Source organism: Dendrobates tinctorius, unplaced genomic scaffold (genome assembly GCF_039654945.1).
Source record: "Dendrobates tinctorius isolate UK_male_01 unplaced genomic scaffold, ASM3965494v1 ptg000211l, whole genome shotgun sequence".
Lineage (NCBI taxonomy): Eukaryota > Metazoa > Chordata > Amphibia > Anura > Dendrobatidae > Dendrobates > Dendrobates tinctorius.
This window is the reverse complement of record NW_027361878.1, coordinates 4,268,600-4,340,688: the sequence shown is the minus strand read 5'-3', so window position 1 is coordinate 4,340,688 and position 72,089 is coordinate 4,268,600. Positions and strand designations below refer to the sequence as shown.

The following is a 72,089-nucleotide window of genomic DNA, read 5'->3' as shown; positions in this document are numbered from 1 at the left end:
TGACTCAGTTTGTCGCTTCAAGTACTCGGCCAGCACCTCGGCGGTGTGTCTGTCGCCCCAAACACATCATCTTCAACACAGCATGCTGACGCTTTCCACTAGCTGCTCGATAGGGGGACACCTCGTGTGCAACAGTGGCAGCTGCAGATGGAGTGCTCGTATGACTGCGCTCTGTGGACGAGCTTTCGCTTCTGGAGGAGGAGGAGGAGGAGGAGGGTCGAACGCCTACAGCCAACTGTTTCCTATACCTTGGGCTAGGCAGCACTGTCCCACCACCGCTGTCCCCTGTGGACCCTGCATCCACCACATTAACCCAGTGCGCAGTGATGGACACGTAACTGCCCTGGCCATGCCGACTGGACCATGCATCAGTTGTGAGGTGCACCTTTCCGCTCACTGACTGCTTGAGTGCATGGACAATGCAGTCTTTCACATGATGGTGGAGGGCTGGGATGGCTTTGCGAGAGAAGAAGTGGCGACTGGGTAGGTCATAGCGTGGTACTGCATAGGCCATGAGTTCGCGGAAAGCTGTGCTTTCCACCAACCGACAGGGCATCATCTCAAACGAGATTAGTTTGGCAATGTGGGCGTTCAAACCCAGTGTACGCGGATGAGAGACTGAGTACTTTCTTGACCTACTCATAGTGTCTGGGAGGGTGAGCTGGATTTGAGAGCTGCATATGGTGGAAGTAGCGGTGGACAGGGCGGACTGAGAGAGGGTTGATGATGGTGATGGAGTTGGTGTTCTTTCTGATGGCCTAGAATCAGTCTTTCGTTGATATAACAGTGGGATTCCCTGACTGCTGTGGCCTTGCAACGACACCTCAACATTTGCTGCTGTGCTAACCGGTGGGCTTACAGTGGGGGAAACAATGTAGCGTTGCTGACTACCTTCGTTGTGATCAGTTGCACATGTGGCACTTGAGGTTTGGTGTTGTGTCCATGCTTGCAAGTGCATGGTGTTTAAATGTCTAAGCATGCAACTGGTATTCAAATTTTTCAGATTTTTCCCTCGGCTAAAGGTCTTTGCGCACTTCTTACAGATAACCTTGGCCTGATCATGAGGATTTTGTTCAAAAAAGTGCCACACTGCACTCTTCCTACTTTGGCAGACATTTTGCGGCCTAGCACACTGTGATGTTTTGACCCTCTGGACAAGCTGTCCAGCAACTCTTTTGATTTTTGGAACCTGTCTTTGGAGTGCTCCGGGCCTGCCAGATAACAGCTGTTGCGATGTCGATGTCTGCTGTGGATGTTCCTCATCTGAGCTATTGTAAGCAGCACCCTCTTCCCCCAATGGATGCCAATCTGGGTCAACAACTGGGTCATCCATCACCTCCTCTTCAATGTCATGTGCACCTTCCTCTGTGTCACCGTGTATGGTGGTATAGTGTGCGGGAAGGGGCACCTGAGTCTCATCAGGGTCAGAATCTGGCTCTGTACACTGCGAGGACAATGTAGTGCTCTGAGTGAATGTACAGCAGAATCATCCATCAGCGGCTGTGCATCAGTGCACTCCATGTCAGATTCATCTTGGCCTGGGTAATTCACCATTTGAGTTGATAATCCAGGCATGATATGTGAAAACAGCTCCATGGAGTAATCAGTAGTATGGCCTGCGTCATCCTTCAATCTTGGTTGGGGTGAAGGACACAAGGAAAGGTGTGGTTCATGAACATGAGCCTCCAATGACGACTCAGTGCTTTTACTTTTTACAACTGAAGAAGAGGAGGCGATAGAGCTGGAGGCTGAGTCAGCAATGTAAGACAAAACTTTTTCCTGATGCTCTGGTTTTAAAAGCGGTTTGCCAACTCCTAGAAAACTAAGCCTTCGAAGCCTTATGGAGCCAGACGATGACGCAGGCTCAAGACCTCCTGCATTCGGTCCTATTTTGCTCTTGCCACTACCATCAGATCCACCACCAACACCATCATTACCAGCTGCCAACCCCCGCCCAATTCCACGGCCTCTTCCACCAGCCTTCCTCATTTTTGGTAGAAATGTAGACAAAATCCAACAAACTATATAGTAATGTAAAACAAGGTACAAGGTGTCCATAGGACAGGGGAGATTTTGAATTTCTGCTCACACTAGTGGACACTGGACACTTTTGAATTGTGTGAGGCCCACTGAATATCTGAGCGCTATGTCACAGGCTCGATGGCACAGCTGTGACCAAAGTGACTAGAGGATAAGTGAGATTTTGAATTTCTGCCGACACTGGACACTTTTGGATTGTGTGAGGCCCACTGAATATCTGAGCGCTATGTTACAGGCTCGATGGCACAGCTGTGACCAAAGTGACTAGAGGATAAGTGAGATTTTGAATTTCTGCAGACACTGGACACTTTTGGATTGTGTGAGGCCCACTGAATATCTGAGCGCTATGTCACAGGCTCGATGGCACAGCTGTGACCAAAGTGACTAGAGGATAAGTGAGATTTTGAATTTCTGCAGACACTGGACACTTTTGGATTGTGTGAGGCCCACTGAATATATGAGCGCTATGTCACAGGCTCGATGGCACAGCTGTGACCAAGGTGACTAGAGGATAAGGGAGATTTTGAATTTCTGCAGACACTGGACACTTTTGGATTGTGTGAGGCCCACTGAATATCTGAGCGCTATGTCACAGGCTCGATGGCACAGCTGTGACCAAAGTGACTAGAGGATAAGGGAGATTTTGAATTTCTGCAGACACTGGACACTTTTGGATTGTGTGAGGCCCACTGAATATCTGAGCGCTATGTCACAGGCTCGATGGCACAGCTGTGACCAAAGTGACTAGAGGATAAGGGAGATTTTGAATTTCTGCAGACACTGGACACTTTTGGATTGTGTGAGGCCCACTGAATATCTGAGCGCTATGTCACAGGCTCGATGGCACAGCTGTGACCAAAGTGACTAGAGGATAAGGGAGATTTTGAATTTCTGCAGACACTGGACACTTTTGGATTGTGTGAGGCCCGCTGAATATCTGAGCGCTATGTCACAGGCTCGATGGCACAGCTGTGACCAAAGTGACTAGAGGATAAGGGAGATTTTGAATTTCTGCAGACACTGGACACTTTTGGATTGTGTGAGGCCCACTGAATATCTGAGCGCTATGTCACAGGCTTGATGGCACAGCTGTGACCAAAGTGACTAGAGGATAAGGGAGATTTTGAATTTCTGCAGACACTGGACACTTTTGGATTGTGTGAGGCCCACTGAATATCTGAGCGCTATGTCACAGGCTCGATGGCACAGCTGTAACCAAAGTGACTAGAGGATAAGGGAGATTTTGAATTTCTGCAGACACTGGACACTTTTGGATTGTGTGAGGCCCACTGAATATCTGAGCGCTATGTCACAGGCTCGATGGCACAGCTGTGACCAAAGTGACTAGAGGATAAGGGAGATTTTGAATTTCTGCAGACACTGGACACTTTTGGATTGTGTGAGGCCCACTGAATATCTGAGCGCTATGTCACAGGCTCAATGGCACAGCTGTGACCAAAGTGACTAGAGGATAAGGGAGATTTTGAATTTCTGCAGACACTGGACACTTTTGGATTGTGTGAGGCCCACTGAATATCTTAGCGCTATGTGACAGGCTCGATGGCACAGCTGTGACCAAAGTGACTAGAGGATAAGTGAGATTTTGAATTTCTGCAGACACTGGGCACTTTTGGATTGTGTGAGGCCCACTGAGTATCTGAGCGCTATGTCACAGGCTCGATGGCACAGCTGTGACCAAAGTGACTAGAGGATAAGGGAGATTTTGAATTTCTGCAGACTCTTGTGGACACTGGACACTTTTGGATTGTGTGAGGCCCACTGAATATCTGAGCGCTATGTCACAGGCTCGATGGCACAGCTGTGACCAAAGTGACTAGAGGATAAGTGAGATTTTGAATTTCTGCAGACACTGGACCCTTTTGGATTGTTTGAGGCCCACTGAATATCTGAGCGCTATGTCACAGGCTCAATGGCACAGCTGTGACCAAAGTGACTAGAGGATAAGGGAGATTTTGAATTTCTGCAGACACTGGACACTTTTGGATTGTGTGAGGCCCACTGAATATCTGAGCGATATGTCACAGGCTCGATGGCACAGCTGTGACCAAAGTGACTAGAGGATAAGTGAGATTTTGAATTTCTGCAGACACTGGACACTTTTGGATTGTGTGAGGCCCACTGAATATCTGAGCGCTATGTCACAGGCTCGATGGCACAGCTGTGACCAAAGTGACTAGAGGATAAGGGAGATTTTGAATTTCTGCAGACACTTGTGGACACTGGACACTTTTGGATTGTGTGAGGCCCACTGAATATCACAGCGCTATGTCACAGGCAGAAATTGGCTAGTGTATCACAAACTACAAGGTGTATGTAGAATTGGGCAGAGTAGGAATCTCCCTAGAGTGCTGGTCTGTAAGAACGGAACATGTCCTCGACTTATTCTCACAGAGTGACACAGATAGCTTCACTGTGGCTGTGATAACAGCCGTTACACGGTACTGTGTGAGGAGCGTACACCACTGTATGGTGTGAAAAAATGCACGCTCAGTACCTCAGCAGGACAAAAAAAAAAATTGGGATTGCTTCTAAAAAAGCAGATTGCAGCTCAGTACCTCAGCAGGACAAAAAAAAAAATTGGGATTGCTTTTAAAAAAGCAGTTTGCAGAGCAGTGGGTAAACAGCAATGCAGCTGTCAGGAAGCCTTAGAAGGCAGCCCAACAGCCAACACCACTGATACACCACAATATAGCCTCCCCTTGCACTGCACACACAGTGACTGGTGTGTTGTACAGGCACAATCGCTAGCAGCAGAAGCAGTTTTTTTTCTTCTTCCCTGCCTAACGCTCTCCCTACAGAATCAGCAGCAACCTCTCCCTATGCTAAGATCGGCAGAAGTAAGATGGCGGTCGGCGTGCACGCCCTTTTATACCCCCTGTGACGCCCACCAAAGCAAGCCAATCACTTGCATGCCCTTCTGAAAGATGGTGGTGACCCGTGCCTATGTCATCACGTTGCCCACAGTGTCCGTGGATCCTGATTGGCTGAAAAAGAGCGCAAAACAAACTTTTGAAACGCGACTTTGGCGCGTAAGTCGCCGACCTCGTGGCCGACCTCATCCTAGGGTCGGGTTTCGTTTCATGAAACCCGACTTTGCCAAAAGTCGGCGACTTTTGAAATTTTTCGACCCGTTTCGCTCAACTCTAATAGACTGTATTTACAGACTATGTGGAGTAAGTGATGTATGCACGTATGAATGTCTCTGGTGAATGACTCATTAAGAAACCCCTACCTTTTTAAGCATGTGTTGTGCAGCCTAGCCCGCTAGCGCCCAGGCTTAGGCGTAGGTAGGTCTGAGGTTGAGTCAGGCATCTGGTCTCACCAGGGACTCAGCACGCCTCAGTGCACGTGCTCCATAGCCAGCATCTATACCGGCGCTCGTGGCAGCGACGCGGCACGTTCAGTGGGCCTAGAAGGAACCAAACCCCGTGTCCTTGGGGTAGAGTTCTGTGGCCGTACACTGTGCGCTCTTTTGGCCGACCTCTGTGAGTTAACAGGCTCTGGCATCTACTTTCAGCAGTGGTGCGGCTCTGTGCAGTAACAGAGTTCGCCCTGTTCATATTGGGTGACGTAACCCACGTGTGACTGGTTTCACACTGCTTAATTCTTCCGCCATTACTTAGCAGCAGTGTACTATGCACCTACTATTATTTTATAATTTGGTGCGTTCCGCCAGCCCTAACAGAACTGTCCTGGACGAGGTGGAGGAAGAAAAGGATGAGGAGGAGGATGAGGGGGATGATTATTTTGGGGAGGAGGATGCATCTTAGGGGGGCAAGAGAAAATATTGGCTTGCCTATGTCAGGTACAGGGTTTGTGCGTGACTGGAGGGATGTGGATTTCCCCAAAAGTGCTCCTCCACCCACCACTGGCAGTGCATCATTGGCACCTGGAACATTGGCCCACACGTGTGATTATGTCTTGCGGATCCTAAAAAGGGACCCCCGCATTACCCAAATTATGAAGGATGACGACTACTGGTTGGCCAGCATCCTCGATCTACGATATATAGGCAAATTACAGAACATCATGCCACAGGACAACCTAGAGCTAATATTGGCGAACAATCAAGCAACTCTGGTAAGCCGTTTGTTAGAGGCATTCCCAGCACACAGCTGTGGTGCAGGTTCTACCACGAGCCGTACTGGGCAACATGGAAGAGGTGTTCGTGGTGCACACAGCCAAAGTGGCGTTGGAGACAGGGGTTTCATGACCATGTTGTGGACTGATTTCTCGAGGACCGTTCACACGTCTGTTAATACTGAATCGATTGCAACAGACAGGAGACAGCAGTTGTCAACTATGGTTCAAAAAGACCTCTCCTCCCCTATCGATGTTCTCCCTCACAGTTCATTCCCCTTTGACTACTGGGCCTGTAAACTGGACACCTGGCCTGAATTGGCACAATATGCCTTACAGGAGCTCACTTGCCCTGCTGGTAGTGTGCTATCAGAAAGAGTCTTCAGTGCTGCTGGATCAATCCTGACAGAAAGAAGGACCCGGCTGTCGACCCATAATGTTGGTGATCTCACCTTCATTAAAATGAACCATGCCTGGGTTTCAAAGGATTTTGTATCCCCTTCCCCTGATGACACATAGGTTGCCAGCAAAATGGCTCTCTTTGTCCTCCTCTTCCTCCGACTTCTCCAATTCCTCCATTTGCAGCTGCTGAAGATCCAGCCTACACCTCAACATATGCCAGTTTTTCCACCTCCCTAACTGGGCTGTACCCCCCAGGGCCGGCGTCAGCACCTGGCGCACCTGGGCAAGTGCCGGGGTCCTGAGCAGGTGGGGGGCCCACTCGCCGTCAGAGACATTGGCGTACTATGAGGGGCCCTGTGCCAGTGCCGACACCCACGAGTTGGCCCCCCCTGCCCCAGCACTTGCAATACTTATGTGTCCCTGCTCCACCGCTGTGACATCTTCCGCATTTCCTGACAGTGACATTCAGGTCAGAGAGCGTGATGACGTCACGTCTGTGCGCCCTCTGCCTGAACAATCACAGTGAAGAGAGCTGGAAAATGGCGACGCTGAGGAGTCCAGAGTAGAGCAGTGCCCAGCGAAGAGAGGTATTTCATTATTTTTTATGTTTGGAGAATTATATGGGGAGCATTATACACTGGAGAATTATATATGGGGCCCATCATACTCTGGAGCATCATCCATGGGGCCCATCATATACTGTATATGGGGCCCATCATACACTAGAGCATCATATGGGGTTCATTATTTATGGGGCATCACATGGAGCCCATTATATATGGAGCATTACATATGAGGACCAGTATATTTGGAGCACTATATGGGGCTCATCATACACTGGAGCATTATAAATGGGGCCCATTATACACTGCAGCATCATATGGGGCCCATTATATATGGAGCAATATATAGGCCCATCATACACTGGAGCATCATACACTGGAGCATGATAAATGGGACCCATCATACACTGGAGCATTATAAATGGGGCCCATCATACACTGGAACATCATATATGGGGCCCATTATACACTGGAGCATCATATGGGGCCCATTATATATGGAGCATTATATAGGCCCATCATACACTGGAGCATCATCCATGGGGACCATCATATACTGCTTAAGAAACCGCTGAAGTACCAAGTTGAACACATGGGCCAAGCATGGTTCATGTGTGAGCTTGTCAAGCTTCACAGCCACCACCAGGTTACACCCATTATCACACACAACCATGCCTGGTTGTAGGTTCAGCGGCGAAAGCCTCAGATCTGACTAGGTTTTTATTCTTTTCATTAACTCTGCCATGGTGTGCGTTTTGTGTCAGACAAATTAGCTTCCGCAGAGCCTGTTGCTGCTTTGCTGAGGCATTGCTGCAGAGCTTCCACCTTATGGCTGATGTGGCTGGTGTGCTCTGAGATAGCACATCGGAGATGGAGGATGAGGAGGAGCAGGAAGGGGTGCAGAAACTGATGCAGGAGATGGAGGAAACCCTGATGGAAGTAGGGCCAGCAATTCTCGGCGTCGGTAGCACATACGCTGTGCTATGATGGAACTCAGCCCTGGCCTCCACGATGTTCACCCAGTGTGCTGTCAGGGAAATGTAGCATGTATGGCCACTAGTGATTATGCACATTTTGGTCAGATAATTGAGTGATATCTGAGTATCACTGAGCGCGTTTATTCATCCCAAATATCTATCTATTGTGCTATTATCATCCAAATATCTGTTATCTATCAATTTTTCTATTTATCTATCTATTATCTACTTATCTGAGTATCTACAATGGGGGAAATAAGTATTTGACCCCTTGCTGATTTTGTACGTTTGCCCACTGACAAAAATATGAACAGTCTATAATTTTAAAGGGAGGTTAATTTTAACATGGAGAGATAGAATATCAAAAATAAAATTCAGAAAATCACATTATATAAATTATATATATATTTTTTGCATTTTGCAGTGAGAAATAAGTATGTGATCCCCTACCAACCATTAAGAGTTATGGCTCCTACACACCAGTTAGACGCTCCTAATCAAATTGTTACCTGCATTAAAGACACCTGTCTTACATAGTCATCTTTATAAAAGACTTCTGTCCACAGACTCAATTAAACAGTCACACTCTTACCTCTACAATGTGGGCAAGACCAAAGAACTTTATAAGGAAGTCAGGGACAAGATCATGGACCTGCACAAAGCTGGAATGAGCTACAAAACCATAAGTAAGATGCTCGGTGAGGAGACAACTGTTGGTGCAATAGTAAGAAAATGGAAGAAATATAAAATGACTGTCAATCGACATCAATCTGGGGCACCATACAAAATCTCAGCTCCTGGGGTATCCTTGATCATGAGGAAGGTGAGAGATCAGCCTAAAACTACATGGGGGAACTTGTTAATGATCTCATGACAGCTGCAACCACAGTCACCACGAAAACCATTGGTAACACATTAAGCCGTAAAAGTTTAAAATCCTGCAGTGCCAGCAAGGTCCTCCTGCTCAAGTAGGCACATGTACAGGCCCATCTGAAGTTTGCCATTGATCACCTGGATGATTCTGTGAGTGATTGGGAGAAGGTTCTGTGGTCAGATGAGTAAAAAATTGAGCTCTTTGGCATTAACTCAACTCGCCGTGCTTGGAAGAAGAAGAATGGTGCCTATGACCCAAAGAACACCGTCCCCACTGTCAAGCATGGAGGTGGAAGCATTATGTTTTGGGGGTGTTTCTCTGCTAAGGGCACAGGACTACTTCACCTCATCAATGAGAGAATGGAAGGAGGGGAGCCATGTACAATAAAATACTGAGTGACAACCTCCGTCAAGACATTAAAAATAGGCTGTGGCTGGGTCTTTCAACAAGACAATGACCCAAAGCATACAGCCAAGGCAACAAAGGAGTGGCTCAAAGCGAAGCACATTATGTTCATGGAATGGCCTAGCTAGTCTTCAGACCTTAATCCCATAGAAAACTTATGGATGGAGATGAAGCTCCGAGTTGTCAAGTGTCAGCCTCAAAATCTTAATGATTTAGCGATGATCTGCAAAGAGGTGTGGACCAAAATTCCTCCTAACATGTGCGCAGACCTCACCATAAACCACAAAAAATGTCTGACTGCTGTGCTTGCCAACAAGGGTTTTGCCACCAAGTATTAAGTCTTGTTTGCCAGAGGGATCAAATACTTATTTCTCATTGCAAAATGCAAATAAATTTACAGTATATAATTTATGTAATGTGATTTTCTAGATTTTATTTTTTATATTGTCATGGCTCTGCATGTGAATTCCTTTCCCCAACCTGGGCTCTATGGAGTTAACTTTGCTGGACTCCCTTTGGTCTAGTGAGGGCTATATTAACCCGCCCTCCTATTCGGTTTGTGTCATTGATAGCTCTGTCCTCGGCTGAGCAGCTGACCTTGTTACACTTGTGTATACTGTTTGTTCCCGTGTGCTTGTCCTGTGTATGATCTAGCTTGTCCCTCATTTTGTGCCTGCGCTCTGATTCTGTACCTCTGCTACTCTCTTGTTATGATCTCTGGCTTGCCCTCTAACTACACTCCTTGTCTGTGCCCTAGGTTACTGCTCGGTTTCTGACGTCAGCTTGTTTTTGACCATTCTTCAGTCCATGCCTTGGATACTGCATTACCCTCTGACTTTTGAACTCAGCTTGTCTGACCTCTCTCCCTCGGCTCCACTGACTCCCGCTCTCACTCTTTACCTCCCCTTGCAAGGAGGTTAGCTCGTCCTCCACTCCCCCGGTGGTCATATGTCTCAGGTCCTGTTTAGGGCAGCGTGCAGCATGTTCTCTTGTTCTCAGCAACGGCTGCATGCTTCTATTTGTTACTGTCGTCTCCTCACTCACTTCCCTTAGTGTCCATTCCCTGGACACTATCTGTGTACCTGTCACATTATCACTGGCCGTAAAACTTTTTTTTCCTTGTGTGGAAGGTTGGGGTTTTTCTCTTTTTATTATGGATCTTCTGCCTGCTCTCTCTGAGCAGGTCACCAATTTAACCCAAATGAGGCAGAAATTGTCTGTGGAGCAGAGAACTTTGGCTTAGTCTCATCAGCAGGTTCAGAGGGAGGTTGCCGACGCCGTTCGGTCTGCCTCTCTCTCTGGGGCTCAGGGTGGGGGAGCTGCTGATGTTTTGTTATTTTCTCCTGAACCTCCAAACCTCCAGTTAAGTTACCTGATACCTTCTCTGGGGATAAAACATTTCGGGCCTTTAAAGAGGGGTGTAAGCTATTGTTTTCTTTGTGACTCCGTTCTGCAGGGGACGAGGGTCAAAGAGTGGGGGTTGTCATCTTTTTATTAAGGGAAGCTCTGCAGGCTTGGGCTTCTTCTCTTCCCCCCCTGGCTCTGGAAAGAATGTCTGTGGATCGATCCTTTGAGGCCCTTGGCCAAATCTATGATGAGCCTGATCATGTGCAACTGGCTGAGGATATGGTTATGAGTCTGTCCCAGGGGAAGCACTCAGCTGAGTGGTATTGCTCTGAGTTTAGGCAGTGGGCCACAGAGGTGTCTTGGAATGATTTGGTCCTCAGGGGATTGTTCCGTCAAGGTCTGTCTGAACACCTTAAGGAAGCCTTGGCGTTACATTCTCTGCCGGACACGCTCGAGGAAGCCATGACACAGGCCATCCGCATGGACTGCAGACTCTGTGCGAAAGGAGTGATGCAGCAGGGGACCCACCTGTATCCCATCAAGGTTGATTCCTCATCATCTGTGGAACCCATGGTGGTGGGAGCCGTGTCCTTTAAGGAAAAGGAGAGGAAACGCCTCAAGGAAAAAAAAACTTTGCTTCTGTTGTGGGGCTCCGGGACACTGGAGAAAAGACTGCCCCTCTTGCCCTCTGTCCTCCAAGGTGTCTGGGAAAAAGAGGCGAAACTGCACTTGTCCTGATCTGACTTGCAATCAGTAAGCACTATTGCATCGGGTAATGGGGTCCTTTCTTAGGATGCGCACCTGTCTGTGACCCCCTCTTATTATTGAGTCCCTAACATTTGGCCCATCATTATAAAAAGCACTTAGCACTTTATGTATTGTTTTCTCAGCACAATAGCAGCTATAATTACCTGATCCTTCTTATATGTATTTTATATGTATTTGTTATGTCAGTACTATTTTGTACTAATTATGTGGTAAACAAAATTGGACATTTATTTATAGTATTGGACGTGTACTCCCTTTTCTCTGATGTTTAATATGCTATGCAGGAGTGTCCACTCAAAATTCCCTTCAAGTCAGAACTACAAAGTGTATGACTTATTTGAGGTCTATACGTTTTTGTTCTATATATGGTTTTGTTTTATAAGGTGTCGGGAAATGTCTAGGTCTGTGTAATGGTTGAGGAGGTTACCCAGAACCTCAGGTACACTTTTCTTCAATGTCTAAAATTTTGCTCCAAGGGGGAGCTTGAGGTAGATGGTGATTTATTCCCTACTACAGCTTTTGAGGACTGTGGTTCAACCATTAATTTGATTGACTCTAACTTGGTGGCACTTTGTAAGATAGGGACAGTTAGGCTCCACTCCCTTCACCAAGTGGGGAATCACCTGTGTCTCGGAAATTCTCTTCCTTAAGGTGGACTCTTCTCAGATGGAACATATTGCTTGCTTTGTTTTGGACAATTTACCTGCGGGGTTGGTTCTGGGTTTTCCCTAGATACAATGCCATAATCCTGTTATGAATTGGGAGACCAGAGAAATTGTCCAATGGGGATCCAATTGTGGTAACCAATGTTGTAATTCTGTGTCTATCTCATCTGTCGGTCTGGAGGGTATTACGGAGTACCTAAAGGATTTTGAAGACATGTTCTCCAAAAGCGAGGCTGAGGTCTTACCACCACATCGACCTTTTGACTGTGCCATTGATTTGATTCCATGTCCTAAATTACCCAAGGCCCGATTGTTTAATCTTTTGGGTCCTGAACAGGTTGCCATGAGGGAGTATATTGCTGAGAGCCTCCATAAAGGGCATATCCGTTCTTCTGTTTCTCCAGTGGCAGCTGGATTTTTCTCTGTTAAAAAGAAAGATGGTGGTTTGCGGCCTTGCCTCAACTTTCGGGAACTCAATAAGATCACAGTGAGAAACACGTACCTGCTCCCTCTTATACCCGATTTGTGTAACCAGTTGTCCGGGGCAAAATGGTTTTCTAAATTAGATTTATGGGGAGCCTATAACCTGATTAGGATAAGAGAGGGGAATGAGTAGAAGACGGCGTTTCTCACCTTCGAGGGTCTTTTTGATAATCTGGTTATGCCCTTTGGGCTGACAAATGCTCCAGCCATCTTTCAAAATATTATAAATTTTATGTTCACTTTGTAGTTATAGACCTAGATGATATCTTGATTTACTCCTCAGACAAACAAGCCCATTTGGGGCATTTATGTACCATTCTCCAGAGACTTAGGGAGAATCAACTTTTTGCTAAGTTGGAAAAATGTTCATTTTTTGTGCATGAATTGTCGTTTTTTGGGTTTATTGTATCTAAGGAGAGTTTTCGCATGGACCCCAAAAAGGTCCAGGTTATCATGGATGGGTTCAGCCCCGAGACTTGAAGGGGTTACAGCATTTTCTGGGGTTTGCAAATTACTACCAGAAATTTATCAAGGGATTTTCACAGGTGGTTAAACCTCTTACTGATCTTACACTTAAGGGTGTGGATGTTAAAAATTGGTCTACGTCTGCTGTGGAATCTTTTTTGACCTTAAAGAAATGATTTATGTCCACCCCGGTGCTAGTGCAACCGGATCCGTCCAGACCTTTTATCATGGGGGTTGACGCTTCTGAAGTGGTAGTGGGTGCAGTTTTGTCACAGGGACCCGCCACTCTCACAAATCTTAAACCATGTGCCTTCTTTTCCAGGAAATTCTCTCCAGCCGAGAGAAATTATGATGGGGCAACAGAGAGCTTCTGGCGGTTAAGTTGGCTTTTGAGTAATGGAGGAATGTTTTGGAGTGCGGCTCATCCCATCACTGTGATTACTGATCATAAAAATTTAAACTACATCGAGTCTGCCAAATGATTGTAAAAGATTTAGTAAAAAGTTTGGTGTTAATTTGTCCTTTTCCTCTGCATATCATTCAGAGTCGAATGGTCAGACCGAACGGACAAATCAGTCTCTAGAACAAATTTTGCGATGTTTAGCCTCCACTCGACAAGAAGATTGGTGCGATGCTTTGCCTTTAGCTGAGTTTGCTTTTAACAATCGTGTAAGCCAGGCCAATAGCATGTTGCCCTTTCTGGCCAATTGTGGATTTAATCCACATTTTGGGGAGTTCTCGCGTTTGAACTCTGGTTGTCCTGGGGCTGAGGGGACTGCGTGGCGTCTAAAGGAGTTGTGGACTGAGGTTCAACAAAACATTACCAAGGCTTTAGAAAAAGTAAAAATTTCTTGCAGATAAGAAGTGAGTGTCTGGTCCTACTTTCCTGGGAGGGTAGAAGGTGTGGTTGTCCACTTGAAAAAATAAATTTAAGGTTCCCTCTGCTAAGTTAGGTGCTAAGTTTATTGGCCCATATGAAATTGTGGAGATAGTTAATCAAGTTACTTTTAGGTTGCATCTCCCAGACTCCTCCCCTTTAAGATTTCCAATGTGTTTCATAAATCTCTTTTGAAGCCTTTGGGAACTGTTGATGAGGCGTCTTTGCCTGCTGCTTCTCTGGTTCTAGCTGATGGCCACATGGAGTAGGAGGTGGGATGCAATGTGGAATCTTGGAGGATACGTGGTACTTTACAGTATCTTGTACACTGGAAGGGATTTGGCTTTGAAGATCGGTCTTCGGTGCTGGCTCGTTCTGTACATGCTGATAGGTTGGTTCGAGCGTTTCATGTCAGACATACTGGGAAGCCTGGGGGTCCGGTATCCCCCCATTGAGAGGGGGGTACTGTCATGACTCTGGATGGGAATTCCTTTCCCCGTCCTGGGCTCTATGGAGTTAACTTTGCTGGCCTCCCTTTGGTCTGGGGAGAGCTATATTAACTCGCCCTTCTATTGGGTTTGGGACAGTGATAGCTCTGTCCTCAGCTAGCAGCTAACCTTGCTACACTTGTGTATACCGTTTGTTCCCGTGTGCTTGTCCTGTGTGTAATCCAGCTTGTCCCTCATTTTGTGCCAGCTCTCTGATTCTGTACCTCTCCTACTCTCTGGTTCTTATCTCTGTCTTGCCCTCTAACTAACTTTCTTGTCTGTGCCCTTGGTTACTGAGTTCCTGCTCGGTTTCTGATGTTGGCTTGTTTTTGACCTTTCTTCAGTCTGTGCCCTTAGATACTGCGTTTCCCTCTGGCTTTTGAACTCGGCTTGTTTGACCTCTCTCCCTCGGCTCCGCCGGCTCCCGCTTTCACTCTCTACCTCCCTTTGCACGGAGGTTAGTTCCTCCTCCAGCCACTCCCCTGGTGGTCATGTGTCTCAGGTCCTGATTAGGGCAGCGTGTTCTCAGGAGCGGCTGCATGCTTCTATATGTTACTACCGTCTCCCCACTCACTTCCCTTAGTGTCCATTCCCTGGACACTATCTGTGTATCTGTCACATACTGTATATTCTATCTCTCAATGTTAAAATTAATCTACCCTTAAAATTATAGACTGTTCATGTCTTTGTCAGTGAGGGATATAATCAGCAAAGGATCAAATACTATTTTCCCCACTGTATATATTCATCTATTTTCTATGTATCTATCAATCATTTTTTCTATCTACCTATCTATCTACCTATCTCATATCTAAAATACTTACACTCACCTTACCACTCACCTCTCATGTCCCCTAAACTTCTCACTGTACCCTGTACAGTCCTTGTTGTATCTTCTTATCACCTCCACCGAGTGCTGAAACCTTGGGCTTCTTCATAGTGGGCCAAAACTTTGGAATCTGATGAGCCTTGGGATATTTCTACACAACTGAGTGTAAGGTCATGATGTCATGACTTCACGACGTGTGCCTTGACATGCACGGAAACATCCTTGAACCTCATCAGTGTCAGAAGTCTTGGCCTAGTGTCAAGAGTCCCATGGTTTTAGTACTCAACAACAGTGATGCAAAGATGCGTCAAGGACCAATCTGAATTTTGGTGAATGTGGATTTTTTAAATATTCTATTCCACTCGAATATATTCACTTATCTCTCATATTTAAGGTTGCTGTCTTTAGGATAATCCCTAGCTGTGTTCCAACAAACCCTAATTAGCTCCATAGAACCCTGTTTGGAAAGAAAATGACCTCTTCGTGGGAAAAATCACCTAATTTTTTTGTTTGCTGTAGGTACCATATTTGATGACATCAACAACTCTGGTTGTGTCTCACTTTAACAATGTGCATGTACATTCTACAGTAACAGCTATGCTGTTGGAACATCGTACAGCACATGCTGCAGCGCTTGGTGAGTATATAATATGGCTTAATAGCAAAAAATAATGCGCACCAGTTCCAACCATCTCAATATGATCATTAGACGCTTGGATTGAAATGATCCATAGAGCCGTAGCATTGTGGTATCCAGTTTCCTGTGCCAAAGAAAATTATGTTCAAATAGTCATTCTATGAGTTGTAACTGCACTGAATATCTACAGACAGTGGTATCAGCGGAGAGCTGCCCTTTTCCCAAATGGATGGTGTGTCATATGAGTTTGTAGCCAATCATAATATTAGCCTGCACTCGGATTAATAACAACACCCTTCAATCAAACATTAGGCGATTAAGTGCAAACTCTTCTCTTTGATTGATAGATAAGTAATATAACAATGGGGACTTGTAAGACATCGTCACCCTATCTATCCATCTATCTATTTATCTATCTATCTATCTTGCTATTATCTATCTATATTATCCATTTGACAGTGGTGCAGTATATTACATACTTTTGTACTACATGCATTTTTAATGTAAAAGTATCACAAATTAGCAAAGAGTTAATGATGATGTATGTATTAGGAGAAATCAATACAGATAAGGGCACAATCTATTTCTACAGACCATGAAATGCATGTGAAAGAGGCATGGCATAGCCAAACACACACATACAGTCCACACCTTATTCCAGCATCCTCCTGTACACCTTTAACTAGAGGAAAAAAATGCAGCTCCACCCTAATTACCTGTGTGGAGCAATCCTGGCACAGAGCCGAGATGCCTTTACAAGTGTATATAAAGATCACCACCAGACTGACCATCCTGCTCCTTGCCTCTCCTCCGCAGTAGTGCCACAGCTACTAAGAAGATGGGAACCTTCCATAGGCTCCCGCTGTGGATCCTACTGGTCATCTTAGGCCCATTGAATGGTAAGTATTTATTCTAGGGAAAAAATAATTATTATTCTTAATAACTGGAGATATTAACACTATATATTACAATTTTCCAATCATTTATTGAAAGTGTTCACATATTCTATTTTAAAGTTTATGGGTCAAAAATCTTACTGTATATGGTAAAAAATCAGAAATTTGAAATCTTTGAAAGAGTAGAGGAACGTATGCGCGTTCCAATGTACCTATATTTAAAACAGTCAGAGCTGTCAAATATTGGGTGATAAGTATTTTATTGCATAAGAAGCATTAACTATAGATTCTGCTATTCTATTATTCTCTTTATTATGTATTATTATTTTGCCTCAATTTGTAACCGTATGTGACACATATAAGTGGTTTGTTCATCTGTTTTCACATTGTGACTATAGCTCCAATGGGATATTTTTAGGTTTTTCCAGTAAATCTGTGTAGAATTATAATAAATTGCATGTTATAAAATGTTAAAATCTTTATTCTTGTGTGTACAGTTCATGGACCGACCCTGTAAGCAAAGCACAGGAGAAATAAACATTATAATATTAATAAAGAATAGATTTAATAAATCAATCCATACTATTGAATAATAAGCCTTTAGTAAAACGGTTTATCTGCATCTTTAAAATAATAACACCAAGTGACTCAGCTGGGCTGAAATCTCAGTGAAAGTGTATCTTATTTCCAAGCAACAGGAGCTCCGAAAGCAGGTGTATGATTACATCCCAGCATATCTAGGCATGGGTGAAAGGAGAACAAGTGTAATATTCAACATCTTTTGCGCAAGAGAAAATGAGAAAATCAGATAACCTAAATGTGTTCATATTTGATCTTCAAACTGTTTAGATAACAATGAGATTGTAAGCAGATTGCAGATTAGTTTTACTTGTGATCCACTCATATTGCTTAAAAATTTTCTCTTGTGACATCTTTATGTGGCAAAACACAATGCTTTGAATGTCTAATATTAATAAGAGCTTCTTGTTCACTCAGGTAAGGTTCACACATACAGTGCGTTCTGTCGAGTACTATGTTAAAGTTTCTGTTGGATTCTCCAAAAAACTTTAACATTGCTCTTGTGGAGCCATTTAATCAAATAAAGCTGACAGAGTCACAATATGGCCTCCATCCTGGCCATATTTGACCTTTTTTTAACTTAAGAAAATGTGATAGGGAAAAGAAGAATACTGTCAGGATAATGGCTTTGTCAGCTTCATCTAAGTGAATGGCCCAGTTGGGGCTATATAGGTGAATGGCACAGTCGAGGCTATGGAGGTGGATGGCACAGTTGTGGCTATGTAGGTGAATGGCACAGTTGAGGCTATGGAGGTGGATGGCACAGTTGGGGCTATGTAAGGTAATGACCCATTCGGAGCTATGTAGGTGAATGGCACAGTTGGGGCTATGTAAGGTAATGACCCATTCGGAGCTATGTAGGTGAATGGCCCAGATGGGACTATGTAAGTTAATGACCCAGTTGGGGCTATGTAGGTGAATGGCCCAGTTGGGGTTATGTAAGTTAATGGCCCAGTTGGGGCTATGTAGGTGAATGGCACAGTTGGGGCTATGTAGGTGAATGGCACAGTTGGGGCTATATAGGTGAATGGCACAGTCGAGGCTATGGAGGTGGATGGCACAGTTGTGGCTATGTAGGTGAATGGCACAGTTGAGGCTATGGAGGTGGATGGCACAGTTGGGGCTATGTAAGGTAATGACCCATTCGGAGCTATGTAGGTGAATGGCACAGTCGGGGCTATGTAGGTGAATGGCCCAGATGGGACTATGTAAGTTAATGACCCAGTTGGGGCTATGTAGGTGAATGGCCCAGTTGGGGTTATGTAAGTTAATGGCCCAGTTGGGGCTATGTAGGTGAATGGCACAGTTGGGGCTATGTAGGTGAATGGCACAGTTGGGGCTATGTAGGTGAATGGCACAGTTGGAGCTATGTAGGTGAATGGCACAGTTGGGGCTATGTAGGTGAATGGCACAGTTGGGGTTCTGAAGGTAAAAAGCACAGTTGGGGTTATGTAGGTAAAAGGCACTGTTGAGTCTTTGCTTGAGTTCCAGTTGAAATCCAATAGTTCAGGGATTCTGACCAACACCTAGACATAGTGCTTGACAAAGAGTTTGTATAAGTGTGAACCTCCCTTATAGTTGCATGGTTATACAGCATCATGTTCACTCTAAAAGACGTTATTTAAGCCTAGCCAAATATTTGTTTGCATATGTTGAAATTTACAGGAATTTATTATAGATCTTTAAAAGTGGGTAATACTAAACTCTACCACTGGAGAGAAATATAGATGCAAGAAGGGAAATAGAAAATCATACTTTTTCCCTTTATTCTCCATATTCTCAAATTTTCTGAATCTAAGATAGGCATGCTTCACAGTAGTACACTAAAATCTCAACTGTTTTTCTTGTTCTTTTAATGTTAGAAATGAAATATACAAGCTATTAATATAACATATTTTGTCTTAATTTTATTAATACATGTAGTTGCAACAAGCTATAAGCCGTAATAAACTTGATATCTGATTTTCACGGTTAACTTTAATCAGTTCTACATAAGAAATCTGCAATATGTCTTCCTTTTTAAAATGCCATTTTGTTAAATATATCTTTATTTTTTCCTAGCTCAAGAATATGGAGACTACAATGCTGATGAGAAAATTGACTACGACTACACCATTGATGAGACAATGCAAGGACAGCAACATCAAGAGCACAAACAACCAAACAGTAAGTGTTAGTTATCAATATCATATACTTCCTAAGTATTTATCAAGCTAATGGTTACAAAATAATATGCTATGCCAACATGTTAGAATAGTTACTAGAAAATATGTGAACCATCAATGACATTGACACCAAACATTATACTTTGCTCTCCTAACATCCTCTCTAATTATTTGTAGTTTTATTAACTGGACCTCAAAGAGTATCAGTGATCCCAGTGGCATCAAAAACTGTAGTGAGAGGTAAGTCAATGAGCTTACATTAATATTCTACAAGTATGCTAGTAATTTGGTAAACTCTCATTATACATTTACTATTCAAAGTCATTTAAATCATAAAGGCGAGTGCTAATGGGACCCTTGGGAGATAGGGCAGAGTCAAGGTAGTCCCCATTTCCTTTTAATGTTGAGTTTTGAGAGCCTGTGAAGGAAATCTATAAAGGACTCTTCCCTACAGACCAAAACAAGGATTATGGAAATGGTTGAGGAGGGCAACTAAGCACCAACTTCTTCCATCTTGGTATGACCAAGATTCATAAGGGGTGCCCAATTTATTCTCTGTTTCCTCTAAATACAGTATATACCTCCTACTGTTATGTAAGTTATCAGTATGTCATTGGTGCTCATGCTGAACTGGTGCATCAATTTTTAAATTTTTGACATTTTTTACTTGCTGGTATAAATATGTTACCTGCAATCATAGTTGCGTTAATCTTTTTACTTGCAGCTATCAACACAGCTCACAATAACAGAGTTTGCAGCACCTGGGGGAACTTCCATTTCAAGAACTTTGATGGAGACATATTCTACTTCCCCGGTACTTGTAACTATGTCTATGCATCTCACTGTCATAGTACATATGAGGACTTCAATATCCAAATCCGTCGTGCCGTTGTGGACCACACTCCAGTGATTGACAAGATCACCATGAAACTTGATGGACTTGCAGTGCAGATCAATCGCAATACTGTCTCAGTAAATGGACAAGAGTGAGTGTCCTTATTTTCTAGTGTGTTAATGAAAAATCCTAAATAATGTGGTGAATGTCATGTTTTGTATTAACTGCTGATCTCATGTTCTTGTACAGAGTCCAGCTGCCTTTCAGTGGTTCTGGCATTCAGATTGAGAAACATGGTGTATATCTCTCAGTGACCTCCAAGCTTGGTCTGGTCTTCATGTGGAACGATGATGATAGTCTACTGGTAAGAGCATCAAATTGACATATTGACATATCTCCACTATTGTAGAAGGTGGACAGACGAAGAACAATTTATCTTGACCTCTAGTAGTTTGTGCTTAACAAGATCTTTTACTTTTACCTTTTTGTGCAGCTGGAACTGGATCAAAAGTACGCCAACCAGACCTGTGGGTTGTGTGGGGATTTCAATGGCATCTCTATCTACAATGAGTTCATTTCCAATGGTTAGATTTTATGTTTTCTATTATAACATACTTGTATTATATATTATTTCACAATATTTTAAAGGGGTTGCCTGGTCTTAAACTCCAAATTTTCAGTCACTTTCTGTCAATGTAGACTTATGAATCATCACATCACGCGCACTGCTCACTGTAAGAGTTTTCTGGTGCTGGCAGTGGTGGTTATGTGACCACAACTATGCGATATGCATACTCCCGGCCATGTTTCTACTAGGTGTGCACATCCTCGTTCAATGCAACTATTCAGGGAAGTTGGAAACAGTCTAGTCAGAATGTGGAGGGAGTATCCATATTGCATACTTGAGGTCACATAACAACTCTTCCCGGCGCCGGCATCGGAGATTCCTCACAGCGCGCAGTGCACGCAATGGGAGGATGAACAAGTCTGAAGACACATAGAATTACTTCAAACTTGTAGTTTAAGACTGAAAAAACCCTTTAATGAATGTATCAATATTAATTTGTGCAACTGATACAGAGTCTACCGTGCATTAAGCAATTCTTATCTTAGACATGGCAAGCTTGGATTCATCTTATAATAAATTATGTCCCTAGGCGTGCAAATCACAGAATCCCAGTTTGGAAATCTCCAGAAGTTGGATGGACCCACAGAACAGTGCCAAGATGTGCTTCCTACACCCAAAAGCAATTGTACTGATTATGTAAGTAGAAGATCAAAGCCATGGCTTTTGTGTTAAAGCAACTCATCCAGTGCTAAAAGTATGAAAGAAAATCTATAGATGCTCTGTCTTTATAAGCATCATAGAGGGATGTTCATTCTTAGGACAATTTGTATTAGCTACAATGAAAGTCTACAGTTTTCTCCTTTCATAGGTGATATCATGGCTTTTCTTACACCCTGAGCAAATAATATGTTAATAATATGTTAAGAGTTAAGACCAGCTTTATATTATATATTTGGAGCTTGTGCAACAACATAAATGTTTTTGTAGACAATTCAGTCACATTGATGTTTTAGAAGTCTTTAAGAGCCTCTTTTTGTGTATGATAGGAGAACATCTGCGAGTCGATTCTTCTGGGTGGAACATTCTCAAAATGTCATTCATTGGTGGCTGTTGATCAATACATTGAAGCTTGCGTGCAAGACCTGTGTCGGTGTGATAGCAATACTGTTGCTCTTTGCTTGTGTGACACTTTTGCTGAGTACTCCAGGCAATGTGCTCATGCTGGAGGTGAACCAGAGAACTGGAGAAATAAAGATCTGTGCCGTAAGTGTCTTCTGCAATTGTGTTTGTACAGATACAAGAATTTTGTACAATGTGTGCAAGAAACAATGGTAATAAAGGTCACAGTTGCGGATGCTCTGACCTTGCTCATTAGGTTGAAGGGACTTTATCAATTGCACGGGCCCTAATATAACAATTTTTTTTTTTCATTTCAGCTAAATCATGTCCGTACAACATGCAGTACCAGGAATGTGGATCTCCATGTGCAGACACTTGCACCAACCCAGAGAGAAGTACTTTATGTGAAAATCACTGCTTAGAAGGCTGCTTCTGCCCCCCAGGTATGTATTTGCTATATTATATAGGACAAGGCATGAACAAAGTAGCTACAATCCTTTTATGGTTTAAGAAGAGGATGCTTTCCTATCAAATCAGTGCAAGTATTTCATGCCTAATCTTAAAGCGACACAGTTAGAACTGAGTGGAACTTGCAAAATTCAAATTTGCCAGATCACAAAAATTCACCAAATCACACAGATTATCCAGGGAAATTTGCAGCAAAGTTATTATCTGATAACTGAATTTCCCTTATGTATAATAACTCTAAGATCTAGAAAATAAGAAAAAATACTTACACTCACTTTACCGCTCACCTCTCCAGTCCCGAAAACTCCTCACGGTACCCTGTATAGTCCTTGGTGTATCTTCTTATCACCTCCGCCATGTACTGAAACCTTGGGCCTCTTCATAATAGGCCGAGACTTCTGAATCTGATGAGCCTTGGGACATTTCTACACAAGTGCGTGTGAGGTCATGATGTCATGACTTCACGATGTGTGCCATGACATACACGGAAACATCCCGAAACCTCATCAAAGTCAGAAGTCTTGGCCTAGTGTCAAGAGGCCCAATGGCTTTAGCACTCAACGAAAGTGATACGAAGATACGTCAAGGACCAAATGCGGAATTGTGAAGATCGGAAAGGCCAGAGAGGCGAGCAATATGATGAGTTTTAAGCAATTTTTTTTAAAAATCTTTCCATTATATGGCCCTTTATGGTGGAAGTAAATTGCAAAAAACAATCTGAAATTTGGTGAATGTGGATTTTTAAAATATTCAATGTCACTCGAATATATTCACTCATCTCTCATATTTAAGGTTGCTGTCTTTTGGAGAATCCCTAACTATGTTTCAAAGAACCCTAATTAGTTCCATAGAACCCTGTTTGGAAAGAAAATACCCTCCTCTTCTGAAAAATCACCTTATTTTTCTGTTTGTTGCAGGTACCATATTTGATGACATCAACAACTCCGGTTGTGTCCCACTTGAACAATGTGCATGTACTTTCAACAGTAACAGCTATGCTGCCGGAACATCATACAGCACAACCTGCAGCACTTGGTGAGTATATAATATGGCTTAATAACAAAAAATATTGTGCACCAGTTCCAGCCATCTGAATATCATCATATACACTTGGATTAAAAAGATCCATAGGACCAAACTATTATGTTAACCAGTTTCCTGTGCCAAAGAAACGGTATCCAAATAGTCACGCTATGAGCTGTAATTGCACTGAATATCTACAGACAGTGGTATCAGCGGAGAGCTGCCTTTTCCCAAAAGGGTGGTGTGTCATATGAATTTGTAGCCAATAATAATATTAGCCTGCACTCGGATTAATAACAACACCCTTCAATCAAACATTAAATGATTAAGTGCAAACTCTTCTCTTTGATTGATAGATAAGTAATATGACATTGAGGGCTTGTAAGACATCGCCACCCTGATATGCATTGTTCACTGCTTGGCTCTAATCTTTTGAGTGTTGATTTTGGCTTAGAGAGATAAGAACTGGTTCTTGGAGATTGTCAACTTTGCGTTAACGCTCTATACATTTTGGAAGAAGGCCACCTAAACCACCAAACGTTATTTAACACAAAATTCTAACTTGCTACTGAAACATGGTAGCATTTCAATTTTTGTTATTTTTTTTTTGCAGCCCCACTAGTTTGAGTCCTCAGGGCAATTATGTATAAAAGTTGTAGCAATTCATAATCACTATGTTAGCAGTTTGTTAACATTGCGTATAATTAGAATTATTCAATCTCTTAAAAAACAAAAATATATTCTATATTTAAAAAAAATAATAAATAATAAATCAGCTCATAGTTTGGATCTAGATGTCAAGCTGTCCCCTGGACAAACGTGTAGGTAGACATTGTGTTTTCTTTACATTCCTTGGTGAAGTGCATAAGTAATACCTTTTATAGAGTGTCAATAACATTGTTTTAGAGCTTGTTCACACTCCTGTGTAGGTTCAAAAATCTGCATTGTTTTGTTCATTTTCAGACCCCCTGATATGTAGTGTGCAACCTGATCCAAGTTTCAGATGTTTATCTTGTGAGAATGTCTCAACCAGTAATATAGGCTGGATGTGATGGATGTTAACTCCAACACTCCATTAATTTCCTCTTCATGTGCTTTCCTACTTTTCTAAAGAATATTTTCTCTGCCCTCACTGAGACTGTACATTCTTTCTTCCCTCTCCACACTGAGGAGATCTGTGTACAGCCTGCTGCTTTGTATAACACTGAGAGTAGGGAAAATATAGAGACCTATCAGAACCAGAGGCTTTGAAAAATTTGTAACATTTTTGTTAAATATTTAGCTACAAAAAGGACTTACAGACTGTTTCAGTAAAAATTTGGAAAGTTGGTTAACTTTGAATTCAGGAAGAAAAAGGAACAAAAAAAAATAGTGGCATGCATAGCCATTAAAGAATACCTTTTGTTCAAAAACCCACCAAGACAGGCCCTTATATTTGTTTTTTAGACGTGTTGTCTATTAATTTGCATCTGTGTGACACTGGGTTTCTTATATTTTGTGCAGTTTGTGCGCAGGAGGAAAGTGGAATTGCAATAATTTGCCTTGCCCTGCAACCTGCTCTATTAATGGAGGATCACATATTACAACTTATGATCAAAGTCATTACAACATACATGGAGACTGTAACTACGTGATGAGTAAGGTGAGGCAAGGCAATCCGCGACTAGTTTGTCTAAGAGCATCACAATTGTGATATTTAAATGACAATATACTGTTAATACATCCGATCTATCTATCTATCTATCTATCTATCTATCTATCTATCTACGGTATCTATCATGAGAGATCTAGTGTATCCTGCAGCACTATAGCATCATTATGTTCTGTAGCATTAAATATCAATTTTCTCCATGCAGGACTGCAATAGAAATTCTTTTACCATACTGACAGAGCTGCGTAAATGCGGTTTGACCGAAAGTGAGACTTGCCTTAAGAGTGCTACTCTTATCATTAATGGAGGAGAAACAGTAAGTAACCATCAAGCTGAGCTTCACAGAATCCAATATAATGCCTATTTCCGGGTTCTTATACGCAATCAAAGTATTGCTTTCACACTCATTTCCACTAGTGTTACATAAATGTCACTGTGTCCGATGTTTATTGATTTTCAGCATTGCTATTATTGCTATGTAGAGCGTATATATATTGCTCATTTGCTATTTTTTTGCTGCTTATCTTAACATGTGTATTATTTTTAAAGCATATATTTCTAGTGAATGGCTTTACTTGATAGTGACCTGACAGTTGTGTCCCCCCAATGATTGCTATGATTAAGAGTATGCAGAACTGACAGTATCTCAGACGCTTATGGTGGCCTACATGTTGTGATAGAACTGCAAAAAAAACCCTTAGTACAGCAAGTAATATGTCTAATTTTCTACTTTGTAGGTTATGAACCTTTAATGGTCACTCAATATTGAGTTTTAGAAGAGTATTGGGAATGTATCTTCTTCTTCACCAATCTCCTATCTTCTTACCCAAACAGATCATTGTAATCAAGCCTTGTGGTAGCGTCTTTATAAACAGCGTCTATACTCAGCTGCCGGTATCTGCAGGTAGGTTATCACATTGAAATTATTTGGTGATTGTCGTGGTCATTTCATCTGCCAAGTTTTTAAAATTGTACCACCTTTTATTTCAGCCAATATAACCATCTTCAGACCTTCATCGTTCTACATTATTGTTGATACAAACCTAGGAGTACAAGTGGTAGCTCAGCTGACTCCTTTTATGCAGGTTTACGTGGCCTTGAACCCATCATACAAGGGTCAGACATGCGGTAGGTTTGACTTTCCTTTAATGATCTTACCTTTGCAATCGCATTTTGGAGGACATTCTTCTTACACATGTTCATCTTCTTAGGTCTCTGTGGAAACTTCAATGACAAGCAGTCAGATGACTTCCAGACCATCAATGGTGTCATTGAAGGCACAGCTGCATCCTTTGCCAACACATGGAAGACCCAAGCAGACTGTGCAAACGTTAAGAACGTCTATGAAGATCCTTGCTCTCTGAGTGTTGAAAATGGTAAGATTGGCATCAATTAAGTTGCCGATGAGGAAACTGTGGTTAGAGTTGAATTTTGAACTGATGAATGTATTGTATTATATTTGCTATTCTCCTATATCACAGAGCAATATGCCCAGCATTGGTGCGGTCTTATATCAGATCCAACTGGTCCATTTGCTGCCTGCCATGCTACTATCAATCCACAGGTTTACCACCAGGTAAGGTTATCCAATTGGAATGTATGACAAATGGAAAAATGTATTCTTGTTCATTAAAGAGGAGGTTGTTAAAAAAAAATATATATATATATATGTATATGTATATATATAATTTACAATCATCGATAACTATGGTTTTGTTTTTCTCAGAATTGTATGTTTGACACCTGCAACTGTGAGAAAAGTGAAGCATGCATGTGTGCATCCCTGTCATCCTACGTCCACGCCTGTGCGATCAAAGGAATCATATTGACCGAATGGAGAAGTGATGTCTGCAGTAAGTCATTGAGAAATAAATATAATGCATATGCTTATAGATCCAAAGAGATTAATGGCTTCATGTACCAATTCTCAAAAGAACCAGACTCCATTCTTTACATAAAAACTGCACTACTTTTTTTCCCATAAGATAGCTAAGTTCCATTAACATATCATATAAGTGTTCATCTAATTTAATGACGAATCAGATAAATGTATATAAACGCAATAAATATTTGATTGAGATGCACAACTACACAGTAAAAATAAAAGATAATAGTAAAAACAAGGAACAATGAAAGCAAGGCGAGGCTGATGAGAGACAAAGAATGATTACAATGCAAAGGGTAACCCCGAGATGACAAAATACTAAGAAGGAGTAATCATAACAGGCATGTATAGGCACTTATATATACAGAAATTAGATTACCATGTAATTCTATGAGTTAGATATATAAAGATTTGGTGCAATGTAATGCACAAAAAAATAAAACCAATAGTGAAAAAATAAGATACAATATAGTCAGACATACCCCGAAAAATAATAATAGAATGTGTCATCACATAGGCCTCTTCCACAGACCCCGACGCGTGTTTCGACCCTATTTCATCTGGGGCTCAAAGCGCTATGTCCCATTAATGTGTTGAGTGTTCAGCTGCAGTACCAAACACAAATTATTGTGGTGCTGTTTTTGGATAAAAAGTAGACTCTTTTCATAAAAATTATCTTACAGAAATGTTTTGAAACTGATTCATTCACAGTAACCTTAACTTCCAGAAATAATATATAGAATTTAATTTTCACATATATTATTCATTTTTAATAACTTTTTTCAATCACAGCTAAATACATGAACAACTGCCCCAAAACATTGAGCTACACCTACTCTACCAGTACTTGCCAGCACACATGCCGATCACTGAGTGAGCCTGATGTCACCTGTAGCATCAAATTTACCCCTGTGGATGGCTGCACTTGCGCTAAAGATTTCTACATGGATGACAGCGGCAAATGTGTTCCTGCCGAAGCTTGCCCATGTTACTTTAAAGGTTCCGCTGTACCTTCAGGAGAAGTTGTTCATGACAATGGGGTCATGTGGTGAGTGTGCATGACCATACAGATGAGCATTTTACATGGATTATAATACAACTACTGCATTTATAAAAATATGATTTTAATATTCTCTCATTTACAGCACTTGCAATCTGGGAAAACTCACCTGTATTGGAACAGTTGAACCAAGTAAGAACATTAGTTTTTCAACCTCCTTATAGTTATAACTATACTATCCAGCACCTGGGACATGGGAAATTTCCCTTATAATGTTAGCTGAATCATGCATTGTGGTTTTTTTAAGAGCTCTGCCGTGCATCATTTTGTGTACGCCTACAGGAGGTGGACACTCAAACGCAGTCAATTAAATCTGGGTATCCGCCTCCTGTAAGCGCACCGTCCCAAAAATGATGCATATCATAGCACACTTCACTCTGTCATCCTTACAGCCAATGGTCCCATTTGTGCATGAGTCCAAACCCTGTTTTGCGGGAGATTTTGGACAAACGTCCCGATGGGGACACACAATGAAATGTGATAGCACCCTTAAAAAAGTGAAATTTTACAATATCAAGAGTTAACAGGAAGTGGTTGGTCTCCACTTTTTCAAAAGGTTTAATAATACTGAAATCAGAAAGTTGTGTAAATTTTTACGCAAATCTACACTTTCAAATAGTCTTCATATAATTCATTGTCAGACATTAGGCAGTCCAAATAAGCCAAATGTATTAAAAGGCATGTGCTAGTTCACTTTAGTGCTTTTTCATACTGGTATATGAAATATTGATTATAATCAATCAATTTGATCAATTTGATAGATTTTCTGCCATAGCCTTGTATATCCATACAATGGCCAAAACATAAATGCTTTCAGGCACCCCAATTTTACCATTACGCTCTACCGCTGTTGGATTATTCTCATGAAGTTCCTTATTTTGCCATAGTATTTCTCATTATCGTTCTGATTTATTTCACATTTTTATCCTATTGGGATACTTATCTTATGTTTCGTACCTTATGTTTTCAGCTTGCACTGCTCCTATGGTTTATTTTGATTGTAAGAATGCTTCAGTGGGGACCAAGGGTGCAGAATGCCAGAAGAGTTGTCAGACCTTGGATATGGCTTGTGTGAGTATTTCTGACAGATGAGATGCAGAGAAAAAATAAATATACAACATGCTGACTCTATAACGTTTCTAATGAGGAAATAATCCACTTTTATTTTAACATAACACATTAATGAGAACGCCAGCTTTCTGATACTGCACCTTAATTGGCCTGTATAGGCAAAAAGCTAATTTATAATGTTCTCTCTGCATGCAGTCACCACTAGAGGGAGCTTTATAGCTAACTGCATACTGGTTTATTATTGAAATCAATGTATGAGTGGTATGATGGAAAGGAGATATCAATGCTATCTAAAGAATAACAAGAATTCTTTTATGTTAGAGGCTAGAGCAGTGAGATTATGATGCTAACTAAGCCAGGATGATGGAGGATTTGTTAAATGCTTGAAAGTCATTTAGGAGCCTTCATGGAAACATATTACAAGTTATGTGTACTAGATTATTGGAGATGGGTGCTTCATCTATATTTGATCTGCTATGTTAATTAAACATGTTTTTTAATTATATTTTACAGTACAGTGCAAAATGTGTATCCGGTTGTGTGTGCCCTGCAGGACTGGTCTCAGATGGCAAAGGCAGGTGCATCAATGAAGAAGAGTGCCCATGTATTCACAATGATGCCACGTATCAACCTGGCGAGAAGATTAAGATGAAATGCAATACTTGGTAAGAGAATTCAATTTTGGTCAAGAATAAACCAGCCTTAATAATCCTTAATACCTAAAAGTCTGTGGAAATTGTCATTGCTAATTTTTCTCTATATGTTGTCAGTACCTGCAAAGACCGTATGTGGGAATGTACCAATGACCCCTGCCTGGGTACCTGTGCTGTGTATGGTGATGGACATTACATTACCTTTGATGGAAAACGCTACAGCTTTAATGGAGACTGTGAATATACACTTGCCCAGGTAAAATACACTATATGACATGAGCCTTTATGTTCGTGCTCATTAATTTGCTTAATATAAATGTATATTCTGGGAATTTTAGGATCACTGTGGCAAAGACGGAAGCAGCAACAGCTTCAGAGTCATCACTGAGAACATCCCATGCGGAAGCACAGGAACCACTTGTTCTAAAAGCATTAAAGTCTTCCTAGGGGTAAGAAATTGTTTAGGCAAAATCTTGAGATATGTTAAGAACTCTTACCGAGACCCAAGGAATTCATAGAGACGATACACGTACGTGGGTTACCTTTCTGTGTAGAATCTCCCACAGCCTGAACGTGGCCCATCAATGAATTTTATGGATGATCATTCTTACAGTACTGTCATCCTGAACTGGCAAAACCAGATGGTCTCTAAGGTTTCCAAGATGTAGATCTGTGTGATCAGTTGATTGCCATCTTAAGCAAAAGGGTTGTTGGGACTGTCATGTGACATCTTCTTTAGTGAAAGGGTTTGTCATGAACTAGAAATTAATTTTCCATTTGCAGACCTTTGAGTTAATTCTTACTGAGGCGCACATTGAAGTGGTAGAACGAGGAATCGGAAAAGTCGCTCCATACAAAGTCAGGAATATGGGTATTTACTTGGTCATTGAAGCTGATAATGGTCTCATACTCATGTGGGACAGAAGGACCAGCATTTTCATCAAACTCAGTAAAGACTTTGAGGTAAAACTTTTCTGTGCATCATTGTGCTTCAATTGTTTCTTTTTTTCATATGAAGTACAATATAGTTCGAGCTTTAGAATGTCAACGTCAATGGTTTAACCCTTACTAATTTGTATACATCAATATTACAGGGTAAAGTTTGTGGTCTGTGTGGAAACTACGATGGAGATGGAAACAATGACTTCACCACAAGAAGTCTGTCTGTGGTTGGAGATGTTACAGAGTTTGGAAATAGCTGGAAGATGTCACAAACATGCCCTGATGCCATTGTACCCAAAGATGCCTGCAGTGCCAACCCCTACAGGAAATCCTGGTCACAGAAACAATGTAGTATCATCAACAGTAAAGCCTTTTCTGCCTGCCATGCTCAGGTAGGAGCTCTATAGTATTTCAATTACTTTTTTCTTTCTTAATTTACTTCTGTATGGAGATATTTTCCATTCCTATTCCATATCGTGATTTACTTTGTATAATGTTCGTAAACTCTTCTCCTATAGATGTCCTAGCTTAAGATGAATGTTCTTATTTATCATTAACTCAAAGTTGAACTTCGAAAATTCTTGAGAAGAGAATACAGTGATACATGACTTGCTGTTAGAATGAGCTCATTATAATACACTAACGCTTTAGAGACTAAAAATTGCCAGATTTTTACTAAAACCCTAGTGCAAAAATGCCTTTTAGCCAAACATAAATGCATTTAAGTAAGAGACGATCTCAACATCAAGAATAACTCCATGGATATCCATATCATTTAGGCTGGTTCTAGATACCAGCAAAAAATATATCATAAGAACTTGTAGATTTTTTGCAGCATCAGCTCAAATGGGTTTCAGGACTCTCTAGATCTCCCTAATTCCACATGCCCTTTCCCTTGGCAGAGAAGCTGCATTAAGAGGGCTCTGGCAGAGGTTTGTTTTCAATCTTAAATGTAACCAGCATGCACAGAATTGGGGTGACATTTATCTCTTGTGTATGACTTCTTCAAATCAATAGAAGCTTAAAAAAGTCACAATGAGGGTTTAGAAAAAAACATGAAACACTCATGAGCTAATTATAAATTAGAGAATAATAGAATTTATGTCAATGTTTCACTGTCCTGATCAAGTAAAAAAATATACATGTAATTTATTATTTTTTCAGATTGACCCCTCTAAGTACTATGACGCCTGTGTCACAGATTCTTGCGCTTGTGATTCTGGTGGAGACTGTGAGTGTTTCTGTACAGCGGTGGCAGCTTACGCCCAGGCATGTGGAGAATTTGGAATCTGTGTTAGCTGGAGATCCCCAAACATCTGTCGTGAGTAGTATAATTATACACAATGTCATGTTCTAATTAGTCACTGTCAGGGTCGTAAGTTTCCATAGAACTTATTATCATTTATATATAAATATTTGTTTAGTTATGTGCTTATCTATATGTAAACCAAGATTTTTGCTTTGTTCTTTAGCTCTTTTCTGCGATTATTACAACCCTGAAGGAGAGTGTGAGTGGCACTACAAACCTTGTGGAGCTCCATGCATGAAGACCTGTAGGAACCCAAGTGGAAAATGTGTGCATGATCTATCTGGTTTAGAAGGTAAGAGAACATTTCATATTTCAACTATAATATACTATCAACTATAATCTTATAATATGATAATGTCCAGCATTATCACATGATGAAGATGGTGTCTACCTGATCTCCATTTTTGGTAAGCTAACACCACTTTTACTTTCTCGTAACTGATTAGGATGTTACCCAAGTTGTCCAGCAGAGAAACCATTCTTCGACGAGGAAGACATGGAGTGTGTGGCTCAGTGTGGCTGCTATGATAATGAAGAAAATCACTACAAAGTTGGACAAGATGTACCTACCACTGAGAACTGTAAGACCTGGTAAGTGATCCGGCTGACAGTTCATAAAAAAACGACTATATTACTGTGGAAATATAATATATAGGAACTTATATGTACTGTATACCTTACATCTTCTAAAGTATCTCTACCTACTCACATACTTACAAAATCCTGAACTTTTCTATCTACAGCAAATGCAGTATGTCAGGACTCGTAGAATGCAAGTATCAGAAAGAAGGTAAATGTTCATTTCTATATAAGAATATACAAATAACTTTGAAAATTTAGGTCAGCCATAGAATATTTAAAATTATATATATATATATATATATATATATATACTCTCCCTCTCTCTATATATGTATATATATATATATTATCTGGTTTGCTGGGTAAACACTGTTGTTCTTATATCTGACTTACTCCCAAAAAGTGATATAAACAGTATTTATATAATTTCACATTTACATTTTTTCACATAAAGCACATTTTTTTTTTTATCTGAAAAGGTCCACATTATTAATTCTGTAATTTTCTTAATATATCCTTATAGTGAATAGAGCTGATTTTCTGGTACATAGTTCCCAATCCTATCGTAATGTTCTGCCTGCAGCCATCACTTAACCCAATAACGAGACAGTATTCAGTAAGCTCAGTTTCTCCCCCTAGTGGTGACTTCAGGCAGAGAGAATCTTGTGAATGAACTCTCAGTATTTGGAGCTCTGTATCAGGAAAACACCTATATTCTATAGACAGAATCATAGGTAATCTTAGCTTACTTGATATAAAGATACATTTAGATATACTTTCCGAATCACATCCTGTATATTTCATTATTTTTTGTGTTTAGTCATTTCCTGGAGTTTATATGGTGCTGCAAATTTTGCTGTTTTTACACATTCTTTTTATTCATATCAAAGCTAAAAATCCTATTTCTTTATCGCCTTATTGGGGGACACAGATTACCATGGGTGTATGCTGCTGCTGCTAGGAGGTTGACACTATGCAAAAACAAGAAAATTGGCTCCTCCCCGGCAGTATACACCCACCGACAGATACCAAGTACCTCAGTTTGTGCTTAGTGTCTGTAGGAGGTGGACCGGGATCTTCTCAGATCCGCAGTTAATAATCCTTTTATTTCCTTTCTCACTTTTGCGAGGTTCTACAGGGTTCATACCCAGGCCTCGTCTGATGCAGTTGTTGGTAGGAAGGTTCTGCAGGCGGTGGTGGCTCACCGGCCGACCTAAGCCTTTCCGGTTCTTTCGTTCCTTTTTTGCTGTTCCCGCCCTTGGGACTGCTTTGGAACGTCCCATGGTAATCTGTGTCCCCCAATAAGGCGATAAAGAAAGATGGATTTTTGGTTCTTACCGTAAAATCTCTTTCTTGGAGCCTTCATTGGGGGACACAGCACCCTCCCTGTTTCAGTTGTACCGTGTTGGGCTTTGAGCTCCTTGTTGGGTTGGTACATATATTTCAAGTTCCGTTGCTTCTCCTACTGCTTTCTCACCAACTGAGGTACTTGGTATCTGTCGGTGGGTGTATACTGCCGGGGAGGAGCCAATTTTCTTGTTTTTGCATAGTGTCAACCTCCTAGTAGCAGCAGCATACACCCATGGTAATCTGTGTCCCCCAATGAAGGCTCCAAGAAAGAGATTTTACGGTAAGAACCAAAAATCCATCTTTCTCTAACTCACAAATACTTAAAGGGGTTGCCCAGACTGGTATACAGAGACAAAAAAATATATCAATAATTGCCTCCTAGACTTGTGCTGCTCTTCTGTTCTCAGCACTGTGTTCTCCACTGGTCTCCTAAATTCTGCTTTTGGAGGAGCACAGTGCGTTTGAGGCTTGGATGGAATGTGAAGGCTGCAGCCAATCTGTAGCTGCTTATTGGTTGCACCAGTCTTTTGACATCCCCATCTGGAAGAGGAGGCCAGGATATCTGGTTGGCTGATTTAAAAAGACCACTAAATGACCTCCAATTGGTTTGCACGTAGCTGATCATCGGTCAGTTAACGGCCATGGTTGGCCCATCTTTAAAGGCTCTTTGTCTTAAAATTCTGTTTATGAGTTATTCATAAATATTCTTGATATATTACCAATTCTATTCACATTCTGTTTTTACAGCATGCCATTGTGAATACCATGGTAAAATGTATAAATACAATGATGTTATTTACAACACCACTGATGGCCTTGGAGGCTGTATGAGCGCGATCTGCAGGGAAAATGGCACCATATACAGGGATATTCATGATAACTGCCATGTTACTACAACAACACCCTTTACCTTTTCGTCAACGCACTCCTCTACCCCTACTACAGGTACAGTTCTAGATCCCGAAAAAATGTATTCAAATGTATTCCTTTAAATATCCACATTTTTAATGAACACTGATGGTCAATGAAACTGATTAATTATGCCAAATTATATAGGAACATACTAATCTGCATGCATAATAAACTGGTCTCACAAAGTCAGTGGCAGACATAGCAAACAGATTGCAGGTTTGTTTGTATTTTTATGGGACAGAGTTGAAAGTAATAGAAGTGAAATAATTTTTACTCAAGTTTTCTTGGAAATAATATATTTGTATTACAATAGTTTAGATCTATCTCCTATCAATATCCTACACATTTTCAAGTTTAATTTATACATTTATGTCTACAGGGACAACAGCTGTGAGCACAATATGTGTTAAAGAGGTCTGCAAATGGTCAGAGTGGATTGATGCCAGTTACCCTAAAGACGGAAAACAAAATGGAGATTTTGACACCTATGATAATATAAAAAAGAAGGGAATTTCTATATGTAGTCATCCACAAGACATTCAGTGCAGAGCTGAGAGGTTCCCTGACACACCATTAGCAGAACTTGAACAAGTTGTTCAGTGCAATGTGTCATTTGGACTAATTTGTCGAAATGATCAACAGCTACCTCCTATCTGCTATAATTATGAAATCAGAGTTATGTGTTGTAGTTTTGAAAAGTGTAATACAACACATCCTACAACTCCCACAACAATTGCAACTACCACGGAAACACCTTCAACCACACAGCCAACTACCACAAAAGTGATAACACTTCCTACAACATCATCTACAACCATAGTGGCAACTTCCTCTCCAACAACCCCTGAAAAAACCAAAACGCCAGAAACTATAACACCAAAAATTACAACACCACAACCAACTTCTTCTAATGTAGTGTTTTGTCAACCAAAATGCAGATGGACAAGCTGGATTGATGTTAATATTCCTACATCTGGCATTGATGGAGGAGAAAAAGAAACCTTGGAAGACATAATAGCTAAAGATAAAAATATATGTAGAAATCCAAAATATATTGAATGCAGAGCTGAAGATTACCCTGGCATTAGTATTGGCAATATTGGGCAGAAGGTTCAATGTGACATCACTGTAGGGTTAGTGTGCAACAACAAAGATCAAATTGGAGAAGATAAACAATGTTATAATTACCAGATAAAGGTCTTTTGCTGCGATGACTACAGTCATTGTAGCACAACAATTCCACAAACAACTACTACTACAACACCACCTACTACCACTACTTCTACTACAACTACTCCAGTGCCACTAACTACAACAGAAACCACAACTACAACCACCACCACCACCACACATACTACAACAACACCAACTACTACGACCACTACAACTACTCCAGTGCCAACAACTACAACAGAAACCACAACCACCAGCACACCAACTACTACAACAACCCCAACTACTACAGTGCCAACAACTACAACAGAAACCACAACTACAACCACTACCACACCTACTACTACAACTACTCCAGTGCCAACAACTACACCAGAAACTACAACCACCACCACCACCACACCTACTACCACTACTCCTCCTACAACTTCATCGACAGGTTGTCAAGCACAATGCAAGTGGACAAAGTGGATTGATGTTGGTACTCCTACTTCTGGATTTGATGGAGGGGATAAAGAAATTTTTGAGAACATAATGGCTAGAGGAGAACAATTCTGTAAACATCCAAAAAATATTGAATGCAGAGCTGAAGATTTCTCAGAAATCAGTATTGGTAATGTTGGACAGATAGTTCATTGTGATGCCAATGTTGGTTTGGTGTGCAACAATAGAGACCAAACTGGAAAAGTTAAGCAATGCTATAATTACCAGATAAAGGTCTTATGTTGTGATGACTATAGTCATTGCAGCACAACTCCTCCTCTAACAACAACACCTACAACCACTTCAACAACCACCACCACTACACCTACAACAACTCCAACTACTACCACTACTACAACTACTCCAGTGCCAACAACTACAACAGAAACTACAACCACCAGCACACCAACTACTACAACAACCCCAACTACTACAGTGCCAACAACTACAACAGAAACCACAACTACAACCACTACCACACCTACTACTACAACTACTCCAGTGCCAACAACTACACCAGAAACTACAACCACCACCACCACCACACCTACTACCACTACTCCTCCTACAACTTCATCGACAGGTTGTCAAGCACAATGCAAGTGGACAAAGTGGATTGATGTTGGTACTCCTACTTCTGGATTTGATGGAGGGGATAAAGAAATTTTTGAGAACATAATGGCTAGAGGAGAACAATTCTGTAAACATCCAAAAAATATTGAATGCAGAGCTGAAGATTTCTCAGAAATCAGTATTGACAATGTTGGACAGATAGTTCATTGTGATGCCAATGTTGGTTTGGTGTGCAACAATAGAGACCAAACTGGAAAAGTTAAGCAATGCTATAATTACCAGATAAAGGTCTTATGTTGTGATGACTATAGTCATTGCAGCACAACTCCTCCTCTAACAACAACACCTACAACCACTTCAACAACAACCACCACCACTACACCTACAACAACTCCAACTACTACCACTACTACAACTACTCCAGTGCCAACAACTACAACAGAAACTACAACCACCAGCACACCAACTACTACAACAACCCCAACTACTACAGTGCCAACAACTACAACTACAACCACTACCACACCTACAACTACAACTACTCCAGTGCCAACAACTACACCAGAAACTACAACCACCACCACCACCACACCTACTACCACTACTCCTCCTACAACTTCATCAACAGGTTGTCAAGCACAATGCAAGTGGACAAAGTGGATTGATGTTGGTACTCCTACTTCTGGATTTGATGGAGGGGATAAAGAAATTTTTGAGAACATAATGGCTAGAGGAGAACAATTCTGTAAACATCCAAAAAATATTGAATGCAGAGCTGAAGATTTCTCAGAAATCAGTATTGATAATGTTGGACAGATAGTTCATTGTGATGCCAATGTTGGTTTGGTGTGCAACAATAGAGACCAAACTGGAAAAGTTAAGCAATGCTATAATTACCAGATAAAGGTCTTATGTTGTGATGACTATAGTCATTGCAGCACAACTCCTCCTCTAACAACAACACCTACAACCACTTCAACAACCACCACCACTACACCTACAACAACTCCAACTACTACCACTACTACAACTACTCCAGTGCCAACAACTACAACAGAAACTACAACCACCAGCACACCAACTACTACAACAACCCCAACTACTACAGTGCCAACAACTACAACAGAAACCACAACTACAACCACTACCACACCTACTACTACAACTACTCCAGTGCCAACAACTACACCAGAAACTACAACCACCACCACCACCACACCTACTACCACTACTCCTCCTACAACTTCATCGACAGGTTGTCAAGCACAATGCAAGTGGACAAAGTGGATTGATGTTGGTACTCCTACTTCTGGATTTGATGGAGGGGATAAAGAAATTTTTGAGAACATAATGGCTAGAGGAGAACAATTCTGTAAACATCCAAAAAATATTGAATGCAGAGCTGAAGATTTCTCAGAAATCAGTATTGATAATGTTGGACAGATAGTTCATTGTGATGCCAATGTTGGTTTGGTGTGCAACAATAGAGACCAAACTGGAAAAGTTAAGCAATGCTATAATTACCAGATAAAGGTCTTATGTTGTGATGACTATAGTCATTGCAGCACAACTCCTCCTCTAACAACAACACCTACAACCACTTCAACAACAACCACCACCACTACACCTACAACAACTCCAACTACTACCACTACTACAACTACTCCAGTGCCAACAACTACAACAGAAACTACAACCACCAGCACACCAACTACTACAACAACTCCAACTACTACAGTGCCAACAACTACAACAGAAACCACAACTACAACCACTACCACACCTACTACTACAACTACTCCAGTGCCAACAACTACACCAGAAACTACAACCACCACCACCACCACACCTACTACCACTACTCCTCCTACAACTTCATCGACAGGTTGTCAAGCACAATGCAAGTGGACAAAGTGGATTGATGTTGGTACTCCTACTTCTGGATTTGATGGAGGGGATAAAGAAATTTTTGAGAACATAATGGCTAGAGGAGAACAATTCTGTAAACATCCAAAAAATATTGAATGCAGAGCTGAAGATTTCTCAGAAATCAGTATTGGTAATGTTGGACAGATAGTTCATTGTGATGCCAATGTTGGTTTGGTGTGCAACAATAGAGACCAAACTGGAAAAGTTAAGCAATGCTATAATTACCAGATAAAGGTCTTATGTTGTGATGACTATAGTCATTGCAGCACAACTCCTCCTCTAACAACAACACCTACAACCACTTCAACAACCACCACCACTACACCTACAACAACTCCAACTACTACCACTACTACAACTACTCCAGTGCCAACAACTACAACAGAAACTACAACCACCAGCACACCAACTACTACAACAACCCCAACTACTACAGTGCCAACAACTACAACAGAAACCACAACTACAACCACTACCACACCTACTACTACAACTACTCCAGTGCCAACAACTACACCAGAAACTACAACCACCACCACCACCACACCTACTACCACTACTCCTCCTACAACTTCATCGACAGGTTGTCAAGCACAATGCAAGTGGACAAAGTGGATTGATGTTGGTACTCCTACTTCTGGATTTGATGGAGGGGATAAAGAAATTTTTGAGAACATAATGGCTAGAGGAGAACAATTCTGTAAACATCCAAAAAATATTGAATGCAGAGCTGAAGATTTCTCAGAAATCAGTATTGATAATGTTGGACAGATAGTTCATTGTGATGCCAATGTTGGTTTGGTGTGCAACAATAGAGACCAAACTGGAAAAGTTAAGCAATGCTATAATTACCAGATAAAGGTCTTATGTTGTGATGACTATAGTCATTGCAGCACAACTCCTCCTCTAACAACAACACCTACAACCACTTCAACAACCACCACCACTACACCTACAACAACTCCAACTACTACCACTACTACAACTACTCCAGTGCCAACAACTACAACAGAAACTACAACCACCAGCACACCAACTACTACAACAACCCCAACTACTACAGTGCCAACAACTACAACAGAAACCACAACTACAACCACTACCACACCTACTACTACAACTACTCCAGTGCCAACAACTACACCAGAAACTACAACCACCACCACCACCACACCTACTACCACTACTCCTCCTACAACTTCATCGACAGGTTGTCAAGCACAATGCAAGTGGACAAAGTGGATTGATGTTGGTACTCCTACTTCTGGATTTGATGGAGGGGATAAAGAAATTTTTGAGAACATAATGGCTAGAGGAGAACGATTCTGTAAACATCCAAAAAATATTGAATGCAGAGCTGAAGATTTCTCAGAAATCAGTATTGATAATGTTGGACAGATAGTTCATTGTGATGCCAATGTTGGTTTGGTGTGCAACAATAGAGACCAAACTGGAAAAGTTAAGCAATGCTATAATTACCAGATAAAGGTCTTATGTTGTGATGACTATAGTCATTGCAGCACAACTCCTCCTCTAACAACAACACCTATAACCACTTCAACAACAACCACCACCACCACATCTACAACAACTCCGACTACTACCACTACTACAACTACTCCAGTGCCAACAACTACAACAGAAACTACAACCACCAGCACACCAACTACTACAACGACCCCAACTACTACAGTGCCAACAACTACTACAGAAACCACAACTACCACCACACCTACTACCACTACTCCTCCAACAACTTCATCAACAGGTTGTCAAGCACAATGCAAGTGGACAAAGTGGATTGATGTTGGTACTCCTACTTCTGGATTTGATGGAGGGGATAAAGAAATTTTTGAGAACATAATGGCTAGAGGAGAGCAATTCTGTAAACATCCAAAAAATATTGAATGCAGAGCTGAAGATTTCTCAGAAATCAGTATTGATAATGTTGGACAGATAGTTCATTGTGATGCCAATGTTGGTTTGGTGTGCAACAATAAAGACCAAACTGGAAAAGTTAAGCAATGCTATAATTACCAGATAAAGGTCTTATGTTGTGATGACTACAGTCATTGCAGCACAACTCCTCCTCTAACAACAACACCTACAACCACTTCAACAACAACCACCACCACACCTACAACAACTCCAACTACTACCACTACTACAACTACTCCAGTCCCAACAACTACAACAGAAACCACAACTATAACCACGACAAAGGAACCAACTACAACAAAACCTCCAACAACAACTGAGTCTACACCGACACAGACTACAAAATGCTTCTGCCTTGTTGAAAGCAAACACTTTTTACCAGGTAAGTGTAATGTTTTTTTTTATTTGATTGGTTCAGCATATTGATAATTATGTTCTTAACACTTAGTTCCATCTCTTATTAATTATTTTTAGGTGAAATCATCTATAACAAGACTGACGCAGAAGGGTGCTACTTCTATGCAAAGTGTAATAACGAGTGTGAAGCAGAAAGACACAAAGGACCTTGTATAGCTACAACCACTGTTAAATCCACCACAACCACTGTACCTACAACAACATCCTCAAGTACTTCAACAACTACACCTGAAAAACCAACTACAACAACAACAATTGTTACAACACAGGAAGAAGGTTGCCCACCTAAGAAGGTAACAATGTTAACATAACAAATATCAGCTGTTTTATATGGACTTGCCTAATTGCAGACAACAACTTCAAGAGTCCTTTACATTTTGGGAGTAAAATTATTGACATAATTTTGTATTAATTTGACCTAATTGGATGCAACATAATTATTCTAATATTTCTGTTTCATTGTATTTTACATTATCTAGACTAAAGAAACATGGATGATTAATAACTGTACAAAGGCCACATGCCATGGAAATAATGTTGTTACCCTACAGCCAGTGACTTGTCCGGAAGAAAAGCCACTGTCCTGTGCTAATGGATTCCCCCCTGTGAAAAAGATGAGTGCAGATGGATGTTGTTCACATTATGAATGCGAATGTGAGTTTTACAAAACACTCATTTTCCATGCAAGTAATAATAATGATAAGAAAAATTCATAAGACGCTGTTTACACTAGAAATCTAGGCTCTTTGAAGGGAACCATAATTGCAATGTTAGAACTTCTTTCAAATCAATTTTCTTAATAACCTAACATCAAAATAACTAAAGAGTCAATGAAAGCCCCAAAAGACTTCATTACTCCTTGGTGAGAGGAGTTTAAGGTAAATTAGTATTAATGAGGTTAAGCATCCAAAGCCAATTAGAGATTACATTATGTTTTTCTTGAAATAAAGATCTGAGATTTTTTATTAGACATAAATGTTCAATGATCTAAATCTGATTTAACTCTTTTTGACTTCCATTAGGTGTGTGCAGCGGATGGGGTGACCCTCATTATATCACTTTTGATGGCACCTATTACACTTTCCTGGACAATTGTACATATGTTCTTGTGCAGCAGATTACTCCCAAATATGACAACTTCCGGGTCCTTGTTGACAACTACTTCTGTGATGCTGAAGATGGTTTATCCTGTCCACAATCTATCTTGATTTACTACAAATCTGTTGAAATTGTTTTGACACGTATGATGTACGAAGGAAGAATGAGAAACAGGGTAAGAAAACAAGTCACAAGTCATGATTCATACTTTTCTACATCACCAATTAACAACGACAACTTTCAAAATCTCCATATCCATATGGCCTTTGAATTATTATATGTACTATAAGCTATATTGGTTTCTTGTTGCCTGATGATGACCATTTTGTCTATTTTATTTCATTGTGACTACATTGACTGTTATCTATTTGCCACTTAACAATTTTCATTCATTGTCTACAGATTAGATGGAATAATGACTGGGTAACTCCAGGGTTCACTAAGGATGGCATTACTATATCTAGCACTGGCATTAACATGAATGTGGAGATCCCAGAAATTGATGCATTCATCTCATTCAGTGGAATGATCTTTGTTATCAAACTGCCATTCAGCAAATTTGGTTACAACACTGAAGGACAGTGTGGTACGTGATATTTGAGATAATTTTAAGATTTTTTTCAGCTTTAGATATATATCTCCAAAAAACCAGCAGGCATGAACATTAACATATATTTCACTTTGTGTTCCAACTTAGGTACTTGCTCGAACAACAGCACCGAAGACTGCAGATTGCCAGATGGTAAGATAGTGAAAGATTGCTCCAAGATGGCTAACCACTGGAAGGTCAATGTAACAGGCCAGCCATACTGTCATTCACCTCCACCAACTTCACCACCGCTTCACCCTACTCCAGCTCCAACATGCCCACCATCAGAAGTTTGTGATATCATCTTAAGCGAGTAAGTTGGAATGTTATTGTTCAATACATTTCATATCATACTATATATATATATAATAAAAATAATGCTGTTTTTGTGTTTCTTCAAACTTCTCCGGTAGGTACAGTATGAAAAAATCCAATTTTTTTTTCATAAACATCAATACTCTTGTCCACAGGTTGAGCCTGGTATTGCAACTCAAAGAATAAACATATAAACATAATTTTAATTTTTATTTAATAAATCAAGAGTATCCATAAATCTAATCATTCTTGTCATATGAAAAATTTGCTTCTTTCACCTCATGGGATTGATCTTTCATTTTTAGTTCTTAGGTAATTTCTGTATTCAATAAAGACAAATTTGCAAATTATTGAGATAGGAAATGACAGTTGCTGCCCATAAAAGTCTATGGAGAGGGTGAGGGAGGAGCTAAAGGCAGAAATAGAAATTCTGCTGCAAGTTCTCTTGACAGTTGCACTTTAAGCAAAATGGCTAAGCTGCAATGATAGTGCACATAATGACTTATACAGGGGGGAAATAAGTATTTGATCCGTTGCTGATTTTGTAAGTTTGTCCACTGACAAAGACACGAACAGTCTATAATTTTAAGCGTAGGTTAATTTTAACATTGAGAGATAGAATATCAAAAATAAAATCCAGAAAATTACATTATAAAAATTATATAAATCTATTTGCATTTTGCAGTGAGAAATAAGTATTTGATCCCTCTGGCAAAAAAGACTTAATACTTAGTGGCAAAACCCTTGTTGGCAAGCACAGCAGTCAGATTTTTTTTGCAGCTGATGATGAGGTTTGCGCACATGTTAGGAGGAATTTTGGTCAACTCCTCTTTGGAGATCATCTCTAAATCATTAAGATATTGAGGTTGTTGCTTAGCAACTCAGAGCTTCAACTCCCTCCATAAGTTTTCTATTGGATTAAGGTCTGGAGACTGGCTAGGACACTCCATGACCTTAATGTGCTTCTTTTTGAGCAACTCCTTTGTTGCCTTGACTGTATGTTTTTGGTCATTGTCTTGCTTGAAGACTCATCCACGACCCATTTTTAATGTCCTGGCGGAGAGAAGGAGGTTGTCACTCAGGATATTACAGTACATGGCTCCATCCATTCTCCCATTGATGTGGTGAAGAAGTCCTGTGCCCTTAGCAGAGAAACACCCTCAAAACAGAAAGTTTCCACCTCCATGCTTGACAGTGGGGATGGTGTTCTTTGGGTCATAGGCATTTCTCTTCCTCCAAACACAGTGAGTTGAGTTAATGCCAGAGAGCTCAATTTTTGTCTCATCTGACCACAGCACCATCTCCCAATCACTCAAAGAATTATCCTTTTGTTCATTTGCAAAATTCAGAAGGGCCTGCACATGTGCCTTCTTGAGCAGGGGGACATTGTGGGCACTTCAGGATTTTAAACCTTTACGGCATAATGTGTTACCAATGGTTTTCTTGGTGACTGTGGTTGCAGCAGCCTTGAGATCATTAACAAGTTCCCCCATGTAGTTTTAGGCTGATCTCAAAGCTTCCTTTTGATCAAGGATACCCCACTAGGTGAAATTTTGCATGGTGCCCCGGATTGATGTCGACTGACAGTCATCTTGTATTTCTTCCATTTTTTTACTATTGCACCAACAGTTGTCATTGGGCAAACTTACAAAATCATTAAGGGATCAAATAATTATTTTCCCCACTGTATACTATAATACATTTGGTTAAAGGGAAGGTGGGGCGAGTTGATAGCAGATTGGCTGCTGTGCTGTCTTGGACAGATGATGGCGGAGCGCAGGTTGGAGCAGATTCCAGTGGTAGATATAGACATGGATGGGGTGTTCAAATACGTACTGATCCCGGTCAACGTGATGGAAGGGTTGGACTTATACAAGGACATTATGGCTGGGCGGATCATGCTATTATCTATAAAATGACAGCTTCAGAGATAGAGAAAGATTTGGTCTATGACAACAGGAAAATCCACATTTATGGTTACTCATTGGGTTTTGTCTGAGCCAAACATGCATCAACTGTGGAATTAATAAAATTGAAATATCCAGACTATGAGGTGACCTGGTCAAATGAAGGACACTAAATCCAGGAGCACACAGCAGCAAGTCACTGATCACACATGTACTGAGGATCTGTTTCTACACCCCTTGCTCACAAGGGGGCAACATTGTATTAAATAACCAGCCAGAAGGATTAATTAATTGTCCTCAGGGGACTGTGACCAGGTCTGGTGTGAGGATCACATATGCCAGTGTGCTGGGTGGTGGTGTCATTTATCAGAAAATAAGTCACACCAAGCTTGTACTTTTCTTTTATTACTTCATTGCCTGCAGCCGACACAGGGTTGTAACCACCCCTCATACCAGTAATGAATGCCTTGTTTTTATTGCATAGAGTCCCTTGTTCCTGGTACCTCCATGTCTGATTTTTCCCATCTCTGAATAATATTTAAATAATTACTATAATACTGGCATCTAGTAATATACATATAATATATGTATTTTCTTCTAACTTTAAAGGGTCTTTGCTGATTGTCACAAAATTATTAATCCAAAACACTTCCATGAAGCATGTGCCTTTGATGCCTGTCATATGCGCCACAACTCTGAGCCAACAGCATGTTCCAGTTTGGAGGTTTATGCCTCTTTGTGCATTGCCAATGGAATTTGTGTGGACTGGAGAAACAAGACTAAAGGACATTGTCGTAAGTGTTTTTAAATTTTTTAAAAATTGTATATGATTTGCAACCACAGGGAAGATCTATAAGAATTAGTTTAACGGAAAACATTTTTAGTCATTGTCCTACCAATGAGATTGTACTTTTATTTGTTTTTCCTTATTATAATGTCTGATCAACTGAATTTTGTTTCGAGCACCAATTTCAGGAGTCTTTCTTTGCATTGGTATATACTGTATCTCCTTTATTGTGTCTTTGATTACTTATAATAATTTTAGCATTTCTTATAATTGACAATGTCAGTTGTTGTACGTTTTAAAGATTATAATCTTATTTGCTCTTTTTTCTGAAATGTAGCATACAATTGCCCTGCTGGAAAGGTGTATAATGCTTGTGGACCAATGCATGTCCAGACCTGCGAAAACAAGTAAGAACTCTTTAAAAAAAATCTCCATATATTATTTCTGCAAATATGAAATGAAAACTGATTCATTTGATCTGTAAATGAGTTAAGATTTTAGGGACTGACCCATCACTTACATCTTCTGAGTACTTATGTGAATCATTGAGGGCAATCCCCTGATTGAAAACTTCCCTCTATTAAAGAGATGGTCCGGGCCTTTAAAATTGATGGCCTATTATTTAGATATGTCATCAATGTCTGAACAGTGGAGGTACGACACCCAGTACCCACACAAACTGGTTGTTTCCGGTGTCGGCGGCAGCCACATCAACTGTATAATAGCTGTGGATGGGTACTGCACATCCGCTTCTTACTTATTTAAACAGGGGACAGATGTGCATTATCCTTTGGAGGCCATTATTCTGTTAATGGAGCTATGCTAAGCAATTCTGGCTGCCACTGACAATGGGAACAGCTGATTGGTTGAGGTGTCATACCCCCACCAATCAGAAATTAATGACCTATCCTAAGGACAGGCCATTAATGCTCAAGTCCCTTTAACTAAATTTAGCTTCCCCTTGCTATACAATGTATGACTGGACACAACTTCCCTTAGCAATAACTGTAGTAACAGCAATGAATAGATCTCCATGTTTGATTCAATGTGTAAATTATATTATCTTCATGGGACATCCCCTTTAAGACTGAGAGGACTGATTAACATTTAGTAATATATGACACATAAGTGAATTTATATTTTTACTGTCATTGCAGAGAAGTTCAGAACTCTAAGTACGACCAAACTGAAGGCTGTTTCTGTCCTAAAGGAACCATACGGTTCAACTCTGTCACCGATGTCTGCGTTGAGCACTGCAGTATGTATCTACATATACAATCACTGAAAGGTTTATTAAAAATTATTGGGAAGAAACAATTTTTAAAAAATCCAGAACTGTTCATTAACACATATTCGGCTGATGGTATAGGTTATGAGTGAATTAAACTAAAACTACAAATGTACTTTTGTAGCTCATATTGTGCATATAGTTAGTCATAGAGAACAAAGACTTGGCGAGGAGAGTAAAATATTGAAAAGTACAGTATATCTCAAATCGGAAAAAGTGTAGAGCACTAATTATATTTTTCCAAAATATATATTTATATACTTGACTGCAGAGGTATCAGGCGGCCAAACATAATTATTCATAGACTTAAAAATGCCTGGTTATAGCTGTAATTTTGTGTTCTTAATGTTATTATATGGAGTCCACCTAAAGCCCAAACTGCACAAACTATTAAAGTATATGCTCATTATAAAAACTGAATGTATTTCTAGCATATCGTAATAAAATATTTTGGATGACAACAAATGAATGTGATTTTTTGTTTTTTCTTCCAGCTTGCGCTGGCCCTGAAGGAATGCCCGTAAAAGTAAGTAATATATTACATTATATTACATTATATATCGTCACTTTATAAACTTAAATGACAAAAAATTTGTTATAACAAAGAAAGCCTAGAAAAAAGAGGGGCTAAAGCAGAAAGCAACCTCAGATGACCTGCTCAGATGGTACCCAGAATAGTCAAAAAGGAGTTGAAATTAAAGGCGAGAGGGAGTCTCATCTTCTTAAATAGGTAAAATTGCAGAGTGCTTGTAAAAACAACTTTGCAATTTACCATTCATAAATTTTCTCCATTCGCAAGAACGGAAGGTTATTAAATGTCATTGTTTGCCTTTTGTTGGGTAGGATACTGGCCACTGCTGCTATCTCTCAGTGGTGGCCAGACTTCTAGGCAAGGAGTGCAGTGCTATAGAATTTGCAAGCACTGCTCTGCTCTGAAGCTAGCTGTGTTTCCACAGCTTCAGCGACCCTCTGAAACTCTAATGTTGTAGAAGAAAAGCCGCCTCTGCTTGCAGTTTGGACCAGCAGTGCAACCATGCCACTGATCCAAACTTTTAGTCATCATGAGCAAACTGCCTGCTAAGAAACAGGAAGCTTGGGAAGCTGGAAAGCTTTGTACTCCTGACGAACGATAATGGAAAACCTCTTTTAAGCTATAAAGTTTTATATAACATAAAAACAATTCCTGTACTTTCATGTTCACAGCCTGGAGAGACCTGGACAAGCCAATGCAAGGAATGTACATGTGAAATGAACTCTCGCACTGTCCAGTGTCATAACATGACATGTCCTCCATTAGTTGAGTTATCTTGTGCGAGAGATGGATTTATCATCAAAGAGCGACCCAATCCCAAGCAGCCATGTTGCATGATTAATGAATGCAGTAAGTAAAATACTCTTAACATTTCTTGACAGTTGAATAATTTCTTGATATGAAGTCGGACTCAACCATCTCTCTGTTTGTAGTATGTAACGTCAGCTACTGCTTGGAGAAGGAGAAGAAGTGTCCTCTCGGATTTGAGATTGCCATGGAGATGTTAGAAGATGATTGCTGCCCAACATATAGCTGCAGTAAGTGTCATAGATCACTACATGTTTTTGCCAGTTTTCTATATCTCATACTATTTTATTGGTGAAGAAGCTCCTTTCTTTATATATTAAAATAAAAGTATTGCATTTATTATTCCAATAAATGTTTCGATCTTCTAAAACAGATGCAACGGAGGTCTGTGTGTACGATGACAACACGTACAAAGTAAGTGCAAAAATCAAAACTTTTAACATCTGAAATTAAAGAAAAAAGTCATAGTTTGACAAAAAAATGATTGTTTTTTCTTTCTTTTTATAGCCTGGAACTAAAATCCCACAAACCAAAAATGTATGCAGGGACTGTTCTTGTACCAATGAGACAGATCCAGAGACATTACTATACAAAGTCTCATGTCAACCTATAAAATGCAAAACGGAGTGCGAACCGGTCAGTACCAAGAATACAAATGTCCTTATCTATTCACAACTTATTTTACATGGCAATCATATTTAAATGTATTTTATATTTACCAATTATTTTGCATCTTTTAGGGAACAGAACTCGTACATTCTGAAGATGATTGCTGTGGCAAATGTGTACCTTATGCTTGTGTAATGAAAGGCAAAGACAACTCCATAATCATTCTGAAGGTATTCTAATGCCATTACTAGAAGCAATTCACTGCATTAAGATTTATTTTTGAATTGAAAGAAAACTGTATAGATCCCTAAGTATAGAGCTTCCCTCGTAGTAAATAGCATATCTGTACTTTGACAGCAGAGGGTCACTCACATTAAACCCATTGTTGTCCAAACCAACCAGGATTCCTTGGTATTAACCCTTAAAACCTTCAGTATTAGGCTAGGTGCAGACAACTGTATTTTCTCTCATCCAATAAAATCAGGTAGATTATGCAAACCACATTCAGATCAAACTTGAATCAGAGTTTGATCTGTGTCAACATAGTGGGATCCAATTCTCTTGGATGAGGAGAAGATGGAGAAAAAAAATCAGCATTTCTCCATTCTGTCACTCTGTGGAAATCGGACTGCACTTATTTGTCATACAAGTGAAGTCTAATGCTTTCAATGGCTTGTATGGCCGAGTATGATCCAATATCGGATAAAACTCAGTCATGCAGCTATTTTTTTCCATGGGTAGGCTTGGTTGGAGGAAGAGTTATTGCTTGTATATGGCCCCATGTCGAGTGCGATCTGATGTTTTGTCAGATCACACTTGGAGAAAAAAATACGTTCTTTGGCACGAGCCCTTATAATTTAGTAACTCATAATCAAACCAGTTTATTCTGGATAATGTTTAGAATGCATTTCTATAATGCATGATGAATATTATTATCATATATGCATAATGCATACATGATAGAGAAAGAGATACAGAAATTCTATACAATTGATATAGAAGGTTGGCCTTATAATATGTCATCAATGTCTGATCTGGGCAGGTGCAGCTCTCTGCACCCCCACAGATCATTGGCTCTCAATGACGGTGGCAAACGCAACTACCCAGATAAGAGATGAACAACTCTATTGAAGGTATAATGGCCGTGTTCGCGTACTGCACATCCACACCCAATAGATTTGAATAGTGGGCGGATGTGCAGTACATACAGTAGAGAGAACTGTGCAGATCCATAAATGAGCAGTTTCGGTCACTGCTGGAACAGCAAATCAGCAGGGGCGCTGGGTGACACATCTCCATTGATCAAACATTGATGACCTATCCTAAGGATAGGCAATAAATGATAAAGTCCTGAGCAACCTCTTTAAATGTATAATTGGTATAAAAGCCTTTTAACTTATACTTTGCAATTCTGCAATACATCTTTAAATCTATTGACTGCAGATGGCCACCAGAGCACAAAAACAATTATCTTGAAGGATTTGATCAAGTTAAGATATAAATGACTTATCTATGGTATGAGATTAGTGGAGCTCCTGTACCCCCACAATCAATTACATGGGAAATATACTGCAGTACTTGGTCTACAGATCGTTTATCCATCAATTCCCAATGTGTCGGGATTGAGCCGAAGGCCAATAATAAAAAAACAAAACTCGGTATTAGACACTAAATTATGCATCAAGCAGTGGTTTTCCACTCTGTACACTACCACTATCTGGCTGCTGCTTGAACAGCTAGAATTTGAATGCTGGGGAAGTCAACTACTCAGTCCTCCACCGATTTCTTATTGATGACAGATTCCAGAGGAAAAATATAAAAACATTAGTCCTAGGTAACCCTTTCAATTTTGAATTCTCCATTTGGTGCACACATTTAGAATTGTAAATTCTTAAATCTGTATAATATCTCATTTTATTGTGTATTTACAGCCTGGTGAGACATGGAGCTCCCCTGATATGCCTTGTGAACAGATTGAGTGCCAGCACATTGAAGATCAGTATGTGCCTGTTGAAGTCAGAACAGTTTGTGCCAGCGAACCTTGTGAACAGGTACGATCAGTTTAGTATTAGAACCTCTCTAAATCACAATGCCCATGTGCAAACAAGAGAGGAAAGTAGCACACCTTTTTTTAAAAAAAAGGTTGCGATTTAATCACCAAAGCTTAAGAGACTTGCTGAAGTTTTGGGAATAAATCACAACCCAACCTTGAATTTCAGCGGGCTGTTCTTCTTTCCCTTACATGAATTATTTGTGAGTCTGAGTCAACCCTTGTAAGTTGTGCACCAACTAGGAAGAACAAGCTTGTAGTACTAGTCCCAATTTGCTTTCTTTGCAGGAACCCTGACCTATAGACTTTAGAAACTAAGCAAATATCTTGTTCCCCAGGGCTACAAATACCAGACAGTTCCAGGCGAATGTTGTGGACAATGTGTAAAGGACGCCTGTGTGATCCATCTGAGTGACAACACAACCAGAGTTATGAAGGTATGGTCAAAAAACAATAACAATGCATTATTTGTTTTGCTCAAATCATGTTTTAATTGTATGATAAGATTAAAATGAAACTTAAAAATTCTATTCTGCTCCTGAAACCTTAATTTTGATTTCTCCTGTACTCATTATCTATTATGAAAAATACATTTTGTGTGACCTTCCAAAAAAAAGTCATAAGATCCTTTTCAGCTACTGTATTCAACTTAAATACACTAGACATATTGACATTAGTCATCATTTTCTATAATTTTGTGCACAATTCTAAGGATGTTCTAAATTAATCATTATATTATTTAACTAATTTTCAGCCTGAAGAAAAGTATGTTCCACCAGAAGATAAGTGCTCCATCTACACCTGTTCCAGCACCTACAACGTTGAGAAGAAAATCATTTCATGCACACCTCTCGATCAATCCAAGTGCAGCGAGGTTTGTTCACCTACATAGTCATATTTTATTATGTAATTGAAATAAAATATTTATTCCCTTATTCATGATCTGCAAGGGTTTTTTAGTCACTTCTCTTTTTTGTCTTATTATTTTGCATCTTTTAGGGAACAGAACTCGTACATTCTGAAGATGAGTGCTGTGACAAATGTGTACCTTATGCTTGTGTAATGAAAGGCAAAGACAACTCCACAATCATTCTGAAGGTATTCTAATGCCATTACTAGGAGCAATTCACTGCATTAAGATTTATTTTTGAATATAAAGAAAACTGTATAGATCCCTAAGTATTGAGCTTCCCTGGTAGTAAATAGCATAACTGTACTTTGACAGCACAGGGTCACTCACATTAAACCCATTGCTGTCCAAGCCAACCAGGATTCCTTGGTGTTAACCCTTAAAACCTTCAGTATTAGGCTGGGTGCAGACGACTGTATTTTCTCTCATCCAATAAAATTGGGTAGATTATGCAAATCACACTATAATCAAAGTAGAGTTTGTTCAGAGTGTCAGCATAGTGGGATCCAATCCTCTTGGATGAGGAGAAGATGGAGAAAAAAATCAGGATTTTCTCCCTTCTGTCACTCTGTGGAAATCAGACTGCACTCATTTGTCATGCGAATGAAGTCCGATGTTTTCAGTGGACTCAATGGCTTGTATGGCCTATTGTGATCCAATATTGGATGGAACTCAGGCATACAGCGATTTTTTTCCTTGAGTAGGCTTGGTTGGAGGAAAAGTTTTTGCTTGTGTATGGCCCCAGAGACTAACACTGAGCCGAGTGCGATTTGATGTTTTGCCGGATCACACTCGAATCAAAAATGTTTGCTGGCACAAGCCCTTATAATTTATTAACTCATAGTCAAACTAGTTTAATCTGGATAATGTTTATCATGCATTTATATAATGCATACTGAATATTATTATCAAATATGTATAATGCATGTATGATATTGAAAGACATGCAGAAATTCCACACAATTCATATAGAAGGTTGGCATCAGGGGTTGTCATACTGTCTACACTTCATACAGCAAGACACTTGTAAAACTCTCTTTAAATATCTTACATTTGCCCCTGGCTTGGTTTCCATGTCTTATACTGAAGAGACCTGAAAAACCTATAGTTAATAGAGTTGCCTTGGACATTAACATCAATTAACTATCCAAATAATAGATCATCAATGTCTGATCTGTGGGGGTGCAGTTCTGCACCCCCGCCGGTCATCGGCTCTCATTCAGGGCGGCAGCTGGAACTGCCCAAATACGAGATAAACTACTCTATTGAAGGTATAGTGGCCGTGTTCGCGTACTGCACATCCACACACAATAGATTTGAAAAGGGGGCGGATGTGCAGTACATACAGTAGACAGAGCTTTGCAGATCCATAACTGAGCAGTTTCGGTCACCACTGGAACAGCTGATCGGCAGGGGCGCTGGGTGACACACCTCTGTTGATCATACATTGATGACCTATCCTAAACATAGGCCATCACTGTTAAAGTTCTGAGCAACCTCTTTAAGTCTATAATTGGTATAAATGCATTTTAACTTATAGGTTGCAATTCTGCTATACTTCTTTAAATCTAGCGACTACAGATGGCCACCAGAGAAAAAAGAACAATGATCTTGAAGGGTTTGATCAAGTTAACATATTAATGATTTATCAATGGTAGTAGTTTAGTTTGGCTCCAGTACCCCCACAATTACTTAAATGGGAAATATACTGCAGTACTTGGCCTACAGATCGTTTATCCATCAAGTCTCAATGTCTCAGGATCAAGCCAAAGGCCAATAAAGAAAACAGAAACTCGGTATTAGATGCTAAACAATGCATCAAGCTGTGGTTTTCCATGCTGTACCCTGCTACTATCTGGCTGCTGCTTGAGCAGCTAGAATTTGAGTGTTGGGGGAGTCAGCTGCTTAGTCCTCCACCGACTTCATATTGATGACATTTTTCAGAAGAAAAATATAAAGACTGTATATTAGTCGTAGACAACCCTTTCAATTTTGAATTCTCCATTTTGTGCACACATTTGGATTTGTAAATTCTTATATCTGTATAATATCTCATTTTATTGTGTACTTACAGCCTGGTGAGACATGGAGCTCCCCTGATAAGCCATGTGAACAGAATGAGTGCCACCACATTGAAGATCAGTATGTGCCTGTTGCAGTCAGAACAGTTTGTGCCATCGAACATTGTGAACAGGTACGATCAATTTAGTATTAGAACCTCTCTAAATCAAAATGCCCATGTTTAAGCAAAAGAGGAAAATAGCACGCTAATTTTTTTTTTAAAAAAGGTTGCGATTTAATCACCAAAGTTTCAGAGACTTGCTAAAGTTGGGGGAGTAAATCACCACCCAACCTTGATTTTTAGTGAGCTGCTCTTCTTTCCCTTACATGAATTATTTGGGATTCTGAGTCAACTCTTGGAAGTTCTTCACCTACCTAGGCAGAACAAGCTTGTAGTACTAGTCTCTCCTCGCTTTCTTTGCAGGAACCCTGACCTATAGACTTTAGACACTAAGCAAATATCTTGTTCCCCAGGGCTATGCATACAAGACAGTTCCAGGCGAATGTTGTGGAAAATGTGTAAAGGACGCCTGTGTGATCCATCTGAGTGACAACACAACCAGAATTATGAAGGTAAGGTCAAAAAATAATAACAATATATGATTTGTTTTGCTCACAGCATGTTTTATTTTTGTGTAAAAATGAAACTTAAAAATATTATTCTGCTCCTGAAACCTTAATTTTGATTTCTCCTGTGCTCATTATCTATTATGAAAAATGCATTTTGTGTGACCTCCCAAAAAAAGTCATAAGCTCCTTTTCAGCTATGTATTCTACTTAAATACACTAGACATATTGACATTAGTCGCTGTTTTCTATAAATGTGTGCACAATTATAAGGATGTTCTAAATTAATCATTATATTATTTAACTAATTTTCAGCCTGAAGAAAAGTATGTTCCACCAGAAGATAAGTGCTCCACCTACACCTGTTCCAGCACCTACGATGTTGAGAAGAAAACCATGTCATGCACATCTCTCGCTCAATCCAAGTGTAGCGAGGTTTGTTCACCTACATAGTCATATTTTATTGTGTAATTGAAATTAATTTTGATTAAAAAAGACGTATGGAGTATGCACTAGAAAAAAAACATTTATTCCCTTATTCAAGATCTGCGAGGGTTTTTTAGTCACTTCTCTTTTTTGTCTTATCATTTTCCATCTTTTAGGGAACAGAACTCGTACATTCTGAAGATGATTGCTGTGCCAAATGTGTACCTTATGCTTGTGTAATGAAAGGCAAAGACAACTCCACAATCATTCTGAAGGTATTCTAATGCCATTACTAGAAGAAATTCACTGCATTAAGATTTATTTTTGAATATAAAGAAAACTGTATAGATGTTAAAGTCCCGAGCAACCTCTTGAAGTCTATAATTGATATAAAAGCCTTTCAACTTATACGTTGCAATTCTGTTATACATCTTTAAATCTATTGACTGCAATGGCCACCAGAGCACAAAAAACAATTATATTAAAGGATTTGTTCAAGTTAACATATTAATGGCTTATCTATGGTATGACATTATTGGGGCTGCAGTACCCCCACAATCACTTAAATGGGAAATAAACTGAAGTACTTGGTCTACATATCATTTATCCATCAAGTCTCAATGTCTCGGGATCCAGCCGAAGGCCAATTTCAATTTAAACCAAAAACTCGATATTAGACGCTAAACAATGCATCATGCTGTGGTTTTCTATGCTATACACTGCTAATATCTGGCTGTTGCTTGTGCTGCTAGAATTTGAGTGTTGGGTGAGTCAGCTGCTTAGTCCTCCTCCGATTTCACATTGAGGACATCTTCCAGAGGATAAATTTAACTATATTAGTCCTAGACAGCACTTTTAATTTTGAATTCTCCATTTTGTGCACACATTTGGATTTATAAATTCTCAAATCTGTACAGTATCTCATTTTACTTTGTATTTACAGCCTGGTGAGACATGGAGCTCCCCTGATAAGCCATGTGAACAGAATGAGTGCCACCACATTGAAGATCAGTATGTGCCTGTTGCAGTCAAAACAGTTTGCGCCATCGAACATTGTGAACAGGTACGATCCATTTAGTATTAGAAACTTTCTAAATCACAATGCCCATGTGCAAATAAAGAGAGGAAAGTACGCCAAATTCTTTTTTTTTTTTTTTTTTTAAAAAGGTTGGGAATTAATCATCAAAGCTTCAGAGATTTGCTAAAGTTTGGGTAATAAAAAAAAACCCAACCTTGAATTTCAGTGGGCTGCTCTTCTTTCCCTTACATGAATTATTTGTGAGTCTGAGTCATCCCTTGGAAGTTCTGCACCCACCTATTTAGGACAAATTTGTAGTACTAGTCCCAATTTGCTTTCTTTGCAGCAGGAACCCTGACCTATAGACTTTAGAAACTAAGGTAAAATTTTGTTCCCCAGGGCTACGCATACAAGACGGTTCCAGGTGAATGTTGTGGAAAATGTGTAAAGGACGCCTGTGTGATCCATCTGAGTGACAACACAACCAGAGTTATGAAGGTATAGTCAAAAAACAATAACAATGTATGATTTGTTTTGCTCAAATCATATTTTAATTGTTTGATAAGATTAAAAAGAATCTTCAAAATTCTATTCTGCTCCTGAAACCTTAATTTTGATTTCTCCTGTGCTCATTATCTATTATGAAAAATACATTTGTTGTGACCTTCAAAAAAAGTCATAAGCTCCTTTTCAGCTATTGTATTCTACTTAAATACACTAGACATATTAACATTAGTCGACGTTTTCTATAAATTTGTGCACAATTCTAAGGATGTTCTAAATTAATCATTATATTATTTAACTAATTTTCAGCCTGAAGAAAAGTATGTTCCACCAGAAGATAAGTGCTCCACCTACACCTGTTCCAGCACCTACGATGTTGAAAAGAAAACCATGTCATGCACACCTCTCGATCAATCCAAGTGTAGCGAGGTTTGTTCGCCTACATAGTCATTTTTCATTATGTAATTGAAATTAATTTTGATTAAAAAGAAAGTATGCACTAGAAAAAAATCATTTATTCCCTTATTCATGATCTGCAAGGGTTTTTTAGTCACTTCTCTTTTTTGTCTTATTATTTTGCATCTTTTAGGGAACAGAACTCGTACATTCTGAAGATGAGTGCTGTGACAAATGTGTACCTTATGCTTGTGTAATGAAAGGCAAAGACAACTCCATAATCATTCTGAAGGTATTCTAATGCCATTACTAGAAGAAATTCACTGCATTAAGATTTATTTTTGCATATAAAGAAAACTGTATAGATCCCTATGTATTGAGCTTCCCTCGTAGTAAATAGCATAACTGTACTTTGACAGCACAGGGTCACTCACATTAAACTCACTGTTGTCCAAACCAACCAGGATTCCTTGGTGTTAACCCTTAAAACCAACAGTATTAGGCTGGGTGCAGAGTTACTGTATTTTCTCTCATCCAATAAAATCAGGTAGATTATGCAAATCAAACTATGATCAAACTTGAATCAAGGTTTGATCAGAGTGTCAGCATAGTGGGATCCAGTTCTCTTGGATAAGGAGAAGATGAAGAAGAAAAAAATCAGCATTTTATCCATTCTGTCACTCTGTGGAAATCGGACTGCACTCACAATATTGGATCAAACTCAGGCATGCAGCGATTTTTTTCCTTGGGTATGCTTGGTTGGAGGAAAAGTTTTTACTTGTGCATGGTCCCATAGACTAACACTGAGCCGCGTGCAATCTGATGTTTTGTCGGATCACACTCGGATCAGAAATCAGTTTGATGGCACGAGCCCTTATAATTTACTAACTCAAAGTCAAACTAGTTTATTCTAGATAATGTTTCTCATGCATTTATATAAAGTATGATAAACATTATTATGATATATGAATAATGCATAAATAATATAGAAAGACAAACAGAAATTCAATTCCATACAATTTATATTGAAGGTTGGCATCAGGGGTTGTCATACTGTCTACACTTTGCACAGCAAGACACTTGTAAAACTCTCTTAAAACATCCTACAATTACCACTAGCATGGTGTCCATATCTTACACTCATGAGAGCTGAAAAGTCTATAGCTAAAGGATTTGTCTTGGACTTTAACATTGATTAACAATCGAAATAATAGATCATCAATGTCTAATCTGTGGGAGTTGAACTCTCTGCACCCCCGCCGATCAGTGGCTATTAGTGACGACGGCAGCTGGAACTGCCCAAATACGAAATGAACAACTCTATCAAAGGTATAGTGGCCATGGTCGTATGCTACACATCCACACCCAATAAATTTGAATAGGGGGCGGATGTGCAGTACATACAGTAGACAGAGCTGTGCAGATCCATAACTGAGCAGTTCCAGTCACCACTGGAACATCTCATTGACAGGAGCGCTGGGCGACACACCTCCATTGATCATACATTGATGATGACCTATGCTAAATATAGGCCTTCAATGTTAATGTCCGGAGCATCCTCTTTACGTCTATAATTGGTATAAATGCCATTTAACTTATACATTGCAATTCTGCGATACATATTTAAATCTGTCGACTGCACATGGCAACCAGAGCACAAAAATACATTTATCTTGAAGGATTTGATCAAGTTATCATATTAATGATTTATCAATGATAGTTTAGTTTGGCTTCAGTGACCCCCAGTCACTTAAATGGGAAATAAACTGCAGTACTTGGCCTACAGATAGTCATCCATCAAGTCTCAATGTCTCGGGATCAAGCCAAAGGCCAATGAAAATTAAAATCGGTATTAGACGCTAAACAATGCATCAAGCTGTGGTTTTCCATGCTGTACACTTCTAATATCTGGCTGGTGCTTGAGCAGCTAGAATTTGAGTGCTGGGGGAGTCAGCTGCTCTGTCCTCCACCGATTTCATATTGATGACATATTCCAGATGAAAAATATAAATGTATTAGTCCTAGACAGCCTTTTCAATTTTGAATTCTCCATTTTGTGCACACATTTGGATTTGTAAATTCTTATATCTGTATAATATCTCATTTTATTGTGTATTTACAGCCTGGTGAGACATGGAGCTCCCCTGATAAGCCATGTGAACAGAATGAGTGCCACCACATTGAAGATCAGTATGTGCCTGTTGCAGTCAGAACAGTTTGTGCCATCGAACATTGTGAACAGGTACGATCAATTTAGTATTAGAACCTCTCTAAATCAAAATGCCCATGTTTAAACAAAAGAGGAAAATAGCACGCTAATTTTTTTTAAAAAAGGTTGCGATTTAATCACCAAAGCTTCAGAGACTGCTAAAGTTTGGGGAATAAATCACAACCCAACCTTGATTTTTAGTGAGCTGCTCTTCTTTCCCTTACATGAATTATTTAGGAATCTGAGTCAACTCTTGGAAGTTCTTCACCCACCTAGGCAGAGCAAGCTTGTAGTACTAGTCCCAATTTGCTTTCTTTGCAGGAACCCTGACCTATAGACTTTAGACACTAAGCAAATATCTTGTTCCCCAGGGCTATGCATACAAGACAGTTCCAGGCGAATGTTGTGGAAAATGTGTAAAGGACGCCTGTGTGATCCATCTGAGTGACAACACAACCAGAATTATGAAGGTAAGGTCAAAAAATAATAACAATATATGATTTGTTTTGCTCACAGCATGTTTTATTTGTATGTAAAAATGAAACTTAAAAATTTTATTCTGCTCCTAAAACCTTAATTTTGATTTCTCCTGTGCTCATTATCTATTGTGAAAAATGCATTTTGTGTGACCTTCCAAAAAAAGTCATAAGCTCCTTTTCAGCTACTCTATTCTACTTAAATACACTAGACATATTGACATTAGTCGCCATTTTCTATAAATGTGGGCACAATTCTAAGGATGTTCTAAATTAATCATGATATTATTTAACCAATTTTCAGCCTGAAGAAAAGTATGTTCCTCCAGAAGACAAGTGCTCCACCTACACCTGTTCCAGCACCTACGATGTTGAGAAGAAAAGCATTTCGTGCCCTATTCTCGATCAATCCCAGTGTAGCGAGGTTTGTTCACCTGCATAGTCATATTTTATTATGTAATTGAAATTAATTTTGATTAAAAAGGAAGTATGGAGTATGCACTGGAAAAAAATTTTTTTTCCCTAATTCATCATCTGCGAGGTTTTTTTAGTCACTTCTCTTTTTTGTCCTATTATTTTCCATCTTTTAGGGAACTGAACTTTTACATTCTGAAGATGATTGCTGTGCCAAATGTGTACCTTATGCTTGTGTAATGAAAGGCAAAGACAACTCCACAATCATTCTGAAGGTATTCTAATGCCATTACCAGAAGCAATTCACTGCATTAAGATTTATTTTTGCATATAAAGAAAACTGTATAGATCATAAGTATTGAGCTTCCCTCTTAGTAAATAGCATATCTGTACTTTGACGGCACAGGGTCACCCACATTAAACCCATTGCTGTCCAATCAACCAGGATTCCTTGGTGTTAACCCTTACAATCTTCATTATTAGGCTGGGTTCAGATAACTGTATTTTCTCTCATCCTATAAAATCGTGTCAATTATGCAAATCACAATCACTCGAATCAGAGGTTGATCAGAGTGTCAGCATAGTGGGATCCAATTATCTTGGATGAGGAGAAGATGGAGAAAAAAATCAGCCTTTTCTCTATTCTCTCACTCTCTGGAAATCGGACTGCACTCATTTGTCATGTAAGTGAAGTCCAATGTTTTCAGCGGACTCAGTGGCTTGTATGACCTATTGTGATCCAATATTCGATCAAACTCAGGCATGCAGCAATTTTTTTCTTGGGTAGGCTTGGTTGGAGGAAGAGTTTTTGCTTGTGTGCGGCCCCATAGACCAACACTGACTCGAGTGTGATCTGATGTTTTGTCGGATCACACTTGGATCAAAAATATGTTCATTGGCACGAGCCCTTATAATTTATTAGCTCATAGTCAAACTAGTTTATTCTGAATAATGTTTATCATGCATTTATGTAATGCACTATGAACATTATTATCATATATGCATAATGCATATATGATATAGAAAGACATACAGAAAACAATTCATATAGCAGGTTGGCATCAGGGGTTGTCATAAAGTCCACACTTCAGAGAGCAAGACACTTGTAAAACTTTCTTTAAACATCCTGCATTTGCCCCTGGCATGGTTTCCATGTCTTATACTGATGAGAGCTGAAAAGTCTATAGTTAAAGGACTTGTCTTGGACTTTAACATTGATTTATTTTCCTTATAATATGTCATCAATGTCTGATCTGTGGAGGTGCAGCTCTCTGCAGCCCCCGCTGATCAACGGCTCTCTGTGATGGCGGCAGCCAGATTTGCACAGATGCGAGATGAACATCTCTATCAAAGGTATAGTGGCCATGGTCGTGTACTAAACATCCACACCCAATAGATTTGAATAGGGGGCTAATGTGCAGTACATACAGTAGACAGAGCTGTGCAGATCCATAACTGAGCAGTTCCGGTCACCGCTGGAACAGCTAATTGGCAGGGGCGCTGGGTGACACACCTCCATTGATCATACATTGATGAGCTATCCTAAGGATAGGCCATCAATGTTAAAGTCCGGAGCAACCTCTTTAAGTCTATAATTGGTATAAAAGCCTTTCAACTTATATGTTGCAATTCTGCTATACATCTTTAAATCTATTGACTGCAATTGTCCACCAGAGCACAGAAAACAATTATATTGAAGGATTTGCGCAAGTTAACATATTAATGACTTATCTAGGGTGTGACATTATTGGGGCTCCAGTACACCTACAATCACTTACATGGGAAATAAACTACTTGATCTACAGATCGTTTATCCATCAAGTCTCAATGTCTCGGGATCCAGCCGAGGGCAAATAAAACACCCAAAACTCGATATTAGACGCTAAAAAATGCATCATAATGTGGTTTTCCATGCTGTACACTGCTAATATCTGGCTGCTGCTTGAGCAGCTAGAATTTGAGTGCTGGAGAAGTCAGATGCTCTGTCCTCCACTGATATCACATTGAGGACATATTCCAGAGGGAAAATATAACTATATTAGTCCTAGACAACCCTTTCAATTTTGAATTCTTCATTTTGTGCACACATTTGGATTTGTATATTCTCATATCTGTATAATATCTCATTTTACTGTGTATTTACAGCCTGGTGAGACATGGAGCTCCCCTGATAAGCCATGTGAACAGAATGAGTGCCACCACATTGAAGATCAGTATGTGCCTGTTGCAGTCAGAACAGTTTGTGCCATCGAACATTGTGAACAGGTATGATCAATTTAGTATAAAGCCCCATCACACACAGCGAGATCACTAGCGAGATCGCTGCGGAGTCGCAAGTTTTGTGATGCAACAGCAATCTCACCAGCGATATCGCTGTGTGTGACAGATATCAGCGACCGGCCCCCCTGCCGGGTATCGCTGATAGTGCTCAAAAACCCTGGACTTTTTTTTGATCGTTGGTCTTCCGCTGGCCAGCATGCATTGCTGTGTGTGGCAGGTGGGAGACCAGCGATCAGCGGGCTCCCAGCTTGTATCCAAGGTAAACAGCGGTTTCTAGGGTTTCTAAGTGCCGTGCGGCGCTTAGAAACCTGCAGTGTACCTTAGATACCAGCGTGCTGATGCAGGGAGCTGGTAACCAAGGTAAACAGTGGGTTTCTAAGTGCCGCGCGACGCTTACAAACCCTCTGTTTACCTTGGATACGAGCTCCCTGCACCAGCACGCTGGTATCTAAGGTACACAGTGACGCGCCGGCTCGTTGTTGCTGGTGCTGATCGCTGGTGAAGCTGCCTGTTCGGCAGCTCACCAGCGATCATGTAGCGACACACCAGCAATGCTGACAAGTTCATATCGTTACAAAACCTACAAAAGACAAAATGAAAAAATCCTGCTGTAATTAAATAAGTAAAAAGCAAAAGTGCATTTAAATCATACAGAGTTCTTAGTAATACTGTATTTGATCAAACATAGCATAAAAGCCGTCCCACCATTGACAAGGTGACTCTGTGGTCGGGGCGGTCCTACACTGTCTAAGTTCATATCATTGTCGGGATCGCTGGTGAGTCGTTATGTGTGATGGGGCCCTTAGAACCTCTCTAAATCACAATGCCCAAGTGCAAACAAGAGAGGAAAGTAGCACGCCAAATTTTAAAAAAAAAGGTTGGGATTTAATCACCGAAGCTTCAGAGACTAGCTAAAGTTTGGGGTATAAATCACAGCCCAACCTTGAATTTCAGTGGGCTGCTCTTACACATGAATTACATGAATTATTTGGGAATCTAAGTCAACCCTTGGAAGTTCTGCACCCACCTAGGTAGAACAAGCTTGTTATACTAGTCTCTCCTCGCTTTCTTTGCAGGAACCCTGACCTATAGACTTTAGAAACTAAGCAAATATCTTTTTCCCCAGGGCTACGCATACAAGACAGTTCCAGGTGAATGTTGTGGAAAATGTGTAAAGGACGCCTGTGTGATTCATCTGAGTGACAACACAACCAGAATTATGAAGGTATAGTAAAAAAAATAATAACAATATATGATTTGTTTTGCTCAAAGCATGTTTAAATTGTTTGTAAAGATACAAATGAAACTTAAAAATTCTATTCTGTTCCTGAAACTTTAATTTTGATTTTTCCTGTGTTCATCATCTATTATGAAAAATGCATTTTGTGTGACCTTCCAAAAAAGTCATAAGCTCCTTTTCAGCTACTATATTCTATATAAATACACTAGACTTATTGACATTAGTCGCCATTTTGTATCATTTTGTGCACAATTCTAACGATGTTCTAAATTAATCATGATATTATTTAACTAATTTTTAGCCTGAAGAAAAGTATGTTCCACCAGAAGATAAGTGCTCCACCTACACCTGTTCCAGCACCTACGATGTTGAGAAGAAAAGCATTTCATGCACACCTCTCGATCGTTCCAAGTGTATTGAGGTTTGTTCACCTACGTAATCATATTTTATTATGTAACTGAAATTAGACTTATACTATATAAACTAGACTTAAAACAGACAAATAGAATAATGAATTGGGTGCAAACAAAAACAAGGCACAAAACACACAAATCGGACCATCAAAGAGGCATAAAAGCAATGATGAATTGTGACCTTAATGTTCTTGTCGTTTCAGGTGACTACTCACTATAACATGATGTGTATGTTCATGTATGACATCTGTTCTGCATTTTCCAGTAGTTTTTTTTTCCCAGGGCAAGCTCTATCTCTAATTTACTAGTGGGTAGAGACTAGTTAGTAATAAATCTTCTATAAATAATTCCCAGACATTCTTGCAGAAGCAGCTGCAAAATGAAGGAAATTAAACAGCAGTGTAATTATGAATCTAGAAAACTACTAGAAAACAGCAGCATGACCTGTCTGTGTCTCTGCCTCTCTCAGTCTGCTACTCCTTCACCCTCCTTACTCCATTGCCTTCAATAGACAGCTGTAATCAGATCCTTCAGTGAGTGACAAGTAGCAATTTGGAGCAGGACATATTTTAGCAGTTTTTCAGAATAAGTAGTCAATCAAGCAACTAGAAGGCAAAAATAAGCCGCTCATAAAGCAGATTTCTCTGACAACATACATTACAAAGTTTCCTCTATTTGCTTGTACTATTGATATATGCCAAGTGTGTTGAAATAATAGTGCCCATTTAAGTGAAAGAATTTCTTTTAATATCATATTTTATTGCTTCTTAGGGTTCAATAAAAATAAGTCACTATTCATCTTCCAGCCTCATTGTTTTAAAAATCTAAAAACAGTTTTATGATTAAATTCTCAATTTATCTTTATAGTCGTTAATGCCCTTTTTTCCAATACAGAGCACAGAAAACCCATAGATAGACATAGAAGTATATGAGAAAATTTTATTCTTTATCCCAAAAAAATCACCTGCTCCCTTTATTAACAATATAGGGATCCAGATAATTAGCATTTATCTTGGTGTCTGTAAAATTCTGTATTGAAAATCAGAGCTTCAACAGAAAAGGAAATGTAATAAGTTATTAAACAACAAATAATGTTGGTCCGAGATGTTAAAAGGTGCATGTTCGTTTAGTTTTTTTCTCCTTTTTTTAATGAAAAATAAATAACTGCATATTCATTTTGATCTATGTGTTTGTTGTGCAGGGTACTATCAAATCTGATGGCTGTTGTGAGTTTTGCAAACGTAAGTAATTTATTATCAGTCCTAAAAGTCTTTAATTATCAGTTATGTTCCACTGGGGTATTTGTGCTAAATAAGCATTATACAGTTTAAAGCTCTATAGTCAAGAGCATAAGGGTAACAAAAATTAAATGCAAAAAGAGAATAAGCCCTCCCCCGAGGTACTTCACAGCTTTATTTGTATGGTTAGAATTTTGCTTAAATCAGGCACAAACTCCCAAATAAATTACCGCAACATTATTTATAACACTATGTTATAAAATAATAATCACTCCAAAAGCATAAAAATAGGAACCACTGACACTTGATGATTTATAAACTAGTTATACCAATTCTTTCAAAGGTGAATACTCCTGTAATACTTACATGTTAGTAATTGTATTCACATTCCTATTAAAGCTGTCCTGTCTGGATGTGGGGTTCATAAAAAATCCGAGCGTATCAAGACCAGCTTTTGCGAAACAGACCAGGTTGTGGAGCTGTCCTCCTGTGGTGGAGCCTGCATGACATCTTCTATGTAAGTTGAAAGTGTTATTAATCCTTCACATTTATAACTTTGTAAGCCACTAGGGTGACAAGGAGACATACAGTATCTGTGTGCAAGGAGTCATATATATGTGCAAGGAGAGAAACATTATTTACCTGCAAGGAGAGTTACAGTATTTATGTGCAATGAGACATATCTACTGTATATATAAGGAAACATGTCAATGTGCAAGGAGACATATGTATGTGCATGTATAGATACCGTATTTATCTGCAAGGAGAGTTACAGTATTTATGTACAAGGAGACATGTCTACTGTATGTGTAAAGAGATATATCTGCGTGCAAGGAGACACACAGTATCTATGTGCAAGGAGACATATCTATATGCAAGAAGACATATCTATGTGCAAGGAGAGATACAGAATCTATGTAAAAGGAGACATTTATGTGCAAGGAAACATTCTGTATAGTATCTATATGCAATGAGACGTACAGTATCTATGTACAAGGAAAAATATCCATGATTATCCTTAGGTTTACTCTACAAAGTTGTCTACAAGTGATGTTTGAAAAAATCTTCAATCTTCTTATACTCAGAACTTCTTGAGTTATCGTAGATCTGATCAGAACGTTTACCTGGACGAACCTGTTACCATTTCTAAAATGTATCCTCTTTGCACAGATACTCTGCTGAGGCAAACCTGATGGAGCACAAGTGCAGCTGTTGTCAGGAAGTGAAGACCAGCAAACGGGAAGTAAACCTGAAATGCCTGGACGGAACCAGCACTGTCTATACCTACATATATGTAGAGGAGTGCGGCTGTACCCACACTGAATGCCAAAGTGATGTCCAGACCTCCAGCACACAGCAACATCAACAGGTCAAGGGTTAAAAGGACCTCCACAAGGACCTCCAAAATCATCAAATACACTAAATGACAGTATCAATCTGGCTAAATGAATTACACTGAATCAGAACTTTAATAAGAACACTGACTGAATATTGTATGTGACATCTGAATACTCTGGAAAACTAAACTCTACCAATGGGCTTCTAAAGACAAGGTTCGCTTTTTGACTGCCAAGATGTCTTCATCGAAGCCTCCAACCTCTACTTACTTATCTCTATGTATGACAGGGCTTTAGTCAAATGAGCTAATTCTTGAGATTAAATAGTTTAAACCTGTAATTTTGCACAATAACATTATGTAAAACCTATTTCACATACAATAGAATTTAACTCAAGTACACAGGTTATCATATTTTAACTCCTTGATAGTCATTGTAATCAACATTAAAGCAGATACTCCCATACTACACACAGATCACATTTAATCTAGAGGACACAATATATATTGTATAGACGTGTCTTTGAAAAAGATACTAACAGAAGGTTCACCATCAGGTCCATATAAGCATTTCATAATATGAAGGCAAATATACTGCTGCTCTATGTCATCCTGTTTACAAAATAGCCAAATTTGTTAAAGTTTGTTAATTTATCTGCAATTAGCTAATAGGAATATAAATAGGACAGCGCTATTGTTTTACTTTTATTGAATGTTTTGATGCATGGATGTCAGATTACTGTTTTTTTTATTTCTTTAGCTAACATCTGTTATCTATTTATTGCATCTGGGTGGAGATTTAACGCATGTATCTGTTTTGCTCTTTTGCCATTGGTATTAGAGAATTGTGAGTTATTGTATTTCCAGAGTATGAAATATGATTTAAATTAAAAATCTTTTAAGCATTTTAGAAAGTTTCTGAGCTTTGTTTTATATTCAGTTCAAATGCAGAAAGTAAAAAAAAGCAAAAAAGGTCTAATGAATATTAGTATTTGAATGTTTATTTCATTTGCACACTGTATGTTATCGAAATACTGCATATGGACCCCTTAGGCTCCATATTACCATCACAAAGGCACCCAATAACTGACTATATGACGCGACACAGCGACAGCATATTATTCACTAAAGGTACTGCCTCCTGGGAAAAATATCTTCATTATATGACTTAAAATATGCCATGATATCAGAGCTATTCAGAGGTAAAATTAAGCCCATAGTTATCTATAATATAGAATATTAACATAGCAATATGGACGAACATAAATAAATTATTCTTGAATGGGTCTAGGTCTCTTGGTCTTTACGTTTGACTTTCTAATGAACTCTTACATATTTAAAAGCACATCCAAATGGATGGGATGCCACATTGAGGAAAATTAGTAATGTATGCAGCCACAAAGGAGGGCAGCATGTAAAAAGGAGAAGTCCCAGAAGATTGGAGAAGGGCAAATGTCCCTATCTTCAAAAAAGGAAAGAAGATGGAGGCGGGAAATTACAGGCCAGTGAGCCTTACTTCTATACCAGGAAAGATATTTGAACAAATTATCAAACATGTATGTAAGTGCTTGGATAAGAATACAGTAATTAACCAGAGCCAGCATTGGCTTGTAGCAAACAAGTCATGCCAGACTAATTTAATTTCCTTCTATTATGGAATCACTGACTTCATGGATTATGGAAATGTGGTAGATATAGTATATCTCTACTTCAGAAAAGCATTTTATAAAGTATCTCATACTATGATTATTGAAAAAATGACCAAGTATTAGATTGACAAGGCTACGGTTAGGTGATTAAGAAGGAAATAGCCGAACAGAAGTAAAAAAAGATAGAAGGAGAAATGATTAGAAGGATAAAAAATAAACTTTATTGAAACAAAATGGTAAAAGGTGGCACTAAAGGCAAGAGAGTGCCTGTTGGGCGTCAGGATCCTCCCACTGCACAGGATAGATCCCAAGCCTTATCTGCCTCTATGGTCCCCCATTCGGGTCCTGCAACTCAGATTGCTGCTCAGCACAGACATCGGTTCCAGCGCCTTGCTCAGACTGGTGCTACATGCTTGGGTGCTGCTGACTCTTCAGATAAGTCTATGGGAGCCAGTGATACACAGGTGCAGTTCTGCTCTCTGAAGTCTAAGTCCAGAGATCACCTCACTGAGCATGTCCTTGATGTGGCATCTTCTCATTTGTGATCGGACATCACCTGCTCAGGTGATGTGGCAGCTCTGGACTGGCATGCGGGCGATATCACGGCTCGCTGAGCGTGAGTGTTTGGGGTGGAGCCTAGTGTATACAAGACTCTCTGAGGTGCACACCGGTGCGCTAGTATCATTTATGTGTCATGCGTGTGAGTGGATACGCTACCACTCTGTTTGCACATGTGTATGGACCGCTTTTATATTGGTGACTGTGTGTGTGTCTAGGCAGGTAGTGTAGGGTGGGAAAACCCCACTTGGCTTAGCATCTGTTCCCACTGTGTGTGTGGTTAGTACAGCTGAGTTGCAGAGCAAGTCCAACCATTAGCCTAGACTTCCTTGGGAGAGCTATAGGGTTCCACACCTAGCGTCATATTTGCTTTTACCCCTATGACTTTTAACAGGGTTTAGTACTTTGCTTTCTGCTTGCAGTTTCACTCTGTGAAGTAACTGAGCTTGGAACTCTGAGTTCTGTTCGCACTGTGTGGCGTTTAACACAGTGCGTTTAAGGTTGCCGTTTAGTTCCGCCATTGTACACTAGCAGCAGTTTTACATCTCTGCACGGTGGACCCCAGGTTGTAATTGCACTTTATTATTTCATTTTATTCAGTGTAATACACCAACCCTAACAGTATACTAGTTCCAGGGTCTGGCTATAAATGGCGGATGAGCAGCGACTCCAGCGGTGCATCCAACAGCTAGAGAGCAGGTTGTTCTCTCTTGAGTGGGCGGCTGCAGCTGTAGATGTTGCTGCCGTAGCAAATCAGGCAGCTAGCCAAGTAGTCTCTATGGCTTCTGCTACGGCACCTGTATCACATTTTTCGCTGCCCGAAAAATTTTCTGGAGACAGCAAGGCCTGCACAGGGTTTGTGAATCAGTGCTCAATCCATCTGGAGTTACTGGCTTCACAATTCCCAACTGAGCGAACCAAGGTGGGATTCGTAATTTCGCTCTAATCAGGCAGAGCGTTGGAGAGGGCTACGCCGTTGTGGGATCGAGATGACCCAATTATTCGCAACTAGAGTTGAGCGACTTTTGGTTTTTTAGGGTCGCGTTTCGTTTCGTGAAACCCGACTTTTCCAAAAGTCGGGTCGAGCAAGATCGTCCGATTATAGGGAAAAGTCGGGGTCGTCCCGAAACACGAAACCCAATGTAAGTCAATGGGGAATAAAAGTCGGCAGTGAGAGGAGGACAGGAAACACACCAACAGTGCCCATTTGAATGCCAAAAGCATCAATTCTTCTTACTTAAGCTTGTCAACCTTAATTAACTTCATAATATAAGTTACGCACTGAAAAATGGGTGTTATTTGGCTAAAGTTGTGGGGGGGGAGGGCTGGCTGCAGGTTTTCAGGTGCCCTGGGCGAAAAAGCGCCCCTTTAACACATACCACAACTCATCATGCTCCGATACGGCAGATAAATAGCGGTATAGTACAATGAAAAATACCTCACTTTTTACATCTCATGACGAGGCCCATCTATTTCTCCATACAGAATCATTGGTCCCATATAATGTTTGAAACAGTATATGATGAGCTCCACATAATGCTACAGTATATGTTGGTCCCCATGGATGAAGCTCCACTGTCTTATGGGCCCAAATAATGCTCCAAACATAATGGGCCCCATTTCTAATGCTCTAGTGTATAATGGGCCCTGTAAATGCTGCTCCAGTGTCTGATGTCCACCTTTGGAATGTTCCAGTGTATGGTGGGCCCCATCTATCATTCTCCAGAGTATAGTGCTCCCCAAAAATTGCTGTCCCAACATTGAAAACAATCAAATAAGTCTCGCTAGGGAATCCCTGTACTTGTCTGGACAGGTGCTGTAGCTTGCTTAACAGCTCGCCAGCCGTTCTCACGCCCAGTATGGATTGCACGTGATTGCACAAAGGTTAGAAAGGGTACCGTATCCCTGGATAACATGTATGGATAGCGTACACATTCAAAATATATGTCTATACAGCATGAGGCAGGCTCAGACGGTGTTAGGCCCAGTATGGATTGCACGTCATTGCACAAAGGTTAGAAAGGGTACCGTATCCCCGGATAACATGTATGGATAGCGTACACATTCAAAATATATGTCTATACAGCATGAGGCAGGCTCAGACGGTGTTAGGCCCAGTATGGATTGCACGTCATTGCACAAAGGTTAGAAAGGGTACCGTATCCCCGGATAACATGTATGGATAGCGTACACATTCAAAATATATGCCTATACAGCATGAGGCAGGCTCAGACGGTGTTAGGCCCAGTATGGATTGCACGTCATTGCACAAAGGTTAGAAAGGGTACCGTATCCCCGGATAACATGTATGGATAGCGTACACATTCAAAATATATGTCTATACAGCATGAGGCAGGCTCAGACGGTGTTAGGCCCAGTATGGATTGCACGTCATTGCACAAAGGTTAGAAAGGGTACCGTATCCCCGGATAACATGTATGGATAGCGTACACATTCAAAATATATGTCTATACAGCATGAGGCAGGCTCAGACGGTGTTAGGCCCAGTATGGATTGCACGTCATTGCACAAAGGTTAGAAAGGGTACCGTATCCCCGGATAACATGTATGGATAGCGTACACATTCAAAATATATGTCTATACAGCATGAGGCAGGCTCAGACGGTGTTAGGCCCAGTATGGATTGCACGTCATTGCACAAAGGTTAGAAAGGGTACCGTATCCCCGGATAACATGTATGGATAGCGTACACATTCAAAATATATGTCTATACAGCATGAGGCAGGCTCAGACGGTGTTAGGCCCAGTATGGATTGCACGTCATTGCACAAAGGTTAGAAAGGGTACCGTATCCCTGGATAACATGTATGGATAGCGTACACATTCAAAATATATGTCTATACAGCATGAGGCAGGCTCAGACGGTGTTAGGCCCAGTATGGATTGCAC

The 72,089-nt window shown here is 40.0% G+C and overlaps 1 protein-coding gene across 1 annotated transcript; it reads left to right on the top strand.

Annotated features, from left to right (window-relative positions):
* The first annotated feature begins 16,730 nt into the window (after nt 1-16,730).
* LOC141058199 (mucin-5AC-like) lies at nt 16,731-67,886 on the top strand. The gene is made up of 67 exons (XM_073554345.1): nt 16,731-16,820; nt 19,458-19,562; nt 19,739-19,801; nt 20,286-20,547; nt 20,646-20,760; nt 20,890-20,980; nt 21,554-21,660; nt 22,011-22,227; nt 22,401-22,526; nt 23,469-23,586; nt 25,078-25,216; nt 25,431-25,541; nt 26,060-26,129; nt 26,216-26,353; nt 26,437-26,601; nt 26,707-26,801; nt 26,952-27,078; nt 27,903-28,158; nt 28,256-28,302; nt 29,141-29,241; nt 29,755-29,906; nt 30,012-30,150; nt 30,233-30,343; nt 30,678-30,857; nt 30,989-31,228; nt 32,001-32,157; nt 32,309-32,437; nt 32,592-32,736; nt 32,889-32,935; nt 34,825-35,022; nt 35,369-41,467; nt 41,560-41,795; nt 41,982-42,156; nt 42,525-42,775; nt 43,003-43,186; nt 43,298-43,502; nt 46,021-46,205; nt 46,536-46,605; nt 47,356-47,456; nt 47,981-48,012; nt 48,690-48,867; nt 48,951-49,055; nt 49,199-49,239; nt 49,333-49,461; nt 49,566-49,664; nt 51,366-51,485; nt 51,823-51,921; nt 52,239-52,358; nt 52,484-52,582; nt 54,469-54,588; nt 54,930-55,028; nt 55,338-55,457; nt 55,625-55,723; nt 56,392-56,511; nt 56,866-56,964; nt 57,280-57,399; nt 57,560-57,658; nt 59,489-59,608; nt 59,947-60,045; nt 60,356-60,475; nt 60,642-60,740; nt 62,611-62,730; nt 63,872-63,970; nt 64,287-64,406; nt 65,600-65,639; nt 66,036-66,153; nt 66,807-67,886. Exons 1-67 carry the CDS (start codon nt 16,760-16,762, stop codon nt 67,015-67,017), a joined length of 14,562 nt encoding a protein of 4,853 aa, XP_073410446.1. The 5' UTR covers nt 16,731-16,759; the 3' UTR covers nt 67,018-67,886.
* Nucleotides 67,887-72,089: the final 4,203 nt, after the last annotated feature.

What these genes read in the sequence shown, in the direction of transcription:
- LOC141058199 (XM_073554345.1), top strand. Translation starts at nt 16,760, where the DNA reads ATGGGAACCTTCCATAGGCTCCCGCTGTGGATCCTACTGGTCATCTTA. An exon ending in ACGATGACAACACGTACAAA is followed by an intron (nt 49,240 to 49,332) that starts GTAAGTGCAAAA and finishes TTCTTTTTATAG; the next exon opens with CCTGGAACTAAAATCCCACA. An exon ending in ATCGTTCCAAGTGTATTGAG is followed by an intron (nt 64,407 to 65,599) that starts GTTTGTTCACCT and finishes TTTGTTGTGCAG; the next exon opens with GGTACTATCAAATCTGATGG.